At 48.2% G+C, this 60,948-nt stretch overlaps 1 protein-coding gene across 6 annotated transcripts; it reads left to right on the top strand.

Annotated features, from left to right (window-relative positions):
* Nucleotides 1-3,166: 3,166 nt before the first annotated feature.
* AMPD3 (adenosine monophosphate deaminase 3) lies at nt 3,167-59,603 on the top strand. Of its 6 annotated transcripts, none has more exons than XM_030829434.1 (15): nt 3,167-3,229; nt 14,243-14,468; nt 31,061-31,265; nt 34,522-34,684; nt 37,268-37,487; nt 39,686-39,815; nt 45,858-46,052; nt 47,407-47,538; nt 48,078-48,241; nt 49,342-49,468; nt 52,632-52,795; nt 54,017-54,137; nt 55,262-55,435; nt 57,127-57,237; nt 58,287-59,603. In XM_030829434.1, the coding sequence occupies exons 2-15, from the start codon at nt 14,248-14,250 to the stop codon at nt 58,461-58,463; spliced, it is 2,304 nt and encodes a 767-aa protein (XP_030685294.1). In that variant the 5' UTR covers nt 3,167-3,229; nt 14,243-14,247; the 3' UTR covers nt 58,464-59,603. The 6 variants fall into 6 exon arrangements, 5 of the variants coding, with proteins under 5 accessions (XP_030685294.1, XP_003254982.1, XP_030685293.1 ...); XR_004033655.1 differs by lacking the exon at nt 3,167-3,229 and adding an exon at nt 3,395-3,833 and having other exon boundaries at nt 55,324-55,435; XM_003254934.3 differs by lacking the exon at nt 3,167-3,229 and adding an exon at nt 3,395-3,833.
* The last annotated feature ends 1,345 nt before the right edge of the window (nt 59,604-60,948 follow it).

The raw sequence follows: 60,948 nt of genomic DNA on the forward strand, positions 1-60,948 counted from the left end.
CAGCAACTGAGCGAGACTCTGTCTCAAAAAAAAAAAAAGGACAAAAAAATGCTCAGAAATCTCTTTTGAGGCTTCTTATTTAATAGTAAAAGACAAAATATCAGTCAATATCACTGGAAAAAACAGCTGTTGTATTTGCCATGGTTAAAGTGACTGAGTTAATACAGAGAGAAGATGGCAGTACATAAAAATGTGTTCTGTTGGAAGACACGCAGGCTTTAAGTTTGAAGAATAGGTTTTAGAACACATGGTGTGTTGTGGAGGTTGGCTATATGGTTGGATGCAAGTTGCTAACATGTTTCACCTTGAGTCTTTGCTATGCTTTTTGGTAATGACATTCATAAAGAAATATTTTTTGTGATCTACTAAAGGAGAGATAGATATGTTCAAAACAGTGAACAGCTTAGTAAAACATGCTGTGGTTTTTATGGGTGAAAGTAAACCACTGAGGGAGTGGGTGCCCTCTTTGGAATACAAAATGAAGGGTTGTTGGTGTTTTGTATGACCAACAAGACATGTAAATGCTATAAACTCAGCAAGACATGTAAATGTCTTGTTCTACCACTTGTCTCTTTTGTGAGAAGAGTTTAGTGAAAACCAGGTAACATAATCTGTTTATCTACTGCCCAGGATACAAATAGTTCATAAGGCCTAGTAATACACTTTGAAGGCAAGGGTGTCATGGTCCCATTCTCTGTCCCCCGTGTTGCACAACCTCCTCTCGTCCCTGACTACGCCTCTGATATGACACATGGCATGGACACCTGATGCATGAGTTGAGTAAGGGTTCCATGTAGTTAACATTGGTGAATGTTAATTTTTTTTATTTTTAGACTAAAAAATACGTAGAAATAAAAGTTTTAATTTTTCTTTTACATTTCAATGGATCATTCTACACATTCTACTTTGAAGACTACTGATTTAATGTAACCCTTCCATTGCCTCAGTTCAACATGAATACCACCTAACTAGTCTTCTGCCAATACAACCGCTTCCGCTACCCCTCACCCCCTCCACCTTTCACTGCCACTGTCGCCCTCACCCAACCCCAAGCAGTAGCAGCACCACAAATCTCTCCTCCAAAACTGGGGGGGTGGTTCGTGTTCTGGTCCATGAGGACTACGTGTGAAATTCAGCAATCACATTATTCATTTACAAAGTCCAACAAGAAGTTGAAGCAAGAAGAGCACGAAATATTATAGGATGTCAATAATATGGTTAATTAAAAAATTAAAATAGAGCAGAACCTTTATAGCACTTTGTATTGAGACGTGGAATGACACTAAAAATCTTTCTTATGATTCCAAGGTTTACTGATTATCTCAAGGCAAACAACTTGAACGTTGTGAATTTAAAGATGAGTTTCTTTAACAAAGAACAAGTGCTCCAAATTTGCTGACCTCCAATGTGCTGGCCTGAGATTGTCACAAGTGTGATATACGTAGTAGAAAGAAACACACACACATACACACACATGTATACACACACACACAGTATCCTTTTGGGTAAAGGTGATATTTCAGCAATGAACTGATGTAACAAATGTGCTTTAGAAGGATTGTGTTATAGGGAAGGCACTTTGAAAACTGACGTTTGGAACTGTTTCCATCATCACGTGAATTTAATGCCAAAATGAAGCGTGCCAGTGTCACCTATACTCTCATAGTCACAATCTGCAAAATGTAGAAACATACTTCTAAATCTGTTTTACAATATTCCAAATGCAGAATTTCAAGTGTTTTAAAAGTCCCATTTGTTAAAATGATTTGCAAGAACAGCTGAGGAAAACATCATTGAAAATGTTGTTTTCATGAACAAAGAAGAGTTTTCACATTTGCAAAATTGATAGATCAAATTTAAACAGTAAGAACTATGATTTAATAGATACAGTTCTTCTATTCAGGTCTATTTAATCTTTGTGAGATATCTTTTTTTTTTTTTTTAAGAATAGCCATTAAGACCAAGTACAGATATTAACTGAACTTACAAGTACACTTTCTGGTCTCATAAAATATTAAACTAAGATTTATTTAAATCATTCTTAATGATTTAATCACTAAATCACTAACAGATTATTAGTGGAATCACTAAACAGATTATTGCTAATAACTTAAAGTGAAAGGAAAAAGGTATATTGTACCATTCCTAAAGATGAAGCAATTTAAAATTATTGTTTCATCTTGACCACATCCTTTAATTTTTTAGTGTTCTTTATAATATGTAACTCATTAATGCAGTCTCATGTGCAAAATGTTTATGAATACATGATTTGTGAGTATCAGACTAATCAGACTATGGGGTAGAAGGAATAAAACTTGGTGCTTACATGAGACAACTCTGTGAAAGTGGTTGACACAGTGAGGACACACAGTGGGTGCTCACTAATGAAGTTTCCTCTCTGAGCTTGGTGACTTACTTGCTGAGGCAGGAAAGGGAGACCAAGTCAAGAATGGCTCCCAACTGTGGCCCCGCGGTGGTGCCGACCCCGGTATCATTCACTGAGACTGGAAACACAGAAGCAGGTTCTGGCGTTTTCCTGGGAAGCAATTAGGAGTTTGGGTCTGGACCGCTTCCGCCGGCCTAGGAAGCTCTAGAGGAGATGTTCCCTAGGCAGTTAGATTCGCCATCTTCAACAGCTCGGGGGCATTCTGGGCTGGAGATGAAGTTCAAGAGTCATCATCAGGCGGAGGTTGTTAAAACCATGGGAGTGGCTGAGATGCCCAGAGTGGGCCTCGGAGTGGGAGAGGGGCTGGCACGGTGGGACCACAGAGAAAAGCCAGGCCGCGGAGGCCGAGAAGCTGCAAGGTACCCAGGTATGTGAAAAATTCGGAGGTGGGGGCCGCGGGTGCCAACTCTGGAAACTGCACTCCAAGCGTTTCAGGAAGGAAGACGTGGTCAGCAGGCTCAGATGCCAGGAAGAGGTGAGCGAGGGAGGCTGCACGGCACCCAGTGGCTTTGGCAACTAGGAGGTCATTCAGGACTTTGAGGGGCGGGTGAAGGCAGAGCCCGGAGGGTTGGAGAGGGAGCGTGTGCATGTGGGTGTGCGTGTGTGTGTGTGTGTGTGTGTGTGTGTGTGTGTAGGTGATCCAAGTGACCAGAAGGACGCCTGGAAGAGTGGACGGTTGGCAAGGGAGTGTGTGTGTGTGTGTGTGTGTGTGTGTGTATACGCAAGTGACCAGAAGGACGCCTGGAAGAAACCGATGTTTAAGGGTTGCTGCAACTACAGGGAGTAAGTCACCTGTGCGGGGCCGAGACCCCCAGAGTCTCGCCCGGGGAAAAGTTGTGCGGAGAGGGGAGGACTTTGGGCAAGCCCGGGCGGCACGGGGAGCGGTGTGGGAGCCCGGCGGGGCCAGCGCAGTTGAGGTCCGGGGAGCCCGGCTGGCATCTGCCCCGGGCTGCGGCGCGGGCCCCGCGGAGCCCAGGCGGTGGCGGGTGCTTCCGGCCAAGGGCCCTGGCGGCCGCCGCGCCCCTGCTGCTCTCAAGTTTCCCGTTGGCCGCGCGGTCCGGGCGCTTCAGGTAGCCCCTCGGCTCTCTCTGCTCCGCTCCGCGCCCAGGTAGGGCACCGACGGGGGCTGCACGCGGCTGGCCGGCTTCCTCCCTGCGGAGCCGGCCCTCCCTCCTCCCGCGGGGCCCTCCCGGCTGGGGATCCGCAGCGCTGCGCCCTCTGAACGCCCGGCCCCCTCGCCTGCTGCGGGGCGCGGCCTGGCCGGGCCCCGGCCCCGGCTGGCCTCACTGCCCGGCAGCCCCGCTTCGCCCTGCCCAGAGCGTCCCCTTTGCTCCAGCCCTGCGGCCGTCCCCTTCGGCCGGCGGCATGGCCCTGTCCTCCGAACCCGGTGAGTGCGCGCGAGGCTGCGCTGCTGACCTTGGGCCAGCCCCGCGGACCCTGCGGCCCAGGCGGGAATCAGCAGCGCCCTGGGGTCTGAACCGCGGCTTCCGCCTTCCCTGCTCGCAGGGGCGGTGGCACTGACTCCGGTCCGATCCCTTGCCCTGTCCCCTGTTCCTGTCCCTGTCCCTGTCCCTGCCCCTGCCTCTGCGGTGGCCCGAGCCCCAGCGACCTCAGGTGAGCCGGCAGCATCCCGATTCCCTGGCGGCCTAGAATGGAATAGCAAGGTTTAGAGAAATTAAGGGACCTGGGACTTGCCACCCTTTAAGCGCCTGGGCAAGTTTCTAGGTGCTTGAGGACTGGCTGGATGTGGACAGCTGAGGTGGACTTCTACCTGGAGGCGGGGGATGGACTGGATGACAGCGTGATGAGGTCGTTTGAGGCCTTCATCCTTACCTCTTTTGCTCTCTCCCGACAAGGGAGGTGTACAGCCTTGGGCTCTGGCAGTCTGCTTTCTGCCCTTGATCTTCTGGTAGCTGCTTTGCCAGCAGAGCTGCTAATAGCTGGTGTAGGCTGGCAGAGGTCCCTGGGGAGAGTTTTGAGAGGCCTTGGAGTAGGAGAGGCTTGCTAACTAGAGTATCATTTCCCCAAACTGTATGTGGCTGGAAGCTTGATGGCGACACATCAGCAAAGGAGCTGGGTGAAAGCAGGCAGCACAAGGAGGGATTTTAGCATGGTCTTGAGCCCCTGTTGGCTTTCCCTCTGGATGCAGTGACCAACATTTGGCCATCTTCATGGAAAAGCTGCCTGCAGCTGGAACCTGCAGAGGAGAAATTCTTCCCCTGGCTGTGCAGCACTAAGGCTGAGTGTTAATGGAGCCATTGAGCCAGGCAGACAGAGCCTCTGTCACTTTGCACCTCTAGGAGTGTTGACAGCAGGTCTGGGGTAGTTGGCCTGGCCTAGCTGCAGCTCCATGGGGCCTGGCTTGCTCTGAAGATGATGGTATGGGGCTGCCCTCTCTAGGAATAATGACACTTGCATAGGTGGTGACTGGGAGACTCTTTGACCTCTCAGTCCCATCTTTAGCTCAGCCTCAGTCTTCTAAGGTTCTCCTAGCTCTCAGCTAGGTCAAGAAGCTCTTTGAGAGATGAGGTTGTTGTTTTTTTTTTTTTGCCTCTACACTGACTGGATCACTCTTCAAATGGCCTCAAAATCTGTCTCAGGTCTTGAAAATGTCATGGGCAGATAACATGTAGCCTTCGGGTTAACAGGGAGATACACTTTCTCCCCTAAAGCTGCCCACTGGCCTCCATGATTCTTCCACCAAGTATAATAACCTCTTAGTTCTTCTGTATGCTGGTTGCATATCTAGGACAACAGACAATTGCTTTGGGCTTTTGATTTGTAAGGAACTGACTGGGGCATGGGAGGATGAGCTCATGGCTGGAGTCCTGGCTGTGTACGGTCACTGAGACGTACCATTCATAGGGGAGAAGGATGTTCCTCCTCCTGATCTGGCTTCACATTTAAATGTTTTCCTTCTTCCTGCACCGAGGTAATAGAAACTTGGGAGAGTGCCAGGCACATGGTGGTGCTCAATAAATAAGGTTGAATAAAAGGATTCAGTGTCTAGATAAAACTTCATGCTTATTTTCCTAGTTATGCTCTCTCGTATCTGATATCATAATGATGATGACAATGATGTTGGCAGATAATGCTTATAAAACACATACTCTATGCCAGGTACCAGTCTAAACACTTTACGTATGCTCGTTGTCATGGCAACCTATGAGATTGGCTTTTTATTATCCACACTTTATAGGGAATAAAACTGAGCCACAGAAAAGTTACTTAACTTGCCCAGGGTCATAAAACTAAGTGGTGGAACAGGATTCAAATGCAGGGAGTCTAGCTGGAGTTTTTTTGTTTGTTTGTTTGTTTGTTTATTTGTTTGAGATGGAGTCTCACTCTGTCACCCAGGCTGGAGTGCAGTGGCACAATCTCAGCTCACTGCAACCTCCACCTCCCGGGTTCAAGTGATTCTCCCGCCTCAGCTTCCCAAGTAGGTGGGATTACAGGTACCGCTACCATGCCAGACTAATTTTTGTGTTTTTAGTAGAGACGGGGTTTCCCCATGTTGGCCAGGCTGGTCTCAAAACTCCTGACCTCAAGTGGTCTGGCCGCCTCGGCCTGCCAAAGTGCTGGGATTACAGGCGTGAGCCACCACACTCAGCCCGAGTCTACGTTTTTAGCCATACACTCTACTCATTCCTGAGATTGCCATAGGTGGATTGATCTATTATAATTAGCTAATTCACTCGTTCATTGTTTTATGCATTCATTCATTCAACAAATACTTGCTGAATGTCAACCATATTTCAGGTATGGGGATACAATTGTGAATGAGACAGGCGAGATTTGTCATGGAGCTGGTATTTAGCAAGTGAATCCCCTTTGTCCAACTCCTTGTGTGAGTCACACACACCTCACAAATGAGAAGGAAAATGAACCCCTCTATGCAAGCTCATGCCTGGCTTTTGGGGAGGAGAGTGATATCTTTCTTTTTTTCTTTTTTTTCTTGAGATGGAGTCTTGCTCTGTCACCAGGCTGGAGTGCAGTGCAGTGGTGCAATGTCAGCTCACTGCAACCTCTGCCTCCCAGGTTCAAGTGATTCCCCGCCTCAGCCTCTCAAGTAGGTGGGACTACAGGTGTGCACCACCATGTCCGGCTAATTTTTTGTGTTTTAGTAGAGATGAGGTTTCACCATGTTGGCTAGGATGGTCTCAATCTCCTGACCTCGTGATCCACCTGCCTCGGGCTCCCAAAGTGCTGGGATTACAGGCATGAGCCACCGTGCCTGGCCGATATCTTTCTTGATGAGACATAATTTGATTCCATCCTCTCCTGTCTTTTAGAGTTTGTAAGGGGTGCTTAAGTGATAAAAGGGGGTGCAGTCTAGTCTCGGGCAGGAGAAGCGGGCCCTGTGTCTGGTTATCATAAATTGTCTTGATGTTTGTTCGAAAGGGAAATAAGGCTTTGAGCTTGGGATCAGTGCTCTTCAGTCCATAGAGACATCTTGGCTGCAAGGAGCAGCAACGAGTTAGGCTCAAGGTGGAATTGCGAGGTCCTGAGAAGAGCTTGCTCTTCTGAGACGGAACTGTATTTTTCTTCTAAACTGCTCATGTTCTGGAGAGTCTTCCCTCCTTTTGGCTTCAGTAGGACCCTTGGCCATTGTTACAACCTGTGTCATCTTAGTGGAGCTGCTGCTGGTTTCTGTCTGAACCTGATGCAATGGGTCTCATACCTGTAAACTGGGCTCCAGGAAGGCAGCTTTCTCTAAGTTGGAAAATGAAGACTCAAGGTGGAGGGTGTTTCCCAAAGCCCATGCCACAAGATATTAATAGGTGTTTTTTTCCTATGACAGCAGTTCTAGGATGGTCAAATAAGTGTGTCCGGTTAAACAAAGTTAAACAGCTTTCTTTACTGCAGGACTTCCCAGGTGTTGAATCTGCTAGTAGAAATTGTGCATGAATACCCATAAGGGACTACGGGATGCAGTGTTTTCCAAGCCTTCTGACCTTTCATGTTCTGCAGACTGCACTTTGAAAAATGCTCGTTTAGACTAAGGCTAGCTGGGATCTGGTTAAAGGTGCAGAATAAAATTCCCTGAACATGTTGAACTTAAATCCTTGGGCTGGAATCCTCCCACTGCAGTCCCCACTCTACCTCCCCCTTCCCCAAAACACTAGCAGAAAAAGTCATCTGCCCCTCCTCCTTCTGGCAGAATAGTACTGAAGGGCTTGGATTTTTTTCTCATACTGTAAGTTCACTTAATTGTTTAATGAATAAATATTACCCTCCCTCTAGGTTGCTTGTAGCCTGCTGATTGCACTGTTTATGAAACAGCTGTGAGGACAGGTGGGTCGTAATCTCTGGGTAGCATTAAAGCCCAGCAGCAGCCCGAGGATCATGTGTCAACCCTGTGATACTGCTCTGTGCACACAGGAATTATGATGTGAGCTCAGTAAGACACAACCTCACGATTGGACATGCGGAGGTGACTCAGGCCCAAGTCAGGGTTACAGCTAGCCTCCCGGTAAACAACTGACCCATCCTTCCTGGGCTCTTCTCCCCAGGATTTCAACAGCACCACAGAAATAGCCATTTTGCTCATGGTGATTTCCCAGACCAACACTATTTGCCTCAGTCACTGGGAGGCTGTGTATCTGTTCTGAGCCTTCCCACTCTCCTAAAGGGCAGATGAAGATCAGAGCTTTGCACCCTGTGATGCCATTTTAATCAACTCTGCTTAGTTTTAGAGGACTGCTCCTGTGGGTCACTCGAGGCAGGCTCCACCTTCCCCAGGAGGAGTGGCAGAGTCCAGCCAGCACTCCGAGCTGGAGGCCCACGTGGGAGCCGTGAGCGGCTGTAAGCAGGGGAGGGTTTGGGGTGGGCTCCGGTGGGTCAGTTGGGGTGTACTCCTTTTCTGTGTGTGTGGATGGGGGTGGGGGTTCTGGTAAAGCTTGTCAGGCTTCGCAGTCACCTGTGGTGTGGGCTTCTTTCTGGGAAGAAAGGAAGGAGTGGGATGGGGCTGTCAGCTTTTCATCCTAGCCTGCCCCCTCCACTGTCTGCCTCTGTGCTGAGGCAGTTCCCGCTCCCTGAGTCTCTGTCCTTTCCTGAGAAAGGTGGAAGCAGTTCATGGTCTTTCCCTTTCAGAGGAGGAGGGGATGGAGGGGATTGTATTAGCAACTGGGATTGAAGCTCCCCCTGCCAGTTATGGGGTGCCCTCGGGAGGGTTGCTTTAGGGGGGCTTTCTGAGAAGAGGCAGGGTGGGCTGTACCTGAGACAAATCCCCTTGATAAAATGGACCCAGTTGTCTGGCCAGGCCTGAAGCACGTTCAGAATGGAAGCAGCAAAGGTGATGATATCGCTCATTGCTACTCAGCTTTCAGGAGGAGGCTGGGCGTTAGAGGGAGGCTGTGGCTTATCTCCTGCCGCTGGGCAGGACGGCTGTTGTAATGAGGAAGCTGCCGCTTTAGTTTCCTCTTGTGAGGGCTGTGAAGAGGGCCAGGACACTGCATTCAGGATGCCACAGCCATTTTGCCTTGGATAACTGGCATTACCTGGGGACTTCAGGGCTCTTGGAAATTTTCCACTCGTATTTCATATTCACGAAAGAATTTCCAGCCCGGGCTTTTCCTGCTCTGGCTCACTGCTGCTCACATATATGCAAAACAGAGACCTTCCACTCCAGCCAGCAGACAGGATCCAGCCAGCTGCATGCACGCACTGACTCAGCTGAGCCTCCTGGGCGGCAGGCAGCACCTGGCCCGGGTGCATCACTTGAGTGGCATCTTCAGGACCAGTCATGGAGCCAGGCTCAGGTCTGTGTCGGGGCTTCTGGGAGGGGAGTCTGGCAAGAGTAGGAATCAGCTTCCTTCGTATAAGGAGGGGATTTCAGTGGCACTGGGCTTCCTTTCTGGAGGGACTGTGGCACCATGAAAAGTTACTGTTTGTTGAAACTGGCAGTGTTTTAGGACTTTCTAACTTTGGGATGCTTCTTCAAGTTCATTGGAGCGTGTTGCATGTAACAGTGAGATAAGCTGTATCACTGGCTGACTGATGTTGGTGAATTCACAGCTAAGCCTCCCAAGCCTGCTGGCTTCAGCTGACAAAGGGTTGGAAGCCAGGCGTGAACATGCAGCTGGAGCTGAAGCTCTGCTTGGCATCTGCAGAGTGGGCTTTCCTTGTCATGCCTGGCCTGGCAGGTGTCTGGAGGGTCTGAGAGGAGACACACTCTGGAGGGATGGGTTGGCAGGTGGGAGCTGTCTGCCAAGGACATCCAGAAGGCAGTAGATGTGCGGGCAGCTGCTAAGGTCTGCAGCACCCCAAGTGGGTTACTTGGTCCATACTAAGATATGGAATTAATTATTTTGTTGTTGCTGCTGTTGTTTCTTGCTTTTTTTTTTTTTTTTTTTGAGAGACGGTCTTGCTCTGTCACCCAGGCTGGAGTACGGTGGTGCCATCATGGCTCACTGCAGCCTGCACCTCCAGGGCTTGAGCAATTCTCCCAACTCAGCCTTCCAGATAGCTGAGACTACAGGTGCATACCACCACACCTGGCAATTTTTATTTCTATTTTTTGTAGAGACGAGGTTCTGACATGTTGCACCAGGCTGATCTCGAACTCCTGGCCTCAAGCGATCCTCTTCAGCCTTCCAAATTGCTTAGATTATAGGCATGAGCCACTGCGCCCGGTCTTGGAATGAATTATCTACCAACTATTTAGGACACTGGTAGTAGTTCTGCAGAAGATTTTTATGGGTTCTGTACGGTAATGTTACTCTATGATCCTTGATTTTTAATGAGCCTTGTGAATGTGAGCTGAGGGGCTGTGGAATGCAGCATCTCCCAATAACTGACCACAGGACCTGTTTTACCAGCAACAGGTATCAATTTCTTATGGCATCCAGTTTGGGAAAGGTTGATTTAAGCTAAAGAGAAAGGAAGATATTTTATAGAAAGCTGTGTCCTGAAAAGTATGCTTAGTTGATTAGAGAAAGCTAAAAATGCTTTGTGCGCCGGTGTGATGGCTCACACCTATAATCCTAGACCTTTGGGAGGCCAAGGCGGGCGGATCACTTGAGACCAGGAGTTCAAGACCAGCCTGGCCAACATGGTGAAACCCCATCTCTACTAAAAATACAAAAATTAGCCAGGCGTAGTGGTGTATGCCTGTGGTCCCAGCTACTTGGGAGGCTGAGGTGGGAGAATCACCTGAGCCTGTGAGGTCGAGGCTGCAGTAAGCTGTGATTGTGCCACTGCACTCCAGCCTGGGCAACAGAGACCCTGTCTCTAAATCAATCAATCAATCAATCAATAAATGCATGCTTCATGAACAAACACGGCAGGATCTGGCATAAGAGCCCTCAGACATCAAGGACTTCCCTCCCACCCAAATACCCATTGCCAAGGGAGCCTGGTTGGGGATGTCTGGGTCAGGCTTGTGTGTGTCTGAGGGCATGAAGGAGGTAGGAAGGTGCTGCTGGTGGTGGATGGCTTCTGTCCAGGGTAGGCGCTAATGCAGAGATAGGTCTGAATGGTGAAACTCCCTTTGGCCTGGCCTCTCAATAGTGTGGGTTAGGCTGATCTCGAACTCCTAGCCTCAAGTGATCCTTCCTCCTCGGCCTCCCAAATCGCCTAGACAACATGGCAAAACCTCATCTCTAAAAAAAAAAAAAAAATTAGCCAGGTATGGTGATGCTCCCTCCCTCCCTTTGGCAATTAAGGAGGGAGCCCTAATTGCCAAAACCTGCCAGAAAAAGAAGTTTGATTTGTCTTCCTATTTTTCTCTCTTTTCATAGAGTCTTAAGTCTACTCATTTTCTTTCTATTCTCTTTGTATTTGTTAAAAATGGCATTATAATAGCATTCATCATCAAAATAAAATATCCTCTCACACGCAGGCGGCCCTGCCACGTGGTCATTTTGAGCGCGAGAATCTCTTGCAGGTCTTGCCCATAAAGGGATGCATTTTCCTATCACTGTAAATAAAGCATGGGTATGGTTCTATGTATTAATTTTTTCATTTACTGTATTTTTATGTTTTTTTATGTGATTGCACCGTCCTCATAATTATAATTCTGATTACTTAACATCTTTTTCAAGTGAGTATGCTCTAATTTAGGCATTTTAAAGCTATTTATGTAAAGAATGCAGGTAAATATCCTTGTGCTTTTCATTCCTAGGATTCTTTTTTTTAAAGAAATTTCTAGAAGTAGAGTTGCTTAGTCAAATGGTGTGGTGCTTTATGGCATTTGTGGCCTTTTGCCTGAGCCTGTTGGATGTCCTTCTGAGATGCAACGTGAGGTTTTGGGACAGTGCCCTTGACTGGTGGCCTTGGAATAAGGGGGGAGGTGAGGATCCAGTTTCGTTTCAGCCTGATGGAAACTCCTGGGTCTGGTTCTTTGTGCTGTTGAGGTGACAGGAGACTTTCTCTCCCCTGTCACCTCCTTTGATGGCCTCCAGCTTCCCCCCTGTCTGCTATCAAGACATGGAAATCTCCACAGTCAGCTCTGTTCCTCTTCCTCTTTGCAGAGGCCAGGCCTCGCTGTCTTGGTGTCTGCTCCCCAGACAGTTGTGTGCTGAGAGGCTCTTCCCACTGGCTCCCTCCCACTCCCCTCATCAGGGAGTGGCAGGTCCTTGGGTCTCAGAGTTAAGGGAGACCTCGCTCGATTGCCTGTTACTAGCCTGCTTTCCTCCTTCCTGTCTGTGACATGACTTAGTCCCACATGCCACTCAGACTCAGAGCAGCAAGCCCTCCTCAGGCACCAGAAATCTCTCTGGTACCTAGAATTATGCCACTTAGAGCTGAGAGGGCCTTAGAGACCACTTAGTTCAATCCCTTTATCTCACAGATGGGAACATTGTGAGGCCGGAGAATGACTGTCCCAAGATGGCCTAGTGTGTTCCCCTCCCCTGTAGCTGCACTTCTCCCTGCTGGACGGCAGCAGGGCTCTGTCTCACCTCCACTCTTGTCTGTCTGGTCCACAAAACTGCTTCTCTCTTTAAACCAACCTTAAAGAAACTGTGGTCATAGGTAGATGGGAAACTCCTCTTCCAGAGCTGCTCCCAGCGAGGGTGGCTTGTCGGAAAGGGTGTAGTATTAATCCATTCCACAAGTGTTATGCTGGGGACTGTGAGAAGCCCATGCCCGGACACGCACATGGACAAAGAGAAGCAGCACAGCATGGTGGGTGAGGGCACAGAGGTGGGAACCAGGTGCCTGGGTTCAGATCCCTGAGCTGAGTATCAGAGAGGAAAGGGATGAGGGAGAAAGGCTGAGAACAGCACAAATCTCTGCTGACTTGTGTGACCCTGGGCATGTTAGCTCTCTATGCCTTCATTTTCTCATCTGTCAAGTGGGAATAATAAGATTAACTGAGTTAATAAGTATGAAGTTCTTTGCAGAGTATTTTATATATATATATATATAAAATTTTTAAAATTGAGACGAGGTCTCACCCTGTCTCTCAGGCTGGAGTGCAGTAGTACGATCATAACTCACTGCAGCCTCAACCTCCCTGGCTCAAGAGATCCTGCTGCCTCAACCTCCCTAGCACTGGGATTACAGGCATGCATCACCATACCTGGCTAATTCTTTAAATCTTTTTTAGAGATGAGGTTTTGCCATGTTGTCCAGGCTGGTCTCAAACTTCTGGGCTCAAGCAGTCCTCTTGCCTTGACCTCCCAAAGTGCTGGTATTACAGGCGTGAGCCACCATACCTGGCCCCAGAGTGTACTTTTGTTTTTTCTTTTTGAGACAGAGTCCCACTCTGTTACCCAGGGTGGAGTGAAGTGGCTCAATCTTGGCTTATTGCAACCTCCACCTCCCAGGTTCAAGTGATTCTTTTGCCTCAGCCTCCCAAGCAGCTGGGATTACAGGTGCCTGCCACCACGCCTGGATAATTTTTTTTGTATTTTTAGTAGAGACGGGGTTTTGCCATGTTGGCCAGGATGGTCTCAATCTCCTGACCTCAGGTGACCTGCCCACCTCAGCCTCCCAAAACGCTAGGATTACAGGCGTGAGCCAATGCGCCCGGCCAGAGTATACATATTAACTGCTATATAAGTAATTGCAAAAAAAGGAAAGAAATATGGAAATGAAAGCAAGCAAGCAAGAATGAAACCCAACCAACCAAGCAGATGGTTGAGGCCAGTGACTGTTAGTAAGGAATCAGTATGCAAGGAGATGGATAGAGAGTGAGTTTTCAGCTGGGTAAAGAGTTTTCCTGTTCTAAAACCTTTATTTTATCTGCTGTGTCTCATTAGGGGGTTCCAGAGGGTTTGGAACTGCAATAGCAGATTCTTTCTCTTCAGCAAAAGGCCTTGATTTATGTAATGAAGAATGCAGCTTTGGATTTCCCAGGGCTCTGCTGTAATCTTGTGGGACCTTAGCTGTTAAAGCCTTTGGGCTTCCCCTCTGTGAAGTGGGGGAGTGAGGTTTGATTATTGTTGCAGCTATAACAGTATCCTCACAGTCTGGAGAAGGGAGAGCTGAACTCTCTCTTCTCCCTTCTCAAACATGGGAACAAAGTCAGGAGGGCAGGGCTGCCAGGTGCTGCAGATTCCCTGAGTTTGGGAAAATGGAAGCCCACCTAATTGAACAGTTCATTCTTTGAATTTTGAACACTTGCTTTCTCCTGACTTGTAAGTGGCTCCACATGCTTCACCTCCAGTTACTTATTGAGCTGATTTTGAAATTGGCATGCTGGGTTTGGTCTGGGGAATTCCTAAGTAGACAGCTGACCCCAAGTACCAGGTGGGCCTGACCCTCACTTCAGTGCCTTCTCCTCCCCGGTGCTGGTGACTCAGGGCATCCCGCAATTCATTAAGTTAATGCTTGTTCTTTCTTTGCTAGCCGAGATGCCGCGGCAGTTTCCCAAGCTGAACATCTCTGAAGTGGATGAGCAAGTCCGGCTCCTGGCGGAGAAGGTGTTTGCTAAAGTGCTTCGAGAAGAGGACAGCAAAGATGCCCTGTCCCTGTTCACTGTCCCAGAGGACTGCCCCATCGGGCAAAAGGAAGCCAAGGAGAGGGAGCTGCAGAAGGAGTTGGCAGAGCAGAAGTCTGTGGAGACTGCAAAAAGGTTTGTTCCCAAGGCATTGTTTTCGTGTACATAGAGTCATGCAGACCCAGGCAGGCCGTGGGTGTGTGTCCTGATATGAGGCACCTCATGGGGACTGGTACGTCCCTGGAGCTGTGTTGGTTCCTTAACCAAGACCACTTGCCTCTTATTTATTGAGGGATGTCTCGGTGCCTCTGTTGCGCTGAAAAGATCAAAACCCACTTTGCTGCTGATGTGCAAAAATATACACCATTTCCAAATGGCATTTCTCTTTTCTTTTTGGAAATTTGAGGATTTCTTAGGAGACAGCAATTGTACTTCTTCTTATCACTTGACAAGCATTTTGCATTACTAATGAACACAGCTTACTATTTGCTGGGTGCTGTGCTGGGACTGGGGATGTTATAATGAACAAGATAGATAGAGTCTTTGGGTCTAGACAATAATTAAGTAACTGGACAAATTAACTTAAAAATTACAAGTATAATAAGTGCTGTATCAGTCAGGGTCCAACTAGAAGATCAGAAACCAATGAAGTATTAGCATTTTAATGCAGGGAATTGGTTACACAGATGGTAGAGAGCTGAGAAACCAAACAGGGGAGAGAGAGGCGGCTCAGAGATTAGGCACAGTAAGGAGCAGCTACAACCCAGGACAGGAGTGACAAGGAAAGCGGTAATGTTGCTGGAGCCAAGGTGGGGTCGCCCTGGGGAAGGTGGAACTGTGATGGCCTTTCCAGTGGAAACTGGAGCCAAGGGGGAGAGGTGGCAGCTGCAGAGATGCCTCCCAAGGCAGAGATGGAGGCAGGCAATACCTCGCTTGACCCTTCCTGCACCTTCTAGGTTCTCCCAATGTCTGCCATGGGCCAAACCTAGCCAGAATCCTGCTGGCACACTTGGGAAACACAGGAGAGGATGAGGAATGGATCTGAGGGCAAACAGGCCCAGGAGCAGCGCAAGTGCTATGAAAGAGATGAATAAGGAGGAGATGGGGTTGGGGGAGAGAGAGGCTGGGAAAGGGAGAGAAAAAATCTTTTTTTAGACTGGGAAGTCATGGAAGGCCTCTCCAAGGAGATGACATCTTAGTGGATGCTTCAGGGTATAAAGAAGCTAGCTATGTGGCCTTCCAGGTAGAAGAGTCAGCTAGGGCAAAGGCCCCCCAGTTTCTTCCAGAAGGCCCATGTGGTTAGAGGTCTGTTAAAGGAAGAAGTGCTGTGACCAGGGCTGGAGGACTTGGGCCCAGATCAGACTGGCCTTGTGCTCCCTGATAAGAAGTTTGGATTGGAGTCTAAGTGTAATAAGAAGCCCTCATCCTTTCACAGTTTATCTCACCCCGGGCTTTATCACATTTTCCGCCTGCCTGGTACTCTGCAAACATCAGTAGTTGACATGGTAGACCTTTGAGCCCTCTCAGACCTAGTCTGTGATCACACTAGATACTGCCTCAGTTTTAAAGGCAAGTCTTTTCCTTTCTTGGTAGTGTAGAAGCTCAGCATTTTCTTAACTCGTTTGGAAAGAAGTAAAAAGTTGACTACTGGTGTAAAGGCAAGGACAGAGCTTCACCACTCATAAGACCAGTGCTTTCCTTCCTTGAAAGGATGGTGAGCCCATAAAGGCAGGAGTCACTGGTTCCAGCCTTGTGTTGGATAAGGTGGGCGGCCCCAGCCCCAGCAGTGTGCTCATCCCTGGAGGGTCAAGAAGAGTATGACTGCAGAGACCCTCATTCACACTCCATGGGTGGAACAGAAGGGCTGAATTCATCAAGTGAATGGTCTGCAGGGCCTTCTGTGTGTTATGAATTGAGCATTTGAGACCCTTAATAATGAGAGGAAAAGGAATCCTGGCATTTTTTATTACCAGGAACGATAAGTTTCTGGGACCAGTTTCCATTGCAGAGTGACACTGGGCCTGACATCTGCTGAAGGGACTGTGCTCTTCTCAATGCCCAGACTCAGGGCAAAATGGAAGCTTTCTTACTCTAAGTCCGAATGGTGCTCTGTGGTTTCCAGAAATTTCCCTGCAAACTTCTCTCCAAAAACTTTGTTCTGTCCTTGCCTAGGTTATGGTGTCTTAGTTTGCATCTGTCTGCCCCATTTGACTAGAAGCTCCTTGAGGACTGGATCCATTGTGGAACTTAGTTGGTGGGCAGTGGATGTCTGGCAGAGGAAGACATCCTGCCTCCTCATTGCCACCAAGGACACTACATCAGGGTGGCTGCAACTTCTTGTACCTCTGTGTTCTGCCACACACTGGCATGCTCTGTGACCTTGGGCAAATCAGGAAACCTCTCTGGGCCTCATCCTCATCCTCATCTATAAAGTGGAGATGCTAATAGCTACCTTCATGGGGGTGTTGTGAGGAATGAGGGAATCCACAGGTAAAAGGTTTAGGACAGTGTCTGGTTACAGTGCATCCCGATAAATGTAAGTGATTTCTCTGACTTCCTGCTGCTGAGAGAGGGAGCAAGTGGACTAAGTACTGGCCTGCGTAGGTTGGATTCATTCTTTAATTCTCACATCAAGCTTATCAAGTGGATATTCTTAGTATTCTGATTTTGAAGATTAGGAAACGAAGGCTCAGAGAAGCTGAATTTACTTTCACAAAGACACATAGTGAGTAAATGACAGAGCAAGAACTAGAGCCCACATCTTTTGAATCTAGACCCCACACTTCAACCATAAGTCTATCCCCTCTTCAGGTAGGGGTGGAGTCTTCGGTTCCCTGGTCTGTAGACCCTGGTATGACACTAGGTGCTGCTCCCTAGAATGTAATTGTTGCTTCTAAATGAAATGGAGGGAAACTGGTCAAAGCTCCCACTCTGTCCGTTGGCTTCTTTCCTGAAAAAAAGCCTGGTCCCTGGACTGTCAGACGCCCCAGGATCCTCTTCTGGGGTCCGTGCATACCCAATTTTGTCTTTTAGTTTCTCTTCTCACTAGAGGTGCCTTTATATGTAAATGTTCAAAAGTTAACATTTTCATGGAGAACACCCTCTCTCCAGCTCCCTCTTCGTCTGTGGTACCTCCCATCCCATCTCCTATTTATTCTTACTTTACACAGAGTTCTATAATCTGGCTATATTGTTTCTTATCCTGTGGCAGATTTAAAGAAGCAAATTAGAAGCAGGGAGAGAGGGGCGGGGTCACGCTGTATCCAGCAGGGGCGAGGGGGGTCACAGTCAGGAGTGGACTGGCACAGTGGTTCTAAAAAAAAAAAGCGGGGGGGGGGGGGGGGGGGGGGGGGGGGGGGGGGGGCTGCAGTGAGGGATGGGACTGACTCAGCTGGGCAGAACTCTGTCAAAAAAAAAAAAAAAAAAAGAGAGAGACTTCTACAGGCAGGGTCACAGAGGTGATGTGTGGTGATTATAAGCCTGGGCTTTGGGGTCAGACCTATTGGGTTCAAGTGGCAGCCCTGTCACTTACTACTGAATGGCCTTGGTCAAAGCTCTTGACTGCCTGAGCTGGTTTCCTAAACTGCAAAATGAGAATAATAAAAGGACGTACCTTGTGAGAATTAAATGAGCGAATGCACAAAAAAATCCTTAGCACAGTGCTTGGAGTACCGTTAATGTTCCTGTTTTGTTATTGTTGTTATTACAGTCAACAGTGAGAGAGGAAACAAAATAATTGTGAAAAGCAGACACAAGAATTTGAAGCACAGTAGTTTAGGGATAACACACCTCTGAGATCATGACTGGATAATACAGTGATGATCCTGAATCATTGAGAAAACTTTAAATTATGTTCGGCATGCTTTGAGGAAGAATGCAGGAATTATGTATTTTTTTAAGAAGTCAGACAAAAATTGATTTTTAAAAAATTAGGATATAGTTAAGGCTGGCAAGATGGCCAATTAGGAACAGCTCCAGTCTGCAGCTCCCAGTGAGATCGATGCAGAAGGGGGTGATTTCTGCATTTCCAACTGAGGTACTGGTTCATCTCACTGAGGCTAGTTGGACAGCGGGTGCGGCCCGTGGAGGGTGAGCCAAAGCAAGGTGAGGCGTTGCCTCACCCGGGAAGCACAAGGGATAGGGGAATTATCTTCCTTACCCAAGGGAAGTCATGAGGGACTGAGCCTGAGGAACTATGCACTCTGGCCCAGATACTGTGCTTTTCCCATGGTCCTTGCAACCTGCAGACCAGGAGATTCCCTCTGGTGCCTACACCACCAGGGCCCTGGGTTTCAAGCACAAAACAGGGCAGCTGTTCGGGCAGACACCGAACTAGCTGCAGGAGTTTTTTTTTTTTTCTTTTCTGTACCCCAGCGGCACCTGGAACGCCAGCGAGACAGAATCATTCACTCCCCTGGAAAGGGGGCTGAAGCCAGGGAGCCAAGTGGTCTGGCTTGGCAGGTCCCAGCCCCATGGAGCCCAGCAAACTAAGATCCACTGGTGGCCAGGTGCAGTGGCTCATGCCTGTAATCCCAGCACTTAGGGAGGCTGAGGCGAGTGGATCACCTGATGTCAGGAGTTCAAGACCAGCCTGGCCAACATGGTGAAAACTTGTCTCTACTAAAAATACAAAAATTAGATGGGCGTGGTGGTGGGCACCTGTAATCCCAGTTACTCGGGAGGTTGAGGCAAGAGAATCGCTTGAACCCAGGAGAAGGAGGTTGCAGTGAGCCGAGATTGCACCATTGCACTGAGCCTGGGCGACAAGAGCAAAATTCTGTCTCAAAAAAAAAAAAAAAAAAAAAAAAAAATCCACTGGCTTGAAATTCTCATTGCCAGCACAGCGGCAGTCTGAGATCAACCTGGGACACTCAAGCTTCGTAGGGGGAGGGTCGTTGGCCATTGCTGAGGCTTGAGTAGGAGGTTTTACCCTCACAGTGTAAACAAAGCCACCAGGAAGTTCGAACTAGGTGGAGCCCACCGCAGTTCAGCAAAGCCGCTGTGGCCAGACTGCCTCTCTAGATTTCTTCTCTCTGGGCAGGGCATCTCTGAAAAAAAGGCAGCAGCCCCAGTCAGGGACTTATAGATAAAACCCCCATCTCCCTGGGACAGAGCACCTGGGGGAAGGGGCAGCTGTGGGCACAGCTTCAGCAGACTTAAACGTCCCTGCCTGACAGCTCTGAAGAGACCAGCAGTCCTCCCAGCACAGCATTCAAGCTTTGCTAAGGGTCAGACTGCCTCCTCAAGTGGGTCCCTAACCCCCGTGTATCCTGACTGGGAGACACCTCCCAGTAGGGGCCGACAGGCACCTCTACAGGAGAGCTCTGGCTGGCATCAGGCGAATGCCCCTCTGGGATGAAGCTTCCAGAGGAAAGAACAGGCAGCAGTCTTTGCTGTTCTGCAGCCTCCTCTAGTGACACCCAGCCAAACAGGGTCTGGAGTGGACCTCCAGCAAACTCTAGCAGAGGGGCCTGACTGTTAGGAGGAAATCTAACAAACAGAAAGGAATAGCACATCTAATCAGAGACCACATCCGAAGGTCACCAGCATCAAAGACCAAAGATAGATAAATCCACGAAGATGGGGAGGTAAACCAGCTCAAAAAGGCTGAAAATTCCAAAAACCAGAATGCCTCTTCTGCTCCAAATGATCACAACTCCTTGCCAGCAAGGGAATAAAACTGGATGGAGAATGAGTTTGACCAATTGACAGAAGTAGGCTTCAGAAGGTGGGTAATAACAAACTCCTCTGAGCTAAAGGAACATGTTCTAACCCAATGCAAGGAAGATAAGAACCTTGAAAAAAGGACAGATGAATTGCTAACTAGAAAAACCAATTTAGAGAACATAAATGACTTGATGGAGCTGAAAAACACAGCACAAGAACATTGTGAAGCATTCACAAGTATGAATAGCTGAATCAATCAAACAGAAGAAAGGATATCAGAGATTGAAGACCAACTTAATGAAATAAAATGAGAAGACAAGAGTAGAGGAAAAAGAATGAAAAGGAACAAAGCCTCCAAGAAATATGGGACTGTGTGCAAAGACCAAACCTACGTTTGATGGATGTACCTGAAAGTGACGGGGAGAATGGAAACAAGTGGAAAACACTCTTCAGGATATTATCCAGGAAAACTTCCCCAACCTAGCAAGACAAGCCAACATTCAAATTCAGGAAATACAGAACACCACAAAGATATTCCTCGAGAGGAGCAACCTCAAGACACATAATCGTCAGATTCACCAAAGTTGAAATGAAGGAAAAAATGTTAAGGGCAGCCAGAGAGAAAGGTCAGGTTACCCACAAAGAGAAGCCCATCAGACTAACAGTGGATCTCTCTGCAGAAACCCTACAAGCCAGAAGAGAGTGGGGGGCCGATATTCAACATTCCTGAAGAAAAGAATTTTCAAGCCAGAATTTCATATCCAGCCAAACTAAGCTTCATAAGCGAAGGAGAAATAAAATCCTTTACAGACAAGCAAATGCTGAGAGATTTTGTCACCACCAGGCCTGCCTTACAAGAGCTCCTGAGGGAAACACTAAACATGGAAAGGAACAACTGGTACCAGCTACTGCAAAAATATACCAAATTGTAAAGACTATCAACACTTTGAAGAAACTGCATCAACTAATGGGCAAAATAACCAGCTATCATCATAATGACAGGATCAAATTCACACATAACAATATTAGCCTTAAATGTAAACAGGCTAAATGCCCCAATTAAAACACACAGACTGGCAAATTGGATGGAGTCAAGACCCATCAGTGTGCTGTATTCAGGAGACTCATCTCATGTGCAAAGACACACATAGGCTCAAAAAAAAGGGATGGAGGAATATTTACCAAGCAAATGGAAAGAAAAAAAAAGCAGAAGTTGCAATTTTAACCTCTGATAGAACAGACTTTAAACCAACAAAGATCAAAAGAGACAAGGAAGGGCATTACATAATGGTAAAGGGATCAATGCAACAAGAAGAGCTAACTGTCCTAAATATATATGCACCCAATACAGGAGCACCCAGATTCATAAAGCAAGTCTTAGAGACCTAGAAAGAGACTTAGACTCCCACACAATAATAGTGGGAGACTTTAACACCCCATTGTCAATATTAGACAGATCAACGAGACAGAAAATTAACAAGGATATTCAGGACTTGAACTCAGCTCTGGACCAAGCTCCAACCCAAATCAACAGAATATACATTCTTCTCAGCGCCTCATTGCACTTACTTTAAAATTGACCACATAATTGGAAGTAAAACACTCCTCAGCAAACGCAAAAGAACGGAAATCATAACAAACAGTCGCTCAGACCACAGTGCAATCAAATTAGAACTCAGGATTAAGAAACTCACTCAAAACCACACAACTACGTGGAAACTGAACAATCTGCTGCTGAATGACTACTGGGTAAATAATGAAATGAAGGCAGAAATAAAGATGTTCTTTGAAACCAGTGAGAACAAAGACACAATGTACCAGAATCTCTGGGACACATTTAAAGCAGTGTGTATTGGGAAATTTATAGCACTAAATGCCCACAAGAGAAAGCAGGAAAGATCTAAAATCAACAACCTAACATCACAATTAAAAGAGCTAGAGAACCAAGAGCAAACAAATTCAAAAGCTAGCAGAAGACAAGAAATAACTAAGATCAGAGCAGAACCAAAGGAGATAGAGGCATGAAAAACTCTTCAAAAAATCAATGAATCCAGGAGCTGGTTTTTTTTTTTTTTTTTTTAAAAGATCAACAAAATAAATAGACTGCTAGCAAGACTAACAAAGAGAAAAAGAGAGAAGAATCAACTAGACACAATAAAAAATAATAAATGGGATATCACCACTGATCCCACAGAAATACAGACTACCATCAGAGAATACTATAAATACCTCTATGCAAATAAATTAGAAAATCTAGAAGAAATGGATAAATTCCTGGACGCATACACTCTCCCAAGTCTAAACCAGAAAGAAGTTGAATCCCTGAATAGACCAATAATAAGTTCTGAAATTCAGGCAGTAATGAATAGCCCACCAACCAAAAAAAGCCCAGGACCAGACGGATTCACAGCCAAATTCTACCAGAGGTACAAAGAGGAGCTGGTACCATTCCTTCTGAAACTATTCCAAACAACAGAAGAAGAAGGACTCCTCCCTAACTCATTTTATGAGGCCAGCATCATCCTGATGCCAAAACATGGTAGAGACACAACAGAAAAAGAAAATTTCAGGCCAATATCCCTGATGAACATTGATGTAAAAACCCTCAATAATATACTGGCAAACCAAATCCAGCAGCACATCCAAAAGCTTATCCACCATGATCAAGTTGGCTTCATACCTGGGATGCAAGGCTGGTTCAACATATGCAAATCAGTCAGCGTAATCCATCACATAAACAGAACCAATGACGAAAACCACATGATTATCTGAATAGATGCAGAAAAGGCCTTCAATATAATTCAGCACCCCTTCATGCTAAAAACTCTCAATAAATTAGGTATTGATGGAACGTATCTCAAAATAAAAAGAGCTATTTATGATAAACCCACAGGCAATATCATACTGAATGGGCAAAAACTGGAAGCATTCCCTTTGAAAACTGGCACAAGACAAGGATGCCCTGTCTCACCACTCCTATTCAACACAGTATTGGAAGTTCTGGCCAGGGCAATCGGGCAAGAGAAAGAAATAAAGACTATTCAAATAGGAAAAGAGGAAGTCAAATTGTCTCTGTTTGCAGATGACATGATTGTATATTTAGAAAACCCCACCATCTCAGCCCCAAATCTCCTTATGCTAAAAAGCAACTTCAGCAAAGTCTCAGGATACAAAATCAATGTGCAAAAATCACAAGCATTCCTATACACCAATAATAGACAAACAGAGCCAAATCATGAGTGAACTCCCATTCTCAATTGCTACTAAGAGAATAACATAGCTAGGAATCCAACTTACAAGGGATGTAAGGACCTCTTCAAGGAGAACTACAAACCACTGCTCAAGGAAATAAGAGAGGACAAAAACAAATGGAAAAACATTCCATGCTCATGGATAGGAAGAATCAATATCATGAAAATGGCCATACTGCCCAAAGTAATTTATAGGTTCAGTGCTATCCCCATCAAGCTACCATTGATTTTCTTCACAGAATTAGGAAAAAACTATTTTAAATTTCATACGGAACCAAAAAAGAGCTTGTATAGTCAAGACAATTCTAAGCAAAAAGAACAAAGCTGGAGGCATCACGCTACCTGACTTCAAACTATACTACAAGGCTACAGTAACCAAAAAAGCATGGTACTGGTATCAAAACAGATATATAGACCAATGGAACAGAACAGAGGCCTCAGAAATAACACCACACATCTACAATCATCTGATCTTTGACAAACCTGGCACAAACAAGCAATGGGGAAAGGATTCCCTATTTAATAAATGGTGTTGGGAAAACTGGCTAGCCATATGCAAAAAACTGAAACTGGACTCCTTCCTTACATCTTATACAAAAATTAACTCAAGATGGATTAAAGACTTAAATGTAAGACCTAAAACCATAAAAACCCTAGAAGAAAACCTAGGACATTCAGGACATAGGCATGGGCAAAGACTTCATGTATAAAACATCAAAAGCCATAGCAACAAAAGCCAAAATTGAGAAATGGGATCTAATTAAACTAAAGAGCTTCTGCACAGCAAAAGAAACTACCATCAGAGTGAACAGGCAACCTTCAGAACAGGAGAAAATTTTTTCAGTCTATCCTTCTGACAAAGGGCTAATGTTCAGAATCTACAAAGAACTTAAACAAATTTACAAGAAAACACCCCCATCAAAAAGTGGGCAAAGGAAATGAACAGACACTTCTCAAAAGAAGACATTTATGCAGCCAACAAACATATGAAAAAAAGCTCACCATCACTGGTCATTAGAGAAATGCAAATCAAAACCACAATGAGATACCATCTCACACCAGTTAGAATGGCAATCATTAAAAAGTCAGGAAACAGTAGATGCTGGAGAGGATGTGGAGAAACAGGAACGCTTTTACACTGTTGGTGGGAGTGTAAATTAGTTCAACCATTGTGGAAGACAGTGTGGTGATTCCTCAAGGATCTAGAACTAGAAATACCATTTGACCCAGTGATCCCATTACTGGGTATATATCCAAAGGATTATAAATCATTCTATAAAGACACATGCACACGTATGTTTATTGCAGCACTATTCACAATAGCAAAGACTTGGAACCCACCCAAATGTCCATCAATAATAGACTGGATAAAGAAAATGTGGCACATATACACCATGGAATACTATGCAGCCATAAAAAAGGATGAGTTCATGTCCTTTGCAGGGACATGGATGAAGCTAGAAACCACCATTCTCAGCAAACTAACACAAGAAGAGAAAATCAAACATCTCATGTTCTCACTCATAAGTAGGAGTTGAACAATGAGAACACATGGACACAGGGAGGGGAACATCACACACTGGGGCCTGTTGGGGGGTGAGGGGCTAGGAGAGGGATAGCATTAGGAGAAACACCTAATGTAGGTGACGGGTTGATGGGTGCAGCAAACCACCATGGCATGTGTATACCTATGTAACAAACCTGCACATTCTTTACATGTACCCCAGAACTTAAAGTATAATAAAAAAAAGAAAAAAATTAGGATAGAGAGGGAACAAACTTTATTAGTTGAAAAATTTGGCTATCTAGGACAGCCGCTTCCCTAGAATGTTTTGAGTGAAATTGAGAAACATATCTGCATTATGAATTGAGCATAGCACAGCTAAAGTGTTGCTAAGTCACTTCATTTTATGAAACTTGTGAAAATAAGAATGGGGAACTTTTTAAAAATTCAGGGTCATTGACAAAGGAGCTTCATTTGAAATAGTCAATTTATCCCCTTTTAAAGTTAGGGAGAGATTGGGCTGGGCGCAGTGGCTCATGCCTGTAATCCCAGCACTTTGGGAGGCCGAGGCCGGCGGATCACCTGAAGTCAGGAGTTGGAGACCAGCCTGGCCAACATGTAGAAACCCTGTCTTTACTAAAAATGTAAAAGTTAGCTGGGTGTGGCGGCACATGTCTGTAATCCCAGCAACTCCGGAGGCTGAGGCAGGAGAATCGCTTGAACCTGAGAGGCAAAGGTTTCAGTGAGCCAAGATCACCCCACTGCTCTCCAGCCTGGCTGAGGGAGGGAGACTCTGTCTCGAAAAAAAAAAAGTTAGGGAGATTGGGAAGCTGAGGTGGGTGGATCACTTGAGGCCAGGAGTTTGAGACCAGCATGGCCAACATGTACAAAAAATACAAAAATTAGCTGGGCATGGTGGTGTGCGCCTATGGTTCCAGCTTTTTGGTAGGCTGAGGCGCGAGAATTGCTTGAACCCAGGAGCTGGAGGTTGCAGTGAGCTGAGATCGTACCACTCCATTCCAGCTTGGGCGGCAGAGCAAGACCCTGTGTCAAAAAAAAAGTAAAACTAAAAATAAAGTTAGGGAGAGAGATTGTAACACTTAAGTTAACAGATAGTACAGATTGTACTTCATTTTGATCTCCAGGTCTTTAGGGAGGAAGGGCAGCTGGGAAGGATTGAGAAAGGGAGAAGCAAAGGTGAGTGGCAGGAGATGAGTGGAGATTACAGTAGGCCAGGAGGGGTTGTGGGGAAGGGAGGATGGAGAAAGAGGTGGCAGGTTTCCAGAGGAGCTCAGGGAGAGACAGAGGGTGGGGCTGTGAGTTTTCACACCTGACTGGCTGCAAAGTGTTAGAATCAAAGTTACACCCACCTGACCAGGATGCTGGTCATCTGGCTGTGCATGCGGAGTGAGTGGTCTCTGTGGGCCCCTGTTCTCTCTGTAGGGACCCCTTTCTAGTGCCCATCGTGCAGCATATTTCTCCAGATAGGCTGGGACCTCTGGTCTCAAGTACAGGGGAGGTGTCAGCTCCTCTTAGTTCCCTCCTTAGATGGGGGTCCCAATTCCAGGTAAGCCAATGCCAGGGCAGCATGAGCAGCGGCAGTGTGAGCCTGTGGAAGTGGAGGATGCCTGTCCCGCCTAATGGCATTCAGATTCCCGGTGTTTGCAAAACCCTGTGCTGGTTTGTGACTTCTGATTTCAACCTTTAGCGTAACAATTCTCATGTGGAGGGGCTGCCAGAATGAGCTGAGTGTGCGTGGGGGAGGAGTTCAAACCAGCTTCCATGTTCTGAAATGTCCCCCCTCTGACCTCATTGCTCCACTGCTCCCACCCCTAGTCTGGATTAAGTGTCTCCTCTGGGGTCCCAAAAAATCCAGGGCATCTCATTACACCAACCACACTGTATGATAATCTGTAGAACTGTCTGGGTTCATCTCAGCCACCACAGTCATCCCCTGGAGGCAGGAGTTATATCTTATCTACTCCTCTACCCCCAGGGCCTGGCACACAGTAGTTTATTGAATGAAGTGGGGTCCAGGTGTGGCCCCCAGCTCATATAGTACACATATGAGAGCCTGGTGAAAGGTTGGCTGCAGTGCCCCTCCCTGCCTGGTAGTCATCTGGACAGACCACGCAGAGCAGTGGATTTCAGATGGCCCCTGGGAAGATTCTGGCTATTCTCTAGGAGAGCAAGGAGGGCCTGAAGGGCTCCTCACTTTAGCATATGAGTGCTATATAGGGAAGGCCCTGGGAGCCTGATTCCCCAGAGTAGAGGATGGCTACGGAGTGGAGCAGAGTAAGGGAGGGGACTTAGTGACTGTCAGGGGCAACCAAGGGCCATAGAGCAGGTGGAGCACCAGACAGGTGCTGGGAGGTAAGATGCTGTAACAACAGCCCAGGTGACCTGATCAACTCTTTGTCTTGTGGGCCTGGTTAGCAAGAATGTCCTTGTGCGTCAGGAAGACCATCTATTTCAGGGATGCGAAAACTGCTCCTGGCTCTTTGAGCCCTCAGGCTTGGCCTGGAGCTGGTGTCCTCACAGCCCGACACTCTGCTGGCTCCTTGGCAGGAGTGTGCTTCTGCCAGGTGCAAGTGTGGGTGGAGGAAGGAGGGGGTGTGCCAGCTGTGGCCCAGCAAATGCTGGCGCCCCAGGGGCTAGTGCAAGGTGCAGCAGGTGAGACAGTGGACAGACAGACCTTGGCCCATCAGAAGGAAGTGCTTTCTAACAGGGGTACTGGATCAGTTTTGTTCATATACACACTCATAGACACACTCACTCACTGTATTAGTTTGCACTGCTATAAAGAAATACCTGAGACTGGTAATTTATAAAGTAATGAGGTATAATTGGCTCATAGTTCTGCAGGCTGCATAGGAAGCATGGCAGCATCTGCTTCTGAGGAAGCCTCAGGGAACTTTGACTCATGGTGAAGGCAAAGCAGGAGCAGGCGTCTTACATGGTGGGAGCAGGAGCAAGAGGCAGCGAGAGTGGGTAGGGGACGGTGCTACACACTTTTAAATGCCCAGATCTCATGAAACTCTATCACCAGAACAGCACCAAGGAGATGGTGCTCAACCATTCATGAAGGATCCACCCCCATGATCCAATCACCTCCCACCAGGCCCTACCTCCAACATTGGGGATTAAAATTTGACATGAGATTTGGGCACAGACATGAATGCAAACCATGTCACGCACCCTCTGACCCTTACACCAACACACCCAGTCACTTAGCTCCAACCCTCTACCTTTACTGGCTGGGCCTCGGTTGTATAGAATGGATGCTAGATATGGGCCTAGGGGAGGTAGAATTTCTAAAACGGCCCCTGCAGATGTCCCTCCTTAATCTCCAGATGTGGTGAATAAGATGAGTTATTGCTCCTGTGATGATGTTATGGAATATGGCACAGTTAACCTTAAGATCGGGGGGTTATTGGTGGGCCTGATTTAATCCCATGAGCCCGTAAAAATAGAGAGCTTTCTGAGTGTAGGAGGGGAGGGCAGAGAGATTCAAAGCAACAGCACAATGACCACTCCTGGCTTTGGAGATGAAGGGGGCTATGTGCAGGGATTGGAGTGAGGTCAGTAGGAGTTGAGAGTGACCCCTGTTGAAAGCCAGCAAGCAGCCTGGGACTTCAGCCTTGTGGCCACTAGACCTGAATTCTGCCAACAACTGGAATGAACTTGGAAGTGAATTCCTTCCCAGAACCTCCAGACAAGAGTACAGTGTGGCTAACATCTGGATTTTGGCCTCTTGATACCCTGAGCATAGAGCCCAGCCAAGCCCACCCAGACTTCTCACCTATAGAACTGTGAGCTAATAAATAGCTGTTGTTTTAAGCCATCAAATTTGTTGCAATTTGTTCTGCAGCAATAGAAAACAAATCCAGGGTCATCCTTGGGCTCCATATAGCTTTTCCAATTTCCTGAGATAGAAGCTGTGGTTAACTTCCAGTTCTTCCAAGCTCAAGGGGAGTGAGCCCTGAGGAGTTAGCCCATCTGTGGTTAAACCTATCCCTTGTGCCTACAAAGTCTGAGCTCCTGGCCCGCAGATGCTCATATGTGGCAATCTGGAGCTCATCTGAAGACCAAGGTTGTCGCCATAATGGATATCCCCAGGAAGGAGAATTCTTTGGGCAACAGTTTGTGGGTACTAGCTTCCTCACTGGGGCAGAAGAACATTCCTAGGACAAGCCTGGTAGGCCGTTGGCTGAGGCAGCCTCCCAGCATTTGGGTTGTAGTGTTTTTTTGTGTGTGCGTGTGTGGTGTTTTTTTTTTTTTTTAACTTTCTTAGCTGTTTCTCACCTTAGATGTCACCTGTTGCTTCTTGTTGGTAGGACCAGACCTCAGGCAGCCTTGGCTGAGGCATTTGGGGGTGAGGTTGCATGGAAATAAAAACAGTGACCTGGCAGGCATGCGTGAGTGACACAGAAACCAGAATCTCATGCGTCCCAGCTGAGGTCAGAATGTGTTGGGGAGCCCGAAGTAATGGCTCTGCCTCTGGGTGTGAACATCCAAAAGATGCCAAAGGGAGAACCTCATCCTCAAGGTGAATCCACCTCTGAGGAGTGACTGACAAGGTGGCATCCCTGGGGCAGGATGCTTGGCTGAGCTCTATTTGATGGAGGACAGACCAGAGAAAGCTGAGGCTGGGGGCTCCCAGGGCTCAGGTTGAGTTTCCTGAAGCAGCCCAGTGCATCACTTAGCAGGACCGGGGCAAGGGGAAGGTAAATTCCTGAAAAGGAGCCACCTCTGTCTTCCAGGTTAAAATAGCCTTGTCCCACAAATGTGATAACACAGGGTAGGCAGGTGAGAACCAGAGGGCCATGGCAAGCACTGGGTGTATAAACACAGGAGGAGAACTGTGGTTCTTGAAAACTCGGCAGTGAGGAGACCTGGCCACAGGCCAAGAGGAAGAGAGCTGCTTCTGGGTAAGCCCTGAAACCTATTTGGGGATCAACCGATTTCTTCAGGCCTGTAGGTATCACACTAGTACCTGGAGAGGAGGAGGGCTCTGGTGGGTCATAGTTGTCACTGAGTCCTTGCTGGTGGCTGTGGTTGTGGTAGAATAAACACTCAGGAAGCTACTGGGCCCGTGGCACAAGGTAGGGCAGGTAGTCAGTTGGTTTCTGGCATTCGACACTGTGGGATGGCACCATGGGGAGGCTGGGTTCCACTGGAAGCAGTCAGAAACACGAGGTGGGAGAAGAGTGCTGATGGCCTCACCTTAATGCTGGGTAATTCTTTTCCTGCAGAAGAGACTTGCAGTGACATCATCTGATGTCTGTTTCATGAATGAGGAAGATGGAGTCATCATAAATCAGCCTTGCAAATAAGCTTGGGCTTGTGGCATTTTAAACCAACTTTGGGCCCAAGAGCCAGTGTAATCATCTTTTGGTGCCAAGACAACAGGTCCAGAGGGACCTGAATTTGGTGCTGATCAATCCCTCTCCCCAAACAGAGGTACATATCTGTGCCTGCTCCAGCAGCATCAGCCAGGATGGCACACGGCAGGCTAGAGGAGGGAGCAGCAGGGCTGGAGGCTGGGTGGAGCAGCCACTGTGCCGTGTGACTTTGTGCCAGCCCTTTCCCATCTCTGGGAAAGTGTCTGTGAGAAGTAGGCTGATCTTGCAGATCTCCTTGGCACCCAGTAGGTCTGCTGCCAGTCATGGGGCCTATGATGCCTGTAAGCTTGGATGGCGGTTGCTAGTCCACGGTCCTGAGCACTCTCTGGACTCCTTCTTTGTAAAACAAGGAGATTGGACTCATTGAGCATCCCTATCTCTTCTGGCTCCACTGCCCCAAATGTCTAACTGTGTGAATTGCAGTGTGATTGTCTCTCTGTGACCCTATTCCTGGTCCTTTCTGAGACCGTTCATATGTTGGGACTGAGAGTTTGTGTTATCTGAAGCTAGCATGCTGTCCACACTGTGGGGAAAGTCTACATGATTTGCTATTGTCCTCCCCTCTAGTGCCCTGTGGTTTTAGAGCCCCTGCCATGTGGTCTGCCATTTGTCTCTCTGTCTCCTGGGGCATTTGCCTGCTTTAATCTTCTGTGGGCTGTGCAAACAGCCCTGAGCGGTGCATGGTGACCACAGGTAGGGGTGTCTGGAGGGCTGTGTTCTATCTCACGCAGACATGTGTAAGAGGAAGGCATGAATAATTAGAAACTTCTTAATAGTTAGGGCCAGCACCAGTGATTAATCTTAGCAAAATTCTCCTGCCATGCACACAGCAAAGAGTCTTTATCACTCGCCCCAATTAGCTTCTGATGTCTCCCACTTTTCCTTGTCCTTGGCTCTTAGAAAGAAAAGTTTCAAGATGATTCGGTCCCAGTCCCTGTCTCTGCAAATGCCGACACAGCAAGATTGGAAAGGCCCCCCGGCAGCCAGTCCGGCCATGTCTCCCACAACCCCTGTGGTCACTGGAGCCACTTCCCTGCCCACACCAGCACCCTATGCCATGCCTGAGTTCCAGCGGGTCACCATCAGCGGAGATTACTGTGCCGGGGTAAGGCATCTGTGGGAGTGTTGAATGTGCCTTGCATGCAGAGGCCAGGGGCCCCATGCGCCACAGGGTTGTGCCTCCCTCTGGAGCCTGGCCCTGTCCATGGATGTCTGGGAGAAGGTGAAGAGGAGGCACAGGTGGCAAGGAGGGTCCTAGCAGAGGTTGTGGGGTGTGGGTGTGGTGTCTCGGTGGCTGCCTGTTCCCTGTGAGGAGGGTCCTGGGGTGCAGGCTGGCACACTGTGTCTGTAGCTCGTAAGTTCACATGTTCTCTAAGTCCAGAAAGCTGGAATTGCTCCCTGTAGCCTGTTGAAAAAGGTGCCAGCTTGGGCCTTTCAATGTTGCCAAATGTTTAGTAGATTCAAAGCCACGGTACTGAGTGGTTTGTGTGAAATTAGTTGTTGCTAAATCATCTCTTCTTACATGTAGGTTCAGTACCCTTAAATATAGGCTAGATCCCCTCAACCAGGAAGAGAGAATCTTGTTTAGAAATTGAGCAAATTGGTTTACACTAAGTCAATTAATGCAGTCACTGAAAATGTGCTAATTTCACCTGATTGGATGATGCATTTTTTATGCATGCCTACTTCTTGGAGAGAAATATCACTGAGGTAGTGCCAGGGTTAAGTTTGGCTCCATCTCCCTGGCCCCAACTCACTACTTACGCCTCAGTTGGCTTCATTAGTCTCTTTTTAACAGTAGCTGTAGAAAATATGGTGAATCTGAGAAAGCAATGCAGCTTATTGCTCTTCCTATAAAATTTCCCCTAGCTTTCAAAAAATTTTTTTGGTTATATGTGATGGAGAATACTTGCATATGGTACAAAATTTAAAAGATACAAAAATGGTATCAATTATTCAGCCACCCATTCTCCTCCTCAGAGGCAACCATTGGTTTTGGTTTCTTATGTATTCTCACATGTATGGTCTATGTACCTACAATTATTTATGCATACATAGTTTATTTACTTATTTTTACAAAAATGGTAGTTTACAATATACATTATACTGCATCTTGCATTTTCCACTTAACAATACATCTTAAAGATAATGCCATATCAATATATAAAGAACTTCTTTGTCCTTTTAAAAAAATACGTACATAGTATTCCTTTGTGAGGATGTATCATAGTTTATTTTAATTAAGTTCCCATGGATGGGAGTTTAGGTTGGGTTGGGAACAATGCAGGCCTTGTCTGGAGATCAGCATCCTGACCATGAGTCTTTTGTGTTCACCCAGCCTGAGGCAGGTGGGCAGGGCATTGGAAAGCAAGAGTTGAGGTGGGTCGACCACCAGCTGAACGGGAGGACATCAGCCTGTAGCATATAATAGCTTCTTTCTCCCAGTCTCCTGGCTGGCACAGAGTAGTGCATGGAGCACCTGAACTGGGCAATTGGTCCTCAGAAAGCTAAGTGTCTGTGAGAGGCAGGCTGACCTTGCAGATCTCCTTGGCACGCAGTAGGTCTGCTGTCAGCCATGGGGCCTGTGATGCCTATAAGCTTGGCCGGTGGCCGCTAGTCCACAGGGGTCCTGAGCATCCTCTCTGATGTCCTTAGCCATGGCATGAGCCCCTTATCATGCTGAGTCCATTGGTTCCCCAGAGAAAGAATTTGGCTTTGTTGTTGGCAGGGACATATTTTTGTCTAGGATGTCGGTGTCTGCTCACCTATTCCTGCCGCTCTCAGAAGCCATCCACTGGAAAATGTAAAAGGAATTAACATACCCTATGGGGACATTTGGAGGCAGGAAAAGAGAATCTACCACTGTAACAAAAAGTAAGAAGTAGTATTTAGTAAAAGTATAAAAACATGCGTAGGAAAAATACATTCAGACTTCTTCCCTCTCAGGATGGGGTAGGGAGGAGGGTAGAGTTTTAGCTGTATCTTTGATGATTTATTTCTTTAAACTTGTGAGAAATTTGAAAGAATTATGCTAAATATTATTGTCAGCTCTAGAAGGTAGGTTATATTATCTTTGGTGCCTGTCTGTATGTTTAAAATATTACAAAATTAAAAATGATGATTTTATTAAAGCAGAGGAGATCACTTTCAGGCCCCAGCCCTCCCCACTCTGGGCTATGCCAACATGTGGTTCCTCCCTCTGCTGTGCCCCTTACCCTGCATTGTGTCTGTTTGGCCACTTGTCTCCCCAAGCATTTTTCTGCGATTCCCATCCTTCCCAAACAGACTAAGATTAATGAGCCCATTGGAAGGTGGGAATTTATCTTATTCATCTTTGAATATGAGGCTGCTCTGGTAAAGCAGAACATCCTTAGACTTTGGGACTCAATCAGGTTAGAGTCTGAAATTTGACTTTGTAGCTTCCTGGCAAGTGATTTATCCTCTCTGGGCCTCAGTTTTCTCATTTGCAAAATGGGTTGCAGTAAGGAGCAAAATGAAATCTATGGAAAGTTCTGGCACCTAACACATGACAATGGGGCTTGTTGCCTGGATGAGTTGGGTGATTAACAGATTTAATCAGAAGCGTGGGGTTGGCAAAGAAGCAGGCTGAGCATGCAGAATTTGCTTTTGCTTCTTGTTTTGTTTCGACATCTGAAGGACACATGAATTTTCTCAACTGAAAATGACGGTGCTCATCGCCTTCAGGGATAGGTCTCAGGCTTTGTGCCTTCATGGGCCTGGTGCAAAGACAGACTTTTGGCTTAATTAGCTGCATGTGAGGCCAGCTTCTGGGTGTGCAGGCTGGAGCACTTGTCTCTCTTCCAACGACCCTAACTCCTCCTGTGTCTCCTGTGTTGGGGGTCTCCAAGACCACTCCAGGTTGGATGATTCACCAGGAGGATTCACAGGACTCAGCACATAGCTGTACTTACAGCTTTGATTTATTACAGTGAAAGGATATGGAGCAAATCAGCAAAGGGAGAGATACGTGGATCATCAGAACACACCGAATACCTTCAGCATCACGTTATGACAGCACATGTGGGAAGTGTTGTTTACCAGGGAAGCCCGTTAGAGATTCGGTGCCCAGGGTTTTCACTGGGGCTGGTCACACATCTGCACAGCACATCTCAAATTCCAGCCTCCCAGAAGGAAAGCAGGTGTCCAACATAAACCATATTGTTTGTACAAACAGTTTAGGTGCAATGAACCACTCTTGTTGGTCAGGGAGTGGTGAGAACCCTCCTGAAATCTAGGTTCCCAGATACCAGGCAAGGGCCAATCTTGCAAGCACATCTTTCCAAGGATGGCAGTCTCAGGCCTGCTGCGTGAACCCTTTCCTGCCTGCCTCCCTTCTGCAGATCACTTTGGAGGACTATGAGCAGGCAGCCAAGAGCCTGGCTAAGGCCCTAATGATCCGGGAGAAGTATGCGCGGCTCGCCTACCACCGCTTCCCGCGGATCACATCCCAGTACCTGGGTCATCCGCGGGCGGATACTGCACCTCCGGAAGAGGGCCTTCCAGGTATGGAGCTCTGGCTGGAGGTTGGGTCCCAAGTGTGGGCAGACCGAGAGCTAGTCAGGGCTTTTTTCTGGCTCGATATATTTCCCCTGATGGTATTTTAAAAGGACAGTGTTCTTTCATTGGCTTCTCCCACACCGATGTTTGATGGTTCCCCCAAGGATTGATTCTAGGTATACTGTATGCCTAGCCTGTGCAGAGCTGAACTGTTGAAGTCAAGACAGAGAAGTGAAAGACAGTCCTTGTTCTTGGGAGTCCACCAGGGAGACAGTGAGTCTCATGTGGGATTTTTTTTTTTGAGATAGGGTCTTGCTCTGTTGCTCAGGCTGGCATGCAGTGGTGCAATCACGGCTCACTGCAGCCTCAATCTCCTGGGCTCAAGCAATCCTACCACCTCAGCCTCTCGAGTAGCTGGGATCAAAGGCACACACCGCCACACCCAGCTAATTAAAAAAAAATATTATTATGTTTTGTAGAGATGGGGGTCTTACCATGTTGCCCAGGCTGGTCTTAAACTCCTGGGCTCAAGTGATCCTCCTGCCTTGGCCTCCCAAAGTGCTGGGATTATAGATGTGAGCCACTGCGCCTGGCCTCATATGGCATATTTAAAAGAACACAATCACACAGTAAATGCCAAATTGGTGATAGGGTGGATCGGGATGGGAGTAGGAACAGAGGGCATGTTCCCTGGGAAGACATGTAGGCTCTGGTGTCAAACACACCTGCATTTGTATCTGGGCTCTGTCAATTTCTTGGGATTTTGAGAAAGATATTTCTCCAAGCCTCACTTTGTAAAATGTAATCTGTAAAATGGAAATGCAAATAATACCTATCTCCCAGGGCTGTCGTGAGGATTAAACAGCAGAATGCATGTGAAGTACTTAGTTCAGTTCTGGCATCTAGTGAGTGTTCAATAAATGGTAGCTACATTTATGCTGCTGAGTTCAGGGAAGGGGATATCGGAGAGGGCTGGGTGGTTCCCTCATGAAGCCTTGCCATGAAGGATGTAGGAGCAGTAGAGGCGGTAATGAGGACAATAGGAAACTCCACTCCTGAAAGTTGGTGGTGGGGGACACATAAGGGCCTGGTGGTCTCCCTCAGTGCCTGGGACCCTGGCTGCCTCTGGGAGTAGCTGGTGGTGCCAAGTTGCCCCAGTCTCTGGCTTCCTTGAATTTCAAGTCCTGTACTTTGAGCATCTGGGGCCCTAGGTGAATCTCAGCCCTTTGGGCCCATTTCCCTATCTGAGGGAAGTGGATCCTACCACCCCAGTTTTGGCAAAGACAGACAGAAATAACTGTCAAATGTGTACTTTACATGGACAGAGGACCCCCGTGTTCTGGGCATGAGTATGGAAAAGAGGAGCAACTTCCGAACATGCAGGCTGTAGCTTCACCTGGGCCTTGAACTGCCTGCATCTCACAGACCACTGCATGCATTAGGGTCTCCTGAGCTGGCCTGTGGCTGTGCCTGATGGGGCATGCCCCTCTCCAGCTCTGCCTGCATCAGCCCCTCTGTGGCTCCTCACATGTGCTCTAGGGATGGTCTGTTCCTTCCAAGCACGGATGGAGGATGCCCAGGCAGGTCACTCTGCCTTGGCAGCTTCCTTTGATGCAGATCTTGAGGTTTGCTCCTGCCTATGCTGGCAGCTGGGCAGCTGATCCTGGATGGTGCCGGCTGAGCTGCATGGAGTTGAAGCCTCCAGCTCTACTGATATTTAGCGTCAATATGCTCCTTGGCCAGGAACAGAGTTTATCAAGAGTCAGGAAAACTAATTATGAGAATAATAAGAATAATATCCTATAATTCATTATTTGTAGTGCATTACTGTTTATGAAGAATTTTCCTGTACACACTATTGCAACCCTCACAGCAGTGTGTTAAGGCAGGGGGTGTTATCTTCAGATGAGGAGATAGGCTCAGAGAGGTAAAGGAGTTTGCTGAAAGTCTCACAGCAGGGAAATTGCATAGAGGAGTTTTCTGCCTCGTGTTGACTAATTCTAACCTTAACCTACAGTGGTGGGGGGCAGATGGCTTTATCATTGGCATTCTTCGCTCTGGGGGAGACAAGTTCCCTATCCTTTGCTCCTTTGGGGAGGGAGTGGCTTCTTTATCTAGCCCCTCAGCTGGCTTGGGCTCAGGACAGTTATTCCCACTGGGCAGTCCAGGTGCAATCTGTTCTCTTCCTGGGAGAAGACACCGCTGCTCTTTTTAATATTCCTGGGATCTCTGAAGTGCCAAGGAAAATGAAGCCCATTTCAGTTAAATTTAAAAAAATTGTTGAAGTGCTAGCCATGTGCCAGGGACTGTTCTAGACACTCAGCAGTGAACAGCACAAATTAAAGTCTCTGCCTGCATGGAGTTTCTATTGGAGTGGAGAAGACATCATATCTGAGATAAAGAAGTGACATGGTTTGACATGGTAAGTGCTGACGAGACAAAAGGAAGCAGGGAAGAGCATATGAGATGCGGGGCCGGTGCGGGGTTGGATTTTGGGCAGGAAGGCCAGGGCAGGCCTCCGTGTCTTTTGAGCCCATGTGTGCTCACAAGGTCAGGGGCACTTTTCCATCCCTCGATCCTGTTTTGCAGATTTCCACCCTCCTCCACTGCCCCAGGAAGACCCCTACTGCCTGGATGATGCACCCCCCAACCTGGATTACTTGGTCCACATGCAGGGGGGCATCCTCTTCGTGTATGATAACAAGAAGATGCTGGAGCGCCAGGAGCCACACAGCCTACCCTACCCCGACCTGGAGACCTACACGGTGGACATGAGCCACATCCTGGCTCTCATCACCGATGGCCCCACGTAAGCCAGCTTCTCTGTGGCTGCCTCTCTTTGCACAGGTGCTGCTCTGTAGGAAGAGATGAGAAAGGCCTCACCCCTCTGCCCTGGGGTCCCCTGTACTTAAAGCATCCTAGAAAGAGCGTGGTTTTCTCCTTTCCTCAGTGCTTTGCGGGTTTCTGCAATGGTTTTCCTTCATAAGCTGGCATAGGCTTCGACTTGGTACTCCCTGTCCCCTCTTTTGTTTTTGAGACAGCATCTTGCTCTGTTGCCCAGGCTGGGGTGCAGTGGTGCGATCTTGGCTTACTGCAACCTCTGCCTTCTGGGTTGAAGTGATTCTCTTGCCTCAGCCTCCTGAGTAGCTGGGACTACAGGCATGTGCCACCATGGCTAATTTTTTATATTTTTAGTAGAGACAGGGGTTTTGCCATGTTGCCCAGGCTGGTCTCAAACTCCAGAGCTCAGGTAATGCACCCAACTCGGCCTCCCAAAGCGCTGGGATTACAGGTGTAAGCCACCGTGCCCAGCCTCCGTGTCCCTTCTGCATGCATAGTGTGGAGCCTCTGCTTGCTGGTGGCCACCTGGGCACCTCTGAATGGCTGTCATCCCTCTCCCCAGGCAGGACAGCAGCCTTGCAGAGAGTTACCAGCCCAGACCATAACTATATTTGGTGAGGAGTGATGAAGACATTGCTTCAGGCCTTGGGTTTTCTGGGTTTCTGGAGGGGAGCATGCAGGGAGCCTGGGGAACTTTGCTCACGGGCATGATGCCCCATGATGCTTGTGGGCTTGGCTCCAGCTAACCTGGTGGGCAGCCATCTTTCTGAATTTGGCCCCTCACTTATTGGTGGGCACTTAGGCTGATCGGTAATGCCCGGACCCTGCGAGCCTCAGAGTGCTGCTGTGCTGGGGGTGGGAGTCTGGGTGAGGGGAGGTGCTGGTCACTCCTGAGGGCCTTCTCTCTGGTTTTCTGGGAATCCTGTGATGCCAATCTCCAAAGTAGCTTAGTGAGCCCAACGTGGATGGGCAGCATGACTCTTAGTCCTCCCTGATCTGAGGGCAGAACTAAGGCATGGGAAGGGCAGGGGCGGTTGCTTAGAGGCTGTCCTCGGCCAGGTGTGCAAGCAGTGGCTGTCCCGTCTGGGAGGTTGTGAGGATACTGCCTGGGGAGAGAGACTGAGATGGCCTTTAAACTCCCTTCTGACTCTGAGGCTGTCCTGTGCTCCGTCCACTCTGGGGCTTGTCTGGGCAGATGGATGACTGTGCTGTTGCATCGCCGGCAGACGCTCTTATGGAAGTCTACATGATTAGATGCCAAGGAAGCTGCTGTTTGTTTTGGGGGCCCGAGGAAGCAGGGTAGCATAAATTGTGGTCAAAGGTTCCATGTGGCTGTGGATGCAGGTGTGTGGCTAGGCACCTGGGCTGTGTGTGGGCTGGCGGTTGGCCACAGCAGTGAGCACCCCCATCCCCAAAGGCCTTTGCTGGCTGATAAATCATGGGCCCCTTCTCTGAGTTGGTGGGAATCTGGGGGCATCAGTCCTTACAGAGATTTCTGCCTCGGTAACAAATATCCCTACAATCCCAATCTGCCCATGATGCAAAACATCCTCCTCTTGTTGTGAAGCCTCAGAGTTGAGAGGTCCTTGGGCCATGGCCATTAAGTCAGGGGGCTGGTTCCTCTGCAAGCCAAGGTGGGCAGGTCGTGCCTTATAGTTTGACTGTGTTATCAATCCTCCAGGCAACAGATTCCTTCTTCAAGGAATGACAAGTGGCTGAGGATAGAAAAGAGGAAGGAAAGGAGGGGATGAAGGAGGGAGACTTCCGCTGAGCATCCACTCTGCTTGGAGTCAGGCCCTTTCCCAAGCATAAACCAGTTTAACCCTTGCTTCAGCCTTGGGTGTTACCACCTGATATTTACTCATGGGAAATGGAGGCTTGCAGTTAATTCCCTAAACACATAAACTAGAAGTCAAAACACCAGTATGAGGTCCCAGAGCTGGCCTGCTACTGCCCAATCTCCTGACTCTCCACTGACTTTATAGTCTGTGGCTATGACTCAACAGTTCAGCAGGGTCTGTAGAAAGCCAGAACCTCCTCATTCCGCCCTGCTCCATCCTGACCCTTCCAGCCAGGGTTGGCCCCTGCAGCTGCTGGAGGCCTCCAAACTGGAGAGCTCGATGTGACTTCTGCTCAACTATGGTCTCTCCCCATCTCCAATTGCAGGAAAACCTATTGTCACCGACGACTGAACTTTCTGGAATCCAAGTTCAGCCTTCATGAGATGTTAAACGAAATGTCCGAGTTCAAAGAGTTGAAGAGTAACCCCCACCGGGACTTCTATAACGTGAGAAAGGTGCGTTAGGGGCCAGTGTTCACAGCTGCCCCTCCCGGTCCCCCTCCCAGCCCATGGGATGCCCTGAGCCAGTCTGAGGCTTGTCCCATGTGAGAATGTCAGGGCTCCTGGCTAAGGGCAGCCTTCGTGGCCAGAGGGGTATGAAGCATATGTGCAGAAGGAAGATAGGTGAGCTGTGTTTGTGTCAGGCTGGGCTTCAGACAGCACTTGAATCACTCTAGGTGGAAACCTTTGTCCGCATTGTGTATCTGTTGGGATGTGCCCTCTTCCTTGGGAAATAGGGCACAGCCTATTAATTGGTCATAAAAGTTGAGCACAGCCTACTTTTCAGGTAGGGGATGTATGGAGTCATCAAGGAAAGACACAGCTGTTTAGATCTCTTTGGTCCCCTCCTTATGTCCATGTGTTCTCATTGTTCAGCTCCCTTATGAGTGAGAACGTGTGGTGTTTGGTTTTCTGTTCCTGTGTTAGTTTGCTGAGGATGATGGCTTCCAGCTGGGCTTAATACCTAGGTGACGGGTTGATAGGTGCAGCAAACCACCATGGCACACATTTACCTATGTAACAAACCTGCACATTCTGCACATGTATCCTGGAGCTTAAAGTAAAATAAATAAGTAAATAAAATAAAATTTAAATTCCCTGAAAAAAATAAAGATCTCTCTGGAGATGGGAGTTTGTGGTTTTGCATCCTTCGGGATCATGTGGATTTAAAGAAAAACCTCTGATATGCTCAGATCTCTGCCTCTCTTCTCCCACCGAGGGGATGGCAGCCTTGTCCGGGGCTCCTGGCAGTCTCCGCCTGCAGGGGCTGCAGCTGTGATAGGAGTGAAGGTTAAATGATCATGGCCCCAGCCTTTTCATTCTCTTCTGCTGAAGCACTGTGCAGTGAGGCACAGGGTCAGTGCTAGGCAGGGGGTGTTTGATGGTGAGCAAGAGTCGCTTCCTGTCAACCAGGTGGCTTTGAGGGAGAGGCCAGAACTGAGCTGACTTAGAGTGAGTAGGAGCTTGCCAGGCAGAGGGTGTGGTGGGGGAATGGAAGTGGTGGCATTCCAGGTAGAGGCACGTGATGTGCAAATGTCAGGAGGGAGGGATGGTATGAGAGAGTCAGAACAGCACGTTGACGTAACTGCAAGCAGTGCGGTGTGGCTGGAGCTCAGGCATCGGGAGCAGGGAGCAGCAGGATGTGGGGAGAGTAAGGCTGCAGAGATGTGGGGAGGTCCTGGATCATGCAGGGGCTGTGGGTTTCCCACAGAAGGCAGGGAGGTGGGCCAGGGTGTGGTGGTGAGCTGGGAGAGAAGCTCCTGGGGGAAGAGTTGGGATCAGGCTTTGCTTGGAGGAGGGATGACCAAAGCTGAGTGGAGTCACAGTGGAGTTGTCATCTCCACAGGAGCTCTGTCCCAGCTGGGACCTCTTGGGGACTTCTTCTTTTTGGGGTCAGCTTTGAAAAGGGAGGGTAGGCCAGGGGAGGATGTGGCTCCTCTGGGAAAGCCCAGCTGCAGCCTCCCTGACCTCCTGGCTGGGAGCACTCAGCAATGCAGATGGAAGACCCTACCTGGAGGCCCTAAGACCACTTCTGTTACACGCCAGGGTTCCAATACAGACTCCCACTTGGATGGGATCAAGAGCTTTAAGAAGTGAGAGTTTGGCTTCAGTTCATGTGCCCTGAGAGGCTTACAGAAGTGTCTTGGGGATTTCCAGGCAGAAGTGAAAGGTGTTTTAGACACCACTTACATGGGCACCCTGGCATTTTCACCTTCAAGCACCATTTGTTCCTTCTCTGTGAGCCTTAGGTGTTCAGACAGGTGGATGCCTCCACCACTGTGTGAACTCCTCTCAGCCCTGCCCAAAGAACTTCACACGCCTAGCACATGCCCAGGCCCGTGTCCAAAGAAACGCCTCGCCCAGCCTGATGCAGCCCTGCCCTGAGCTTACGTGAATGCTCTGGGCTTACCTGCTTCTTGCTGCCTGGGGCCAAGGTGTCCTCGCTGACTGTGCTGGCACTGACACTGTTTGCTTCTAAGGTGGGGCCCCAGTGGGTGTTCCTGGGTCTACCCGCTGCTCTCTGGCCACAACATGAGAAACAGTCCTGGTGTGGGGCTAGGGTAACACATCAGAGCCTATCCCCAGGGTTCTCCTGCAGTCTTGGGGTTAATATTTTCTCTGGACGGAGATGACCTTGATATCTATGACCCAGTGGCCTGTTCTTAGGCACCATAGTCAGTCCATAAACATGGGTGCAGGTCTGCTATGAGTCAGGCCTGTTCCCGCCCCTGGGTGCTGCCTACTTGATACCACTCTCTCTCTCTCTCTTTTTTTTTTTTTTTTGAGATGAAGTTTTGCTCTTGTTGCCCAGGCTGGAGTGCAGTGGTACAATCTCGGCTCACTGCAACCTCTGCCTCCTGGGTTCAAATGATTCTCCTGCCTCAGCCTCCCGAGTAGCTGGGATTATAGGTGCCTGGCACCACGCCTGGCTAATTTTTGTATTTTTAGTAGAGATGGGGTTTTGCCATATTGCCCAGGCTGGTCCTGAACTCACAGCCTCAGGTGATCTGCCTGCCTTGGCCTCCCAAAGTGCTGAGATTACAGGCATGAGTCACCACACCCGGCCTTGATAGCACTCTCATAGCCTCTACTATGGGGAGGAGAGCTGCTTTCTAAAATCCAGAATGGGCTGGATGATGGCCTCCATATGTCTAAAGTGGCTGTTGGCGTCCCTGGGGCAGACCAGGGCTGTGGTCTGAGGCAGGAGCTGTGATGTGGCCGTGGATCTGTGTGGGTGGTATCTGTGAAGGCACCTGTCACACTGCAGCAGGTGAAGGGCTGAGACACCCCGAGGCCCAGCCAGCAGGACTGTGTGACTGAGACACTTGTTTTCTATGCAGAAGTAAGACAGAAGGGCTGAGTGTGTTTGCTGCTTGGGAATTGGGTAGAAGTAGGTGATATCCACTGTGGTTTAAGTGTCATATTAAGAATAGCAAATAAGTTTTATCTTCTGTGCCAAACCTGACCAATTAGGGGTAGTTACCAGAGGCTACTCCTAAAGCTTAGTGAAAAGAGTGCTGTCTTCGATTATTGATGCCATGGGTATGGAAATGGTCAATGTTGGCTTAGGTCCCAGGTCTGGAAACTCTGCTCTTTGTTTATATCTGAGGTCTTAGGTGAACACGGGGAATGCACTTGGATCCTCTGGTGAACTGAAAACACTGACCTCCAATGACCTTCAATTATTTTGTTCCTAAAATAATCACCCTTGAGATTCTGAAGTTTGGATGGGGTGCTTCCTGGATTGTCCAGTTGTTTTCCTCATTTATCTTGTGACTCATGGGGGTAAGGACAGGCTGACCCCCCTGTGGTATGTCATTGGTAAGCCAGAGGACAGGACCAGAAAGCCCAGAATATGCTGAGTCATGCTGAGGTCGTTGTACCAAGCTGTGTCCAGCTGAGCTGAGCCAGGCTGACCTTCTTTTGTGCATCCCACGTGAGCCCAGCCTCATCTCTGAGGAGCCTGGGCTTTGGGGATGTTTCAGTTTTCTGCTTTGCTTTGTTTTCCCAATGTCCAGTGGTCTGTTTTTCCGGTAAGAATGGCAAGATTAATGGCAGGAAGGATGCTGATGAGTGAGTGCTGTGGCTAACGACATGGGCTGGCTGGCATAATGCTCACAGAGGTCCAATGGATCAAATATCTGGTTTGGCATTACTTGGAGATGCTCAGCCAGCCGTAGACAGCATTGCCTGCCCTAAGGTCAGCCGCCTCCTCACCCCAGCCCGGGCTGAGCGCCCAGTCGGCCACAGCAGTAGCTCCAGAGTGTGGTCTAATGGCTGTCAGCAGCCTGGCCTTGAGGCTGCTGTCGTCCTCCCCGGGAGCTCCTGTAGGTCCCTTGGGCTCAGGGAGGGGGAGTCAGTTTACCCACAGTGATGTCAGGCCATCCCTCAGCTTAGCTGGGGCTTCATTTCCTTTGGGCTTGTGGCTGTCCTATGAGTGAAGCACAGTGAAAAGGCAGAGTGGGGATGAGTGGTTGGGGAGATGGGTAGGATCCAGGTAATATTAGCAGAGCCCTCATCCTAAGATTAATGAAGAGGGTTCAGTAACAGAATCAAATTACATTTAAAAAATCCCTTCTAGATTCTGTGTATGGAGAATGAATTGAACCAGAGCACAAGAAAAAGGAACAAGACCAGTTAGGAGGTCACTGTGAATTCAGGCCTGAGAACATGCAGGCTTGAACTCCTGTGGTGGCATTGAGGTTGGAGAATATTGTATGGATTTGACATCCATTTGGAAGGTAGAACTGATGAGACTCACTGTGGGAAGGGAGTAGTAGGAAAGCCAAGGATGACTCCCAGTTTTTCAGCGTGACCAGCTGGATTCAAGACACATCATTTCCTGGGATTCCAGAATCTGGGAGACAATCAGGTTTGGGCTGGGGTCAGAGATGGAGAGTCCACTTTTGGATATATTAAATTTGAACTGCCTTTGGGTTATCCAGATAGAGATGTCAAGAAGGCAGTAGTATGTACAGTTCTGGAGCTTTTGGCTGGTGACAAAAGCTTTTGGGAATTGGTATAAGGAAAATAATTAAATGCACAGAAATGGAACAGATCACCTTTGGAGAGAGTTTATAGTGAGAGGACAAGAGGGCCCAGGACCAGGCATCAAGAAATTCCATTATTAAGAGGTCTGGTAGTGAGGATGAGCTGACTAAGGAGGCTGAAAAGGAGAGGACAGAGATGCAAGGGGTCAGTCTGGTATCACAGGACTTAGCACGATATAGAGGACATGAGAAATCCCATGAGGTGTTTTGAGACCTTGCTGGGCTCCTTCTGCAAAGGTGCCTTCTGCAAAAAACTGCCTTTCCCTGGAATGTGGGGAGAAGTCTAAGCTGACTGTTCGTTTCTGCTTTTTAGGATTTGCTCTAAGATCTCTGGCCTTGGGCCCCACAGCTTGAGTCCATTTGTTGGCTTAGGGTCAGTAGAGCGGCTTCCAGTAGAGTGGCTTCTTCTTGGGACTTGGATGCCCTGGAGTTTGGGTGAGGTGTAACTAGTCAAGGAAGGGTGTGTTTGGAGGGTTGGCCTTTAGTGTCTGTTCTTCTCATTCATTCCTACTTGGAGGTTTGCTTTGGGAATGCTCTGAGGGTTCTGAGAGGGATCAATGGGAAGAGTGGGATTTGATGGGCTCTCAGGGTTATCACTGAAACTGTGAGAACCTGTCACACCTGTTAATTTGTTCATTCATTCATCCATTGGTTCAACTTTGTACTGGGCTCTGGGATAGGTGCTGAAGACTTAGAGGCATCAAACATGGCCCTTGTCCTTGAGGAGCTCCCAGTCTAGTGAAAGAGTAGACACACAAACGTTAGAGTGATCAGGAGGGTCTGCACAACAATGGGATGCCTGTGCCAGGTTATGAGGTTGGGCAAGGGAAAGGGCATTCAGTTGTGCTTGGAAGAACAAGGTTGGCTCCCAAATGGAGGAGGTTGTGGGATATTTCTAGGTGGATGAGATGGTGGAGAGAAAGGAGGGCATTCCAGACAAGAAACACGTGGGCAAAGTGATACAGGAGGGCATTCCAGACTGAAGAAACACGTGGGCAAAGTGACACGTGGGCAAAGTGATACAGTACCTTGGTGTCTTGTGTACCCGTAAGTGGTTTGTCACGGCTGCAGCACAGAATGGGGCAGTGGCAAGGTGAGAGTTAAGGCTTGAAATAAGCCTTGAATCCCAGGCCAAGGTGCTTGGGGTTTATCTTGAGGCCGATGGGCCCATAGATCATTTGTTAACTGGGGAATGGCCTGATCCAATCTGCATTTTAAAAAGATTTCCTGGTGCTGTAAGGAGGTGGAATGCTCAGCAAGGCTGAAAGGGGAGGGATACCAGTTCCGAAGTCTGGAGGAGAAATGGGGGTGGGATCCAGGCACTGGTGGGGCTGCCCCGATGGCCCACGAGGTGCTGGGGTTCTGTGCACATTGAGGGTTGGATGTCTTAACTCTTGTTGCTAGGGGAGGTGGCCTGACTCAGGGCCTGGTGGGCGCTGTGTTCCAGGTGGACACGCACATCCATGCGGCTGCCTGCATGAACCAAAAGCATCTGCTGCGCTTCATCAAGCACACATACCAGACGGAGCCTGACAGGACTGTGGCGGAGAAGCGGGGCCGGAAGATCACCCTGCGGCAGGTGTTTGACAGCCTGCACATGGACCCCTACGACCTCACTGTGGACTCACTGGATGTCCATGCGGTGAGTGAGCTTCTGCTCCAGTGCCGCCAGCAGACGGCAGCCCTGGCTGGGGACTCAGCCCCCTGGAAAGCCACCGTGATTGTGCTTGTGGGGAGGTGCTACAGAAGCAGCTCTTTCTCTTCTATCTGACTGAGAGGTCATGTGGCCTCAGAGAATAACAGGTCTGGGGCAGCCATGGGACAGGGAAAGAGGGTGTGTGGCTTGGGGCCCGACAGGTCTAAGCACTAATCCCACTCCTGCCACTTAGGAGTTTTGTGCCCTTAGGCAACTCATGGAAGCTTTTATTTCCTTGCCTATAAAATGGTGACAGCCATGTGCCTTATTAACTTAAAAAAATATTAAAACACTAAATGATGGTGTAACTGCTATGGAAAACAGTATGGTAGTTCCTAAAAAAGTTAAGTATAGAATTACCTATGCCTCAGCAATTCATTTCTAGGTATATACCCAAAAGAACTGAAAGCAGGAACTTGAACAGATACATACTAATGTTCATAGCAGTTGTATTCATAGCAGCCAACAGATAGAAACAGCCTGTGTTCATCAACAGATGAATGGGTAAACGAAATGCGGTATATCCATACAATGGAATATCATTCAGCCATAAAAGGGAGTAAAGTACTGATACATGCAACAACCATGAATGAACTTTTCAAAAGATTATACTAAATCGAAGCCAGACACAAAAGGACAAATATCATATGATTCCACTGATATAAGGTCCCTAGAATAGGCAAATTCACAGAAACAGAAAGGAGAGTAGAAGTTACCAGGGGCTGGGGAGAGGAAGGTATGGGGAGTTAGTGTTTAGTGGGTATAGAGTTTGTTTGGGATGATAAAAATGTTCTGGAAATGGTTAGTGGTGATGGTTGCACAACAATGTCGATGTACTTAAAGCCACTGGAACTGTACAGTTGAAAATGGTGGAAATGGTAAATGTTGTGTTGTGCATGCTTTATTAGAACAAAAAAAACCTTTGTTAAACAAAACATTGAATGATATAATGTGGAGAAAGTGCTTTACAAAATGTGAGTAGTGATAGGGAATGTTCTATTATTCAATGGTGCAGCCTCTCTGCTCACTAAGTCAGCCATGTCCCGAGCCGAGCTGTGGTAACTTGCAGGTGGGGCCTCTTGCTGTTCCTTCACAGGGGGCCTTGCCAAAGGATCTCAAGCTGACCGAGTGAGGATCCATGGTCCTGGCGCTCAGGAGCTCCTAAGGTTTCATGCAAGAATTGACATAGAAGATGTCTTTCGGTGTGGCCATACAGAAGGCCGCATCGTAAGGTCTAGAGAGGGGAATGTTCATGGTGGCTGCAGAACGATGTGTCAACTGGTGTGGTCTCCTCCCCCAGGGCCGGCAGACATTCCACCGCTTTGACAAGTTCAACTCCAAATACAACCCTGTGGGGGCCAGTGAGCTGCGCGACCTGTATTTGAAAACTGAAAACTATCTGGGAGGAGAGTACTTTGCTCGGATGGTCAAGGTGAGTGAACCCTCAGTCTCTCTAAGGCCTCTCAGGTGCCTGCCAACATCTGCCTTCAGAGAGTGGGGGCCCTGTGTGCCCCTGGCCCCTTTCCCTCCATCTGTCCACCATCAGCTCAGGCAAGCGTGAGGTGCCCAGGCGCCCAGTGCTGTGGCCTGGCTGCCTGCTCCAGGCAGTGCTGCATGTGCCAACTGCCGGGAAGAGGAGGGAAGGGTATCCACCTTGGCAGAGCTCACAGCACCTGGCCTGGCATTCGTGTCTCTGCAGCCTGAACCTGGCTGGGTGCAGATGAGCTCCGTGTGGAGATGCTTCTGCTGTGGCCTGGTTCTGCAGACCCAAGGCCTTCCTCCCCAGAGGGGGCCTCTGCTAAAGTGGAACAAGAGCTTACAGGAGCAGGCAGCCCTGGGGATTTAGATCAGTGCTTCCAGCCTGGGAGCAAGGTGGCTGGGGGAGCTACAGGACCCTGCTGGTGATGGAGAGTGAGAGTCTCCCATGTAGCTGGGATGCACTGGGGCTGACCCAAGCTCTTCTTGTGCCAGGAGGTTGCCCGGGAGCTGGAGGAGAGCAAGTACCAGTACTCAGAGCCACGGCTCTCCATCTACGGCCGCAGTCCTGAGGAGTGGCCCAACCTGGCCCGCTGGTTCATCCAGCACAAGGTCTACTCTCCCAACATGCGCTGGATCATCCAGGTGCCCCGGATCTAGTAAGTGAGGTGGCCCGCTGTCTGCCCTGTGCCCTACAGAGGTGACAGTCTGTCCCTCGTGGGCTGCTGAGTCTGCACTCCTGAGGGGTAGGGCCTGTTCTGGTGCCAGCTTAAGCTTGTCCTTTCCAGGGATTTTTCCATAGAAGGAGTGACGAGCAAAGATGTCTGCATGACACTACAGCTCTTTTTTTTTTTTTTTTTTTTTTTTTTTTTTGAGACAGAGTCTCACTCTGTCACCCAGGCTCTGAGTGCAGTGGCATGATCTCGGCTCACTGCAATCTCCACCTCCCTGGTTCAAGCAATTCTTTGCCTCAGCCTCCTGAGTAGCTGGAATTACAGGCACCCACCACCACATCCAGCCAATTTTTATATTTTTAGTGGAGATGGGGTTTCACCATGTTGGCCAGGCTGGTGTTGAACTCCTGACCTTGTGATCCACCTGCCTCAGCCTCCCAAAATCCTGGGATTACAGGCGTGAGCCACTGCGTCTGGCTGACACTAGAACTCTTGATCTTTGAAAAATATAGACGTGCAAAGGCTTTGGGGGAACTACCACCCCCGCCTTCTTCTCATTGTGGGTTGAGGATGGATTGTCCTTTTGGTGAGCCCCAGGGTATGGGGAGAGCTGTAGTGGTCTACATTGCTGGCCTCTCCCTGGATGTCACTCAGATGGCTGCTGTCCTCTCCAGGCGGCTGGCCAGGGTGGAGCCCATGGCTCCAGGATGGGCTGGGGTATGTGGTTTAGGGAAACAGAGCTGAGTAACAGAATGTTTGGGTCACTGGGAATTTGAGGACTCATATCTCAGCCTCTTGGTCAGCCAGAATGCCACCATCCCATTCCCAGTGGCTTCTGGCTTGAGAAACTGTTCAGATGGGCATGGAGGAGCTTGCAAGGTGTGGAGCTTCCAAACCAAGGCAGAGTATTGCAGACATTGCTGGGAGAGGAGGACAGAGGAGGGATCTGTTTTCAGGTCACATCTGAATTGACTCTGGGTGTTTGATGGGGACACAGGGTGCCTGAGGAAGTGACTGGGGCTGTTCTCTGACAGGGCAGCAGGCTGTTAGATCCACCTGACAAGCGAGTCTTTGCTGTCCCCCAGTGACATATTTAGGTCAAAGAAGCTGCTGCCAAACTTTGGGAAGATGCTGGAGAACATCTTCCTGCCCCTTTTCAAGGCCACTATCAACCCCCAAGATCATCGAGAGCTTCACCTCTTCCTTAAATATGTAAGTGCGGGTGGCGCCCCAGGCAGGGCTCACAGTGGCAGAGGCAGGAATGGATTCGCTGTGAGCCGGGTCAGGTTTGCTCCTGCCCTTCACGATGGTATCTCAGGTCCTGCCACCTGTGTTCCAGGCATGGGGTCACCAGCCCCAAGAAGCTGGATTTCTAAAAAGTCCCCTTCTCTTCAGGGGCAGCTCTGGGAGTCAGAGGGTGTAGGGGGGTGGGGGTGGTGGTCTTGGGGCAGGCCTTTCCCCCAGCAGGGAGGGCAACAGTGGGCAAAGACTGGGAACTCGGTTCCTGCCAGGTGGGGCTGGAAAGGCTGGATCTAGCCCCCAGCAGTACCAAGCAGCAGCCTCAGGTTTTTTTTTTTTTTAGAAATGCGAACACTTCAATTCACCTGCTTTACCTAGCAACAAAGGTCCTCACACTATGTGTGATTAAGTACAAGCCCCTAAAATATATTTCCCTTCCAGATTCAGTTAGTTGTAGGAGAAGGAGAGGAGCAGTCTGGGAGACACTTAACCAGGGAGGGAGGGGGAGGAGGCGGGAGCCGGTCCCTCCCTCTGGATGCCTGGAATCGAGGGTGTATCAGATGGTGATACAGGCCAGTGCCCGGTGATGGATGACTTTCTACAGGGAGAGGCACATGGGGGAGCCTGAGGGCTGGGGCACGAGGGAAGGATTGAGTCTGTGTGCCCAGAAAGTGATTGGACAAGCTGAGGGACATCATCAAAGTTATGTTTTAGACAAACATGTTCTGGCTGTTGTGTGGAGATGGCCCAGAAGAGAAGGTAGCTGGAGGTGGGGGCAGGGGTGAGAGTCAGGGGCCTGCCTGGAGACAGGAGGGGAGCTTGACCCAGCGGAAATAGCTCACACTCGTGTGTGCTTCTGCTTGGCCTGCTCAGACGCCACCACGTGATCTCACCTAAGCCTCACAATTACCCCATTACTATTACCATTTTGTTAACAGTAAGCAGAATTATTATGTGCTTGGTGTGTGTTGGACACGGTGTTAAGTGCTCTCCCTGGATTATCTCATTTAATCCTCACCAAAGCCCTGTGAAGCTGCTAGCTCCAATTGACACACAAGGAAATGAAAACAGATCATAAAGCTAAAAGTGGCAGAGCTGGAATGTGTGTCCTGGCAGGCTGACTCCAGCGGTGTGCCCTGAACCCCTATTCTATGTTGCCTCCCAAGTGAGAATAGTAAGGTGCATAGCATGCATAGCAGCTACCAGCTTGTGTCTCTGAGGTGTGGCAGCACAGGGATCTGCACAAAGTGTGGGGCTTGGCGAGAAGCGGTGGGCGTAGACCTGGCAGGACCTGGAGAGAGACTGCAGGAGGCACTGGGGGTAGTCTAGGATGCCTCCCAGATGCCTGGCTTTGCAGGAGCATGGATGGTGTGCTGTTCGAAGGTTGCTGCCGGCAATGGAGGAAGAGCAGGTGTGGGGAGGAGGAGGAGGAGCAGGAGGAGGAGACAATGTATTTTGCGCCCAAGGCTGTGGGAGATGCAGTGGTGAGGCCCTGCTTCAGCTGGATAGAGCTCCGAAGAGGGGCTGAAATTATCCCCATGCCAGGCCCTAGAAAGTTCCGGTGAAGTATGGAGCTAGTGAGCACAGAGCAGAGCTCAAGATCCTCCCAGGCCCCCCAAACCCGTCTAGGGAGTGCTTAGGGTCATAGCAGGGACCCTGTCATTTCCTTTGACACACAGGGCTCTGTGACACGGAAGATTCTGGCCAAGACCCTCATGCTGCCTTGCTCCTCTGGGCCCTTGCTGCCCCCGTAGGAACAGGAGAGGCCAGCAGACCTGGCTGGGGCCTGGGGCCTGGGCTGGGAGCCCTCCAGTTTGGGCCAGTTGTCGATTAAGGGGGACAGTCTCTTTCTCCCATTTGCTATTCAGAGGCTCCTTTGCAAGGCACTGCCGTGGCCTGGTAGCAAGCCTCCCCTGTGCGCTGAGAGCCCGTACCCTCCATGCATGTGTTCTTGGTTGGGGATGACCTCTGGGATCAGCCAGAAGGCTCCAGTGACTCAGGAGGGGCCCCCCGGGGTCCCAGCCAAGGTAGAACTGCAGTGGAAGGGTGGGGGTTTCCTGAGGCTACTCAGGCCCATCTCAGAGGGCAGCTCCAGTGGGGATCGGAGAGCAGAGCTGCCTCCCAGGAGCCAAGGCTTAGCCCAGCAAGGACCCTCTTATCTGTCTGTGAGGCAGCTGGCTGGTTTCTCCTGGCCACACCTGGACATGCCCTAGAGTATTCTCTACCTACAGCCCCAAAGAGTGCAGACCCAGAGCCCAGAACCTGTTTTTGTTTTTTGTTTTTTTTTAGATGGAGTCTTGCTCTGTCACCCAGGCTGGAGTGCAGTGGTGCAATCTTGGCTCACTGCAACCTCCACCTCCCGGGTTCAAGCGATTCTTCTGCCTTAGCCTCCTGAGTAGCTGGGATTACAGGTGCACGCCACCATGCCCGGCTAATTTTTGTATTTTTTTTTTTTTTACTAGAGATGGGGTTTCACCATGTTGGGCAGGCTGGCCTTGAACTCCTGACCTCGTGATCTGCCCGCCTCCTCCTCCCAAAGTGCTGGGATTACAGGCGTGAGCCACCGTGTCTGGCCAAACCTGGTTTCTTGATCAACTTTCTTAATTGCTTTGGCCCTGGTTTGCTCAACTGTAAAATGGGGCTGGCAGCCAACCCGTCCCTCCTGGGTTGCTCTGAATATGAATTAACTGACGTGAGTGAAGTGCTTTGAGCAGGGCCTGATGCGTGATGTATACTAGGACCCTTCTCCTTCACAGCTTGTCCCTGCTGCTGATGGCAATGGCCACTGCTCCCTGCAGGCTGGCCTCGGCATAGCAGAGGGGCAGGTGGTGGCCATGGCTGCCTTGCCCTTCACCTGGCTTGGCAGTTTCCCCCACTGTCACCACCACCACACAGGGGCTTGGCACTCTCCTGTCTCACCTCCAGAGTACCTATGGAAGCTCTGAAGGGGCAGACCTTGGTGTTGTACCCACTTTTCATCCCTGGGAGGAATATGGCCTCAGCCAGGCCAAGGGGTCCCCAGCTGAGGTGTGAACCTGAGGGTCCCAGACCCCCAGGCCTCTGGCAGCTATGAGCCCTGGGAGGCTGAGCCGAGGCTGAGTCCTGGTCCTGCCTTGAGCTGACCTCTCCTGCCCAGGTGACGGGGTTTGACAGCGTGGATGATGAGTCCAAGCACAGCGACCACATGTTTTCCGACAAGAGCCCGAACCCAGACGTCTGGACCAGTGAGCAGAACCCACCCTACAGCTACTACCTGTACTACATGTATGCCAACATCATGGTGCTCAACAACCTCCGCAGGTGCGTGAGGCCTGCCCTCACACACGCTTGGGTTCATATGTTAGTACACACACGCATGCACACACATGCACACACACATGCATGTGATCCTTGTGTCCATGTGCACCTGAACCAACACGCATGTCCATGTGCCCACATACCTCAAAACACACAGCACTTTCCAGCCTGCTATGTGGGGCATGTCTCCACGTGATCACACACATGCAAACATGCCCACCATAACACACATGCCAGTACAGACATATGTCATGTACAGTATGCAGTGCAGCCACAGTCCACACGTGTCCACACATTTATATGTACATACACCAGGGCACACTCCATATGTGCCTGTACATCCCTGAGATAATGGAAGCATAGGACATGCTATCACACATGCATGTTCACTTACTGCCACACCAACAATGTCCACACGTGCATATTTTCGTTCAGCAAATCACTGCATCTGGCATGCGATAGGCACTGCCCTGGGCACTGGACAAATAACAGGGAACAAGACAGACTAAATCCATGCATGCCTTTACAGGCAGAGGCTCCCACCAGTATGCACACAGACAAGGCACATGTGGCCAGGAGTTAGCTGCCCAGGGCAGCAGGACACTGAGCCATTCCCTTCCCTACAAGTCTTGCATCCCACTTTTCCCTGCTGGGCCCTGGGGCCTCTCTAGCTCAGCCTAAACTGGTGCTAGTTGGTGGGTGTGGAGGTTTTGAATGGGGTCCTGACTGAGAGAAATGGCCTGGCAGGGTGGAGGCAGTCCTGGGCTGAGCTTTTGGAGATGGGGGCTCTGGTTCTGGCTTTGCTACTGACCTGTTCAGTGGCATGGAACATAGACTTCACTCTCCGGGCCTTGGTTTGCCCATTTCCATAACACAGAGGTCAGACTCCGTGGTTTCTCATGGCCTTCCCTGCTCTGGAGTTCTACGAATACGGGACACAAGGCCGGGAGAGGAATTCAGGAGAGTGGCTGGAGGGCACAGCAGAGTCTCTTTCTACTGCAAGGCCCACTCTCTGCCAGTAGAAGTGATGCTTCTTGGTTCTAAGGGGACCCGGGGCCTGGGCCTCTGCATTTTAGGAGTGGTAGTTTCCAGGGTGCACCGGGTCAGCACAGCTGACCGTAGGTGGTCATTCCTTCTGGAGCTGGCCCCGAGCTGAGGCTGCACAGGCCCCAGGCAGAGCCAACTGGGGGGGCCTTCCTGATTCGGAAACCCCTTCTGTTACAGGGAGCGTGGCCTGAGCACGTTCCTGTTCCGGCCGCACTGTGGGGAGGCCGGCTCCATCACCCACCTGGTGTCTGCCTTCCTCACTGCTGACAACATTTCCCACGGGCTGCTCCTCAAGAAGGTAACCAGGCCACTCTCGGGAGCCTGTCCTGAGTGACTGCCCTGCCCTGGGCTCCTGGGAGGCTCAACCAGTGAGGCCAGAAGGCTGGGCCCTCTTCTGGGCTGGGATGTCTGTTCTTATCTTGGTTTTATTTTTAAAAATAATATAATCAAACTCATCACAATTTTGATTTTCCAAAAACTGGAGAAATGGAAAAAAGCCAGCCCTTATGATATTACATTAATAGAAATAGCCATTATTAGCTTTTTAGTATATCTAATTTCCATCTTTTATCCACAGCATAGTTTTAATGTGTTTATTATCATAATGAACACAGAATTTGGTTCCTGCCTTGTCCCTTACTGTTATATGACAAGCATTTTTTGATGCTGCAACATAATATCTATACTCCTCCTTCTAAAGGCTGTTGTTGGATGAAGGGTCTGCCACTTTGTCTGTAATCGACTCAACAAGTCCACACTAGTTGGACACAGAGTCCATCCACCTTTTCACATGTGTACGCTTGAGCTCTGTGCATACAGTCTTCTCCATATTTTGGATCACTTTCCATTGGCACAAAGTTTGATCAAAATGCTCCCTTTCCCTGATCCCAGTGAGGTGTAACCATGGGTCACATTTTTGGGTGGGGTGGGTGCTACAGTAGAAAACCACTCTATCCTGGGCAGGTCCGCCCCTCCCATCCCTTCAGGGATCATCTCCCAGGAGCTGGAGTGTTTATAGTCTCAACCTGGCTGTTTGCAGTCAAAGCAATAAAATAGCTAAAGTGGGGCATCTTCTAGACTGGGTCCATGCCTAGGGGAAAGGAGCTGAAGGTGTAGGCTGGAGTGGGCTGCCCTTCCTGCCCTGAGCCTTGCCTCTGGTTTGGAGCAAGAGTGAGCACTTCCAACAGTGGGTAGAGGCACCAGGGAGGGCTGGCATGCAATGTAGGAATGAGATGAACAGTGGGGAAGGGGAGAGTGGGTCTGAGTGTCCTGGCTTCGAGGAACTCGGGTTGAGGACTTGGGCAGACATGGTTCAGACCCCTGGTTTCCACTGGTGAATGCTTCTTCCCTCCCTTTCTCCCTTCCCTTTTCCCTTCTCTCCTCTCTGGCACTTGTCACATGAGTTCGGTGGTTCTTTTGCAGAGTCCGGTATTGCAGTATCTTTACTACCTTGCTCAGATCCCCATTGCCATGTCTCCTCTTAGCAACAACAGTTTGTTTCTCGAATATTCCAAGAACCCTCTGAGGGAATTCCTGCACAAGGGACTGCATGTTTCTCTTTCCACCGATGACCCCATGCAGTTCCACTACACGAAGGTAAGGACTTTGGGGTGAGGACAGTAGTGCCTCAGTAGGCACCAGTCCTAGCCTGTCCTCCCATTTCAGGAACCTGAGCCCATGGCTCAGTTCTGCTTTTGGGGTGGGGTTGGTGGCCCAGTGAAGGCAGGAAGGAAGCCACTGTTGGGGGAAAATTGTGCCTTCCAGGAGCCCTTTCTTTGGGGTTCTTGAACCCTCAAAGGCACAATTTACTATCTTTGCCTTCCTCTATTTTCTCTTTCTTTGACATTTATGAGCTCTGTGACCTTGGTAAAGTTATTAGATTTCTGGATCAAGCTCCTCTTCATCTGTAAAATGGAGATAAAATTTTCTCTTTCCCTACCCTGTGAGGATTCGTGAAGATAATGAATCAAAGGGTCTAATATAGTGTCTGCATATATTCAAAATGGTTGCTACTTTTTAAATCAATGCTATTATAATTTCTACACTTTGGGTCTCTGGGAAAATAAAAGAGGAAGGTAACAGTGGTGTCATGCATGGGGACTAGCTGCAAGTGTACCCAGCATGTTTTGATGGTGTTGACAAGACCAGCCGTTGCTTAACAAAAACAGAAGCACCAGAGTCTTTTACGACAGAGGTTCTCCAACCTCTTGGTCTCTGCACCCCTTTATACTCTTAAGAACTGAAGCTTTCAAAGACCTGTTGTTTATGTGGGTTATATCTACTGATATTTACCATGTTAGAAATGAGTAAGAAATTTTAAAATATTATCTCATTTAAAAACCATATCAATAAACCAATGAAATTTTACATAATAATAATTTTTTTTCTAAAAAGTAACAGTTTCCCCTGCCTTTGTTTTGCATTTTTAAGCCTCTTTAATGTCTTAATGGAAGTCAGCAGGACTCTCCTAGCCACTTCTGCTTTCAATTTGCTTTTAATCAAAATTTGTAAAAATAGAAATCTTGCCTCATGAAAATACATAATTGGAAAAGACAAGACCTTTCAAAAGGTCTTAGGACCCTCAGGGGTCCTTGATCTGTACTTCGAGAACCATTGCTCTAGGCTACAGAGGCAGTGGGGTGGGGAAGAGGTCACAGAGGGCTTGTGATGAATAGACACTTCACATCCCAGAAGGGAAGCAAAACCACAGCTCAAACCCAGATCATTCTGGGATTACACCATTTTACTGCTTATCCTATGATCACTTCTCATTTTTTTTTTTGATGTTCCATCTCCGCTTTTAGTACTTTACTCATCTATCTATCTATCTACCTATTATCTATCTATCATCTATCTATCTATCTATCTATCTATCATCTATCTATCCATCATCATCTATCTATCTATCTATCTATCGCAAAGTTAAGAAAATAGTGTGTTAAAAAGAAAAGCTAGAGGGCAAGTGCTAAAAGTGGCATGACTAGAGGGCTTGTCACAGGAGAGCAGAGACTGCCATCCCTGATGACTGGCACAGGGCTTCAACATGAGGTCTCAGTGCTGGTCAATGAATAAATGTGGAGGCACGATTTTAGATCTCTCTTTGATAACCCGTGATTTCACAGAAGAAAAGATCTTAGGCTTTGAAGGTGTGATGTTTGATGATCCAGGTGCCATTTAGTGAGGAAAAGTTAAACCCACGGTGTCTGATGTTGTTAGCTTTGGACATGTGTGAACGATTGACATGGATATCCTCCCGTCTAATCCACATGCTTTGGGGGAGGGTCTAGGAAGCTCTTATGGAAGAATATGCCATTGCAGCTCAAGTGTGGAAGCTGAGCACCTGCGACCTGTGTGAGATCGCCAGGAACAGCGTGCTGCAGAGCGGCCTCTCGCATCAGGTATGGAGTGTGACGGTGCTGCCTGTGTCCCTCCTGGGAAGGCTGCCTGCTGTGTGCCAGGAGCCTTCCAGGCACTGGGGATCTGTGATGAACACAGCAGGCAGGGCCTCTGAGACACTCAGGCATGGGGAGAGAAAATGCGGCAGCCTCCTGCGTTTTCTTGGCTGCTTCCTCACGCTTCTCAGATCTCTACGCCTCCTGGGAGAGGCCTTCCCTGATCGCCCATTCTGAAGTAGTCACACACTTGCTATTATTCTCTATCCTCTTAATCTGTTTTTCTCCATACCATTTATTCCTGCTGATATTTAGTTATGTGTTTTTCTGTCTTTCCGTCTAGCATGTAAGCTCCGTGAGGGCAGAGGCTTGTTCAGAATTATATCCCCGGGCCCTAGATAGTCCCTGGCACATAGCAGGCGCTCAATATTTCTTGAATAGATGAACAGTATCTAGACTGAATAAAAATCTAGACTATAGGACTCAGACATCTGTCATTTTTTAAAAAGTCTGACGAGAAGCTGGCACTGAGACCCATGTTCTGATGTACCTTAGGTCCCCTGACACTTCCCCGGGTGATGTCACTGGTTAGGAAAAGGTTGCATTAGGGGCTGTGCTTGTCAGATGATGATGCAGCAGAGTTAAAGCCTTAAGATTCTTTTCATGTGCAGTGTGGTGCCTTGGACTGGTCCTCCCCAGGAACATTGTCCTTGTCAGCTCTCAGGAGGGACTTCTTAATTAGAGTCTTACCTCCTTCCCCTTGCCTTTCCCATCCCCAGTAGCTGCTGCAGACCTTATCTTTCCTCTCTGATCAAGGAAAGCACAGCCAGGAATGAAGGGTTGTCTGAGGATGACTGAGGTTGTCAAGGTGACATCCTTGAGGACACAGAGGCCAGCAGGAATTTTAAGAGTTCTGTGGGGATAAGATGTCCTGACCAAAGATCTGCTTCAGGGGGACTAGTCTGACTTGCTGTGACTGATGTCAAAGCTGCCCACATGGCTATAGAAAGTGAACCAAAGTATATCGTTTCATTTGTATTTCTCTTGGTCCACAGGAAAAGCAAAAGTTTCTGGGACAAAATTATTACAAAGAAGGACCTGAAGGAAACGATATTCGAAAGACAAATGTGGCTCAGATCCGGATGGCATTCCGATATGAGACCTTATGCAATGAGCTCAGCTTCCTGTCTGATGCTATGAAATCAGAAGAGATCACCGCCTTGATCAAATAGGTCCAGCATTTGACATGCATTTTAACTTTTTGGTTCAATTTCAAGTCTGCTGTGGCTAAATAGTGGTCAAGATTCCAAACCAGGACTTTCCTCTGTGAAGAGGATGCCTCTGAAGAAATTTTAAACTGGTGATTTTGGTTGGTTTAATTTTCCAAGTATTTCTCTTGAAACTGCCAGTGCCTGAACTGTTGGGGCCAGGGTTTTCCCTGGTCAGATGCCAAGTAACATGGGGTTTTCTGCCATACTTTTCTCCATTGGCCCAGGTTGGCTAATTGGTAGTTTTTCATTTCAGCCTCTGGATGGCTGGCTGCCTTAAACACAATCAATTTCAAAGTTCCATTTCATAAAGGGGCTACTTTGAAGGAGTTAAGATGGAAGACTTCCTTCTTGACAATTTGTGTTTTTAATGAATTTCTTAAACTGTTTTATTTAGCCCTCCTCCCCCCTTTCTAGTTGGAAGCCAAATGTACTCATGAAAACAGCCACTCCTATTCTGAGTCTTGGTTTCTTCACCTAGAAAGTGAGGCTTTGGACTAGATGAGTGGCTTTCAGGGTGTTCTGTGAATCTCTTCATGAATACTTTAGGGTGGGGGAGGGAAGGGAGTGAGTGATGCTCAGGGGCTGTCAAAGTGACTCTGCGTTCATCAGTTTTACACTGGGGCTGCTACATAATATTTTCATTTGAATGAAGAACTTTTAAAAGCACAGGACTAGATGATCTCTGTTCCTTTTGGCTCTAATATGCTACAACTGTAGGCCAACTATCACTTTACCAATTAAGAGGCCAGATAAGTGAAATTTAACTTAAGGTCACACAGCTAATAAGTAATAGGCCTACAACTGGATTTCCTTATTCCAAATCTTGTCTTTTCCCCACTATTCCATTAGACCCCACAAATGTTAGGGGTGTGTGTGTGTGTGTGTGTGTGTTTTAATCACTGTAACTGGGCGCATTTTTTTTAAGGCAAAATTTCTCCCTTATCTACTATGATGACTTCAGAAGATACAATGGTCCCAGGGGCCAGGTAGAAAGCATTTTTAAAGACCAATCTGAATTAAGCTTTATCAGTGTACTCTTTATCTGTGTTACTAGTGCCTGGTATGTAGTAGGTGCTCAATAAATGAATATTGAATAACTAAGTGAATTTCTTTTGGCAACTTTTTAAGGACATGTGCCCTTAGTACTTAAGAGGCTGCTCAAGGACCTTCTTATCTATTTCTGTGGTCAAATTCAGACTACAGGAGGTCTTTTTGAACCATCATAGTTAGAAGAATTCGATTTCTGCCTGTGAACTGATTTGACTTTAGATTGTCTCATCTTGTGACTTTATAATGCCTGTCCCCTCCACTGGTCAATTCAGCATATGGAACTACAAATGCAGTCTTTTTACTAGGCAGATATATATGCTATCTTACAGCTAATTAAGAAATTGAATGAAAATCCATTGTTATCTTAGGGATTAGTTTTGAAAAGCCCCCATTTATATACATTTGCCCTAACATAGGAAGTATTGTGTAGTTTCTCATTGTCATTTTATCTGTATCAAGTATCTTTTTTTAAATTGTTAAATAAAGTCAGCTAGGACTGTGGCTCAATAATTTAAAACTATTTAAAGATAATCATATTTAAAGCAAATGTCAAAGTTTTTTTACTGTTAAGCTTGGGCACCATGAAAAGCTATCAGTAGTAACAGCTAATTTATCTTTTACTAAGACTCAGACATGAATGACATTCACTAGGAAAACTCAAAATTTTCAAACTGAAGCTCACTAGACCCAGAAGATAAATCTTTTGTTATTTTCCCTAACTTCTACCCTGTTATAGTTCATGAGCAAAGCTATACATGTTCATTTCCTTTTCCCGGGATATTATTTTAGTCTGTCCAGCTAACACCTTATTGGGTTTTACCTGTCCTGCAAGCTTTTCTGACATCTTTTCTATAGCACTTTGTGCTTTTATTTACATTGTTATACTTAATTGGCCTTTTGGGGGACAAACCCCTACTTTCCTTTGTGTTTGCAATAGGAATAAAAGGCAATTACTTGTATACTGGCTTAGGTTTCTAAAGCAACAGTTTTTGAGGCAGTTATCCCTTCTTTATCCTTAAGGGCTCAAGTTCACTTTATGTGTTACTTCAAATTGTACCGCTGAAACGATCGACATCATTGCTCTTTGCCTGGTGAAAAATCACAGCTCTTGGGTTATTTTTCATGGCCTCTTGGATTAAAAGAGCTGAAAGCACTTTTCTCTTGCTTTCTCTTTACTTCTGAGTGTTGGTGAAACAATATTCTTCATTTCCTGGGTTTAAGACACGACTGAAGCTGATATACCCAAATACTCTGCCTGAATTATGATCATTATAAAGAACAAGTGTAACTAGGGGAATACTAACCAGATAAACATAGTTCCTTGGAAATTTTTGCAATTAGTAGCATAGAAGATGACAGAGAGTAAGACTATAAACAGCTGCAAGAGTGTCAAAAC

The sequence above is a fragment of the Nomascus leucogenys genome, chromosome 15, assembly GCF_006542625.1.
Source record: "Nomascus leucogenys isolate Asia chromosome 15, Asia_NLE_v1, whole genome shotgun sequence".
NCBI lineage: Eukaryota > Metazoa > Chordata > Mammalia > Primates > Hylobatidae > Nomascus > Nomascus leucogenys.

Bases quoted from the DNA above. Each gene is read 5' to 3' on its own strand.
- AMPD3 (XM_003254934.3), top strand. From the start codon at position 3,812: ATGGCCCTGTCCTCCGAACCCG. The intron at 31,266-34,521 runs GTAAGGCATCTG...TCCCTTCTGCAG, and splicing joins GCGGAGATTACTGTGCCGGG to ATCACTTTGGAGGACTATGA. The intron at 52,796-54,016 runs GTGCGTGAGGCC...CTTCTGTTACAG, and splicing joins GTGCTCAACAACCTCCGCAG to GGAGCGTGGCCTGAGCACGT.